Source organism: Carica papaya, chromosome 5, assembly GCF_054855325.1.
Source record: "Carica papaya isolate Zhongbai chromosome 5, ASM5485532v1, whole genome shotgun sequence".
Lineage (NCBI taxonomy): Eukaryota > Viridiplantae > Streptophyta > Magnoliopsida > Brassicales > Caricaceae > Carica > Carica papaya.
Genome location: NC_142313.1, coordinates 13,244,142 through 13,316,230, shown reverse-complemented (window position 1 = coordinate 13,316,230; position 72,089 = coordinate 13,244,142). Strand labels below are relative to the sequence as shown.

Genomic DNA, 72,089 nt, shown 5'->3' with positions numbered 1-72,089 from the left:
ATCAGGAAGACGTTGTTCCCGAGCCGTTCCGCAAGAAGACGGCGAAGGGGACGCCTAAAGACTTCATAGTTATATTTATAGTTCTTATTTCGAGTATCTCTTTTAGTTAGTTTGTTCTTTCATGTTTTGAGTACGTTTTGGTTATTGTATAAGGGATGTTAATCAAATTTTTATTACGCTTCCGCATTTGAGATTTTTAATACATACATTTCATTTAAATTTCCGGGGCCGTTACATATTCTCATTGCTAAATAGGTCTTAAACCCCTATTAGTGGGAGATATGTCACCACACACACAATAATCAATCATATGCAAAGTGGAATCCTAAGCTGCATATATTTTGGCATTTCCTTATATGGAGATTTTATAATTTTTGGTGAAAGGAAAGTGGAAACTTGGGACTTTTTGGCCAACTAATTTGGCTGGAAAAGAATCATATCCCTGCCTACCATTTTTCTTTTTCTTTTTTATTTTAGTTTTTTTTTTAATAATTCACAATTCTTACAGCTCTCATCTCTAGCAATAATTGCTTTGTATTGTCCTGCTTCTACATTGAGGATAGCCCCATTGCCATTATTCCTTGCAGAAAATGCAACCCCCACCTGACTTGTCCAGTCAAATTGGATGAACTGTACGTATATATGAGTATATGCACCAAACCCTCATTTTTTTTCAAAGAATCATTTCAAAATTCAAACTTCACATCCACCCTGGTTTTTTTACTTCTTCGCTTAATTAACCTATCTTTTCTTTTTAATGCTATATTTTTCTAATGAAACCCTAATGCTACACTTGACAGAAAGATTACTGGAAAAATATGTATAGAGGAAGAGAGTACAACAAGATTAATATAAGTTTCAAACACTGAGCCTTAAAATGGAGTCACTTAAAATCAAATAATAATCTTAAAGAGATAAAATTTTCTATGTATTCAATCAATTTCATTTGAAGAATAATGAGTTGACCAAACAAGAAACTGTAATGAAGGCATAACATCAAACTTTTGATCTGCAAAGTGAATAAGAGCTAACATATGTCCTCTAGGCAATAAAAGGATATCTTCATTTACTAGTCTATGATGAAATCCAAATATCACATATACCAATCATCAAGGAAGATATAAATCTTTCTTCAGTTCATTGATAAACGGAAAATCTTGAAGGGAAAGAAATGAAATATAAGATGCCATCAAACAAAAGCACATAGATAGAGCCAATTCGTCGATCAACAAAAAATCTTGAGGGGAAAAAAATGAAAAATAAACGTCTTCAAACAAAAGCACATGGATAGAGCGAGAGATAGTACCTTGTGGTGGAAGAAGAAATAAGATCTTTTTCCCTTTGAAGTTTGATAAAACTGCAACCAGCAAAAGAGCTCTGAAGCAGATCGCAGAGTTAAAAGAAAAAGAAAAAGAAAAATATGAAGAAAATGCTTTGAAGAAGAGAAAAGAAGATGATTTCAGATGGAGACAAGAAGAAGAGAAGCAGATCGCATGATGAAGGAAGCAGATCGAGAAGAAGAGAAACAGATTGAGAAGAAGAAAAGAAGAGAAACAGGTCAGGTTGCTGGTTAGAAAATGGAGTCTAAAATGAAGGTTTTTTCAAGGGTAAAATTGGAGTCTGAAATGAAGGTTTTTTCAAGGGTAAAATAGGAATTAATAAAATCATATGAGGGTATAATCGAAAAAAAATATAAGCCCGTCAAAAACTACCGAATCGGTGGTTTTAAAAATTCGTTCAAAATTTGTCTTTTGAATACCATGAAACATTGTAAAATAACCATATCATAAGAAAATAAACAAGATTTGGCCATCCTAACACCATACCCTACATTATATAACCACAAAAAACATCATCCAAACATATGGTAAGACTAGAAACATACACAACTGAATTTACATTTATATCAGGTAAAGACATAAATACCATGTTGGAGATAATCATTTACATATAAATCATCACCATGATAAATCGAGTGAATTCTATTATTCAAAATAATGCGAAAAAAATATTGGTGCAAAAAAGATATTAAAATTATATTCGAAACAAACATAGGAACATAATACCAATCCTCCAACAAAAATATTTTTTCTTAGACATCTTAAGAGAAATTAATCCTACAGTTAGGGCTGCAATTTTGTACTATTTCTAACTTGAAGATTAACTTCTCATTTCTTCAATCTTTTACTAATTAATAGTCATTGCAATATATTGCAAATGTTAAAATGACTACTAATATCTAATACTTATATATATGGATTAATAGAAGTTAAAGAAATCATGAAAATACTTTTTATTGAGATCTCACCTTATTTCTTATCTTTCAAATATGCAAGATACTCCTTGCAGTTTTTCCTATAATGCCCTTTATTCTTGTAGAATAAACATTCAGCATCAGATTGGTCAACTTTTTACTTACCTTTAGGTTTGTCACACCATTTTTAGGTGCAATGGACGTTTTCTTAAGTTTTTTCTTACCCTTACCATTCTTATTAGAAGAGTTGCTAACCAACATGATAGTTTCTTTCTTTTCCTCATATTCAATTTAGTTCTCATAATCAATCAACATATTATGCATCTCATAAAGATTACAGTCTATTTCATTCATGTTCAAATTAATAATGAATTGTAAAAAGGACTCAGGTAATGATTGTAAGATCAAATCTTGAGAAAGCTCTTTACCTAATATGCACCTTAATTTTTGAAGTTTTTTAATAAAATCAATCATGTTCAAAACATGGAGCCCAACTGGAGAGTTTACAGTCAACTTGGATCCAAACAAAGACTTAGGTAGCTGGTACCTAGCTATCTTGCTTTGTGCACCATACATGTTCTTAAGATATTCAATGATTGCATGGGGATCCATATCCTCATATTTTCTCTGAAGTTCAGAACTCATAAAAGTAAGAATGATATATTTGGCAGTAAGACAATCTGCCAAATATTTCTGAAAATCCTTGGTTGCATCAACATCATCCTTATGTGGGGTCTCTCTAGCAGGCTTATCAATCATATGAATAAGTTTTTCATGCATGAGAACAATTCTCAAGTTTCAGTACCAGTTATCAAAATTTGGTCCAACTAACTTATTGACATCAAGTATGTCACCTAAAAATATAATAGACATATCAAAAACTCTAAACTAAGAAAAAAAAAGCAAAAATATAAGAACACATTTACATATATCATTAAGAAATAGTGTAGCAGCCTCGAAAATTTAAAATAGAATTTATATTCAAAAATATCAAATGCGGAAGCGAGATCAAAATTTCAGTTAACATCCCTTACACGAAAACCAAAAACGTGCTCAAAATATAAAAGATTAAATTAACAAAAAAAAGAAACTCGAAAGTAAAGCTATGAGTATGACTATGGAGTCTCTAGGCATCCCCTTCGTCGTCCTCCTGCGGAACGGGCTCGGGAACCATGTCTTCCTGATCTGAAATGATTAAATAAGGAATGAGCTACACTAGCCCAGTAAGGACATCACGATATCTCGCCGTCACGGAGGTAAAGGTGGGTAGAAAACACAAAAGACCAATGGAGCATGATTTACGACAAATCCTTTTATTAATAATAAAACCTTTACCATCCACTTACCTCGGTGGAATTTATAAAATAATATACGAAAGCAATGACATTATCATAATCATGGAATCATATAAACTGTAAAACATAACACTTATCACGCCTTTTGTAATTCAATCATTATACAACATATCTTTTCCTTATTTATCAGCCTACTAGTATCCGTAGGGGTCCATAGGGGTCCCGCTACCCGTTAACCTTTAACATTCGTCATCAGATTCCAGGGCCGTCCCCATACCCCGTCCGGTATGGGCGCTAAAACCATAAACCTCAATACCCCGTCCGGTATGAGGGTGAAACGGGCCGTCCCCATACCCCGTCCGGTATGGGCGCCAAAACCATAAACCTCAATACCCCGTCCGGTATGAAGGTGAAACGGGCCGTCCCCATACCCCATCCGGTATGGGCGCCAAAACACATAAGATCTCCATACCCCGTCCGGTATGGGAGACCACAATCCCGGTAGGGTTCCCTACGGACCTGGTCCGTCCACCATCTCCCAGGATATCTAGTCAGGCTGAACACATTATACAATTTCCATTCACATAATCTTTCATTCTCTTTTTCCCTCAGTCAGCATTATCAATCACATACAAACAAGCAAAACGATAATTTATGCCAAACAGACAACATATAGCATCAATATCCCGGTCATTCAATCCATAATCAATAAAACAGTAAAATATGCACATGAAACTATAAAATGAAAACATCGAACCTCATGCTGTATTTAAAACTGTAAAACAGGCCAAATAACAGTTAACCGACAAACACACTAGACTCGGGCTCCATTAGCGACCTTAAGCAATTTCACACATTCGTTGATTCATGAAATACCGTTTTATCATTTATTGGACTTTAAAACCGTGATAGGAAATAGGGTGAGGGGTCTTTACACGTTTCGGGGTCCGAACATGGCTTCACAGTGCGCTTGCAGGCTGTCCCTAATTTTCCCTGAATTTTCCTCGGGGAACTGAAACGCACTACTGGTACCTGCACGTGTTCCAAAAAATCCCAAATTAGGCCCAGGGCCTCTTTCGGCCAAAATCGCAACTCTGGCACGGCGGCTCCGCCGTGCTCCGGCGACGGCGCCGCCGCTGGCGGCGGCGATTCGCCTTGGGTTGGCTGTTTTCGGCCGTTTTCGGCCACACTCGCATCGGTCCCTGCGAGAAAACAACCCTAGGGCCCTCGGGGGGCCAAAAAATCACGGAAAAATGGAGCTTACCGGCGGCGGCGGCTCTCCGGCGAGGTTCGTGTTTTGGTGATTCAGCTCCGGTCAACCTGTAGAGAAAAGAATGGTGATCACGGTGATATAAAAATTGCATCAAACGGAGGCCGGGAAGGACCTCATCGGAGGCAAAAACCGAGAAGGGGCGCGGCGGCGCCGCTGGGCTTCGGCCGTGTATTCTGGCCGTTTGGCCGGGATTTTGGCTCCGATTTGGCCACAGGAGGAATCAGCGTGGAAAAACGAGTCGGGGGTACGAAATTTACCTCGATCGGCGGTCGAAAATTCCTCCGGTGCGGCGGCGGGTGGCGGCGGCCGGCTTCAGGTTCGTCTTCTCTTGCGAGCGACAGGCGGCTAGGGTTTGTGGTCTGGTGTGGGGGTTCTATTTATAACCCTTTGCCTTTTGATCTCAGCCGTCCATTTTGTTTTAATCTGGGCCGTCCGATCACACGCTTGATCTGGGCCGTCCGATCGCGCCTACGCGGATCTCCAACGTGGCCCTTTTTGGAACGACGTGGTCTTGCCACGTGGCAGGTCCTGGTTGGCCGGGGCTGCTGACGTGGCTTTTTTTTTTTTTTTTTTTTCGACCCCTTTCCGGGCGCTACAAATAGACTTTTATCTAAATGATATTTCTACTAAATAAATCAAACAATTTTAAGAAATCTATATTTTCATTTAAATGAATAAAAGAATGCTCTAACAATATGAATGAACCCATTAGTAGTTAAGTCGATTCTTACACATATTTTAAAAGTATGTGCTTTTACCAATTGTATCCCTATATAACTTTCGTAAATTGCTCCATACCAAATAGTCCTCTAGTTGTCATGTCATTCCTATTGACATAGTTGAGTCTAACCATTATAATGACAAATAATTAATAAAATTTCATATTCCCTAAGTAGTTTAGACAATTAATATAAAATTAAAATCATTCTTTCTATATATACATCTTATACAACAAATAATTTTATTTTATTTTTGAACTACAAATCTTCTGATTGTTAGGTCATTCATTGTAAACAAAAAATAAATAAATTTATTTATTTTTTATTGCAAACTATATAATAAAATATTTTCATGAATTCAATTTTAAATGAAAACATATAATAATTAAAATAATTGTAAAAAAGATAATGATCTAATCACTATTAGAACATTAATTTTATTCAAATTATCTATAAGCAATTGGTCCTAATAAATTTACATCTCACGTAACAATTAATTCAAAATGACACAAAAAAACAAATATATATGTAACAATTAAATAAAATTAAATATGCCAATAATAGATATATTATATGAAAAAATATTCGAAAAACTGTTGTAAATCTGAACAGTGGGGCAATCCCACAAAATTGCCATAAAGTGGCGAATTTTGGATGTGAGACATTCCCACATAAAAAATTGGTCCTTGTCGTTAAAAAATGACAACACCCTTTTTGGTGATTATGGTCCAAAGTTCAGCAGCAACAAAATTTTCATAATTTAGTTTTTTTTTTTTATAAATTTATTCATCATATGAACATATAAAAAAATATTTCAAACAAAATAAAAATAATCAAATAACAATTCTCATATTTGAACTCTTTAAATATTTAAGATATAATATTAAAAAATTAAAATTTAATAATATAATTTAAACACAAAAGATCTAAAATTATAATACTATTAAAGGATTATAATGTATTTACAACATGTAACGAAATATATAAAATAATTTAATATGATTTATTTGTGCTTGAAAATTTATATTGCATGTTAAAGATTAAATGTAAAATATGACTGATTGTAGGTTCTCAAAATTCTTTAAAAATATAAAGATTCTATGCATATCTACGTCAAGATTGACTTTTGTTAATCAATTTTTTAATTAATAGAACACATGAAAAATTTGAATAATATTTATATTAAAATTTTCTCACAAAAATTTAACAAATTGAAAGAACAAAATTCTCTTAATTTTTTTCTTGTTTTTAGTGTGCAGCTACAATTTTTCAAAAAAAAAATGATATATATATATATATATATTGGTGGCACAATTAGGTTTTTTTAACCTAATTATTGAGTCCTTTGGACTTCTACCATCCACGTCTAAACTAATTTGGACTTTATCCCTTTTTTATTTTTTTAATAAAACATTTTATAAATCAATTCAATTCCAAATTGGATTTTATAATAACCTCTATTATTATAATTGATACATATTATATTATTACACTAATAATATAATAATAAAGAAATATAAATATTATTTTTTATTTTTAAAATAGAAAATTTCAATATATCTCTAATATTAATTATATCATTTGTGCTAGTAAAAAATATAATAATATTTTATTTAGATAAAAAAATTACTTATTTAACTAAATCAGATTCTCTAATTCAATTATTAAATAATTAAAATAATTAATCTATTTAATAAAAGTCAGAACACTCGTTAGTGTGTGACTACATTGGTTCAATATTAAATCATTAGCAAATTGGTCAAACTAATTTACTAATAAAGGTTGGTGTCAAGCAATACTATTTAACAACCCGATAACATGAAATGTACAATTACTTTTAAGAATCTGTTAAAGAATAATATAATATTTTTTTTCCATCATTATTGCTCCAAGTTAACTATAGAGTATAGTTTAACTGTCAAATCCTAATAGGTAGCCAATTATATTTCATGTCAATTATAACTGATCAATGAATGATATAAAAAACTCATTTATTCTTTCATTCAATTGCCTTGTCCAAAGTTTTAATGTATTTGTTATAATAAATAACAACATAGAGCTTAAATTTATTATCAAAGTTGACAGATTCTATCTTGATCAATCACTAATTTTACAAGTATTTAATCACACATAATATCCTTTCAACTATAGTTATATGATTATAGGTATCTAGAATCAAAGTATGATAAATGACTTGTTAATTATTATGATGATTTTAGGTTAAAAAAATTCTTATATCTCATCTTTTAAAAGAATATTCTATTGACAGTTTAAAATAATCTTAGCTATTAAGAATTCTCAATTGGATAGGTTCAATGATTATATCTCTATATGCATAATATATATATATATGATTTAGTTAATAAAATTAACTAACTTTTATCTTATAGAGACTATTACATATATATTGGTCTTACCAGATCATTAATATCATATTTTAATGATCCAATAACCAAGAACATTTTACATTAAATCACAAGATGTTTTACTCTCATTATCAAGATATCCGTCTTAATGTAAAGTCTCTAAATTTAATCAAGAACTTTATCATATAAATTAAACAACAAAATAATAAATATACATTAAAATAAATTTTCAAACAAAAATATATTTAATATATTGCGTGTATAATTGAATCTTATGCATAACAATTATATCTTTAACAGAATAAGAAAAAGGGTAAGAACCAAAGACATTAGGCACGAGAGAAGATGTGATTGAGAAGCAGAAAAAGGAAAAGTTTCACATGACGTAGCAGATGAAAAAGAGCTAAAAATGAAGGGAGCCTTTGCAACGATTAGAAAAAGCTAGAAACAGGAAGGAAGAGAGACTCGAGGCATATGAGAATAGAGTTGAAATGGTGAAAGAAGAAATGGATATCAAGCTCGAAGAGGATAGTGAAATGGAGATGAAAGCCGAAAGAAGAAAGAGCAAAGGGCGAAGCATGATGAGGGTTTATGTGCTTTGACAATGGGGCTTTGTTCGAGGGAGGCATAGACATTGAGGCCAATATAATTGGGATTGAGAATGACCAGACGTATGAAGAGCTTCGACTTCGCAAGTTCCCGCATATGTTTGAGGCCTCCTTCGGCCATGAGAAACACAAAACAAGAGAAGTCAAGGGAAGTTCTGGACAGAGGGCATTTGGGGAAAGAGGAAAGAGAAAGGAAGTAAAAAAGAGCAAAAGATAGACCGTTGGAACAAGAAAATCTGAATATTGTGAATAAACCCAAGAGAAAATTAGAAGCACTATTGAGAAATTCTGTAAGCTTGTGGTTGTTGTGTTTCTCATTCGATAAAGAAAGGAAGAGTTCCTACAAGGTAACATTCATTTTTGTTTACTTTTCTTGCTCTATACTGTATGGTTATTGGAATGAAATGAAAATCCTTCTTATTTCTGTAGCATAGTAAATATTATGAATGAAATATGAACTTTGTTTGTGTTTTTAGATGGGTGAAATTTGCATGTTATAAGGTATATATATATATATATATCATTTCTTGAATGCTCCTATTGAAAGCTTTATGGTTTTTGTCAATGCATTTTCTTCATTGTCAATATGATTCATGATTCATAAAATCTTTGAACTTTATTATGCATGTAATGTAGGATAGTTTACTGTTTTTTTTTTCTTATTTGATTGGTTTCAATAGTGTCTCTATGAGACTACAAGATTATTGTCTATTGAAATATTAACTTATTTTTTGTTTTAATAGTATTATCATTGTTATTATGCTTTGTTCTTCACTATTATCTATATAATAGATTTTAGAATCAATAAAATACATGTGTTTATGCTTATTTTTGAAGTTTTTAAATGTAATTCTCATGTTCTTGTGTCAACTACTATATGTGAATAGGAGCTTGGGGATGATTTTACATATTGTTATTTTTTTTTAACAAGTTTTCTTTACACTTTGGGAAGTATGATGAGGATGATTGTGTGGAATATGAGAAGGATGATGACATGATTCACTTGCTTGCAAGATTGACTAAAATGAAATAGTTCCAAAAACAATTAATAATAACGATAATAATTTTATTCAAAAATATTAAAAAAAAAAGAAAAAATTCATGGACCATAGAAGGAATGCCTTTCCGAACTTTGTAAAATCATCATTTCACAAGTTATGGTCAAGATCGTTGCAAGGAAGAAGTGTTAAAGGACAAAAAGATAATTTTTGGTAATTTATTTTCTTTTCTTTCTTCTTTTATACTTGGAACCTCCTTCCCTTCTTTTGGTTTGTAATGAAAAATGATGGATGGTAAAACCAATATTACACGTATGCATTATAGATAAGGGATTGATAAATATGCATATAAAACATATTAACTCGCTTAGTCTCTATCATAGGGTACATGTTTCATTTCTTTGAATCCTGTTTTGAATTTGTATATATGATTTTGACCAGTATCTGTTTAATATCTAATTTTGCTTCTAATAAAATTGATAACAACTCATATTTTTAAGTTTACTATTTTTTAGGAGGTTTGCACCACATTACTTTTATCATAATAGTTATAAATTTAAATAAACATTATTTTACAACGTACATCTAATAGTATTAAAATCATAATGGAATACTTATAAAAGTTATATAAATTAAAATATTATTAATTACAATAATTATCTTAGTAGTTTCTTAACACTTTATATTTTAAAATATGTTATGTGACTTAAATAGTTAATATATTCTTGTACTACTTTTTATTTTTCTACTTGAGCTCTTATAGTATTTTTGGGGTCCAAATATGTCTCTGATCTTTCAAAAAAATTTCCATTATCATCTTCAACATAATAGAAGTTAAGTCTTTGTTAAGTCAATGTGCGATTGCTGACATGGTGTGATGTGGTAGCAAAATCATACTTGGAAAAAAGTTTTTCAATGTAGAATCCAGGCGACTGCCAGGTCAAACACCTATAAATGTTCTCTATTTTTAGACTTGATCCCCTCAAACCGTAATGTATTTAAATAGTATATAAAAAAGTAAGAAAAATTATCGTACTTTGACACCAATATAGTCATAAAAAAAATTAGCATCGATAAGTTATTAGAAGTCTATATAAACTTTAAACAATATTTCTAAAATAAATATAATGAGTATTGATTTTTGCTTTCGATTCACATCATTATATCAATAAATATAAATTAAATAGAGTAGTTAATTATAAAAGAATTTAATAAAGTTGCAATCATACTTGGATTATGTAATGAACCAAAAATTAACCAAAGATGTTTTCCTTTTAATTTCCAATATTAACAAAAGAAAATCCAAGTGAAATTACAATTAGGAATGAAAGAACAAAAAACAGAAGATGACCCTCCCACTTTGTGTTTTTCTCATCAATGACCCATAAATCTTTCTACATTTAGCTCAAAACATATCAAGAAATAACTTCAAACTAGACACCCAAATTGACCCACTAAGATCTGTTTCTTTGCTTCTCTCTCTTTCTTTCTATTTTTACATGTCTTTCCTCATTTGCTTCTCTACTTTTTTTTTGCTTTTTTTTTCCTGCTTTGCTTCTCTTCCCTTGGCTCTCCACTTTCACTTATATGCTTCTCAAAGCATTATAAAGTCATTTACTTCCATTATTTGCTCTCGAAATGCTTTAGAGACAACTACTTCCATTTATCTACTCCTTGAAATGCTCTGAAGTCATTTGCTTTACTTTCTACTTTTATGTGAATTTTCACTTATCTATTTCTCAAAGCACTTCTCCATTTCTCTATTATATGTGATATCAAGAATTAGGATGTTATACGGTTTAGGAATTGGTCGAGCTTAAAGATAGGTTAGGAACTTTTACTCAGTGAGGAAGAACATTAAGTTAGGACTTCAAAATTTGAGGGTAGGTTTGAGAGTGCATCTACATGAACATAATTTTGTAATACCCGCACCCAAAAATTGTTATTTATAGATTTTATAATACTCAGTGAGGAAGATATATGATGAACCTAATTTGGAAATTTAAAAATAAATAAAAATATTATTTATAAATTAGTTTAATTTAATTTTGTTAAATTATTGAAAAGAAATAAGTTAAGGAAGTAATTGAAAATAATTTTGGAAAAAAAAAGGTAAAAATTTGAGTTCAGAGGGTTTTTTAAAATATAACTTAAAAACATGAGGTTGAAGTGCAAAAAAAGAAAATTCAGCCACGTATAACGACCAAGTCAGCAGTCTCGACGATTCAGAGCATGCTACATGACAAGACACGCTGATGTTGGTGCCACGCCACGCCCGTGGATGGCTTAAATTCATTCACTCCTTAGGCACGATCGGACGAATGAGATCAATCGCGATGAACGGTTCAGATTCTTTCCTCCTTAGGCGCGATTGGATAGACGAGATCGATCGCGATGAAAGATCCAGATCGACGCAGAATGGGTATAAATACTTCGCGTCGCATAGGAACTCAAACCCTAACGCCAGCCCCTGTTAGAGAAAAAGAACTAAACATCGAAGAAGGAGGCCGACTGTTGACCATCGGTGCACCGGAGCTACCGTCGGTAGCCAAAAAAGGTAAAAATTCTCCCTACCTGCTTGGAATTCGATTTCAAACATCTTTGTCGCCAAATCAGAGCAGGAGAGATGGTGGGTGAGCCAGAAACTGCAGGAAAAACCTAGCAGAGCCACCACAGCCAAAACCAAAAAATCCCTCCGATGAGCCCTTTCCCGCTTCCTGTTTCACGTAATTTTTCGATCATTGTATTCACTGTCCTTTTCTGTGCATGTTAGCAAAGAAAGAATCCCAGTTATGAAGGAGGACCGGCAGAGTCGCTGCACCTGAAGGTCCCCCTCGCTGGTAGGTTCGGTTTTTATGATTTTTCGGCCAACCGAGACCCATAACGTATTGTTTTGCAGGGATACGTACAAAACTGGCCAAAATCAGCCAGAACTGGTCAAAATCGGTTAGGCCAAGGCGAACTGCCATCGTGGGCGCCGAAGCACGACGGCAGTGCCATGCCGGAACCCCAAAATTGTCTGAAAAGATTTTTGGACACCAGTTTTGGATTTTGAGGGTATTTTTAGGTATGTGACTAGTCTTTTAGAATTTTACAGAAAAAATTCAAAAAATTCGGTACCTGTTGCAAGGCGTAGTAGACAGCGTGATGTTTCAAAATACTGATTCGGATAAGGATCCCTCACCCTATTCTCCGTTACGGTAAATTGAGGCTCAACAATATATAATTTTGTATTTTTATGAAAAATTAGAGAACCCTAAAAATAAGTACATGTCACTAGTGGAGCCGAAACTGGTTAGTTCATGATTGTTCTGATTTCCTATTTATTTTTCTGTACTACCTTATTTGCTTGTTATTATATGATGTATGTTCTTAAATTATCAATTTATCTACTTTATTCGGTTATATACCGTCAATATGAATATAGTTTAATTAATCTGTAAATGTAATATGAGATACTAGTATGCGTGGTTGGTTATTTTGTTAATAAAAATCTTTATGTAAAAGACTTACTAGGTATCCAAGGAAAGAGCAGACGGGTCCGGTACATAGGGAACCTTACCGTGAACGTTACCCTACTTAAAGGAGCTAGGAAGTCCCTTACCGAAAATGTTTGGGAGATATGGTTCACATTCATACCAGATGGGGTATCGAGGCGATTGAATGTTTGGTGCCCATTACCGAATGGGGTATGAAGACGACCGATTAATTGTTTAAATTAGATATTAGGTTCATGAGTAGGGAGACATCTCTATGTACCCCCATGGGTATCAGTAATCAGATAAGAAATGAAAGTTATCGTCTCTTGTTCTCTTATGCATAAAAATAAAAAGTGGTATGAATATGAGTCTTCATAGGTTGTTTTTGAAAAACTCGTTACGGTAAGTATGAAATAAACAATTTTTTTTTGTATTGAATAAATTTACTCAAATTAAGGACTCCATTAGTTATTTTATAATTTTTACTAATCTTCAGTTTTTCGTATATGTGATTAGTGTGATATTCTTACTAGGTTAGTGTAGCCCACCATTTCATTAATCATTTCAGATCAAGAAGTCCAAGATCTAGATCACGATCAGTAAGAGGGTTGTGAGTAGTTCACCACCCATACTCCCTTAAGTGCAAGTGAAAGTTGTCATAGGAGGCTTATTTATTTGCTCTTCTTTTTATTTTCTTAATCACCGTTTGTCTTTTAATAGAGATATTCTCGTAGTCCTATTGGACATTATAAATTATTGTGTAAGGAATGTAAACCCTATCTTTATTAATCGCTTACACATTTAAATTATAAATTTATTTCCTTTAAGATTTCGGGTCTTTACAAATATTGTTTTGTCATTCATGGTATGTTAATAACCACATGACACTAATTTAACAGGGACTTAAGTTCTATTATGATGAGGGATTATTTGAGAAACTTTTAAAACTACTAGAACCAGTTTAGACCAAAAAATGTTATAAAGATCTAAATAAAAAAAAGAATAATATAAGAGTTTATTATGTATTTAAGCATATAATATATGTATAGTATCTATTAATGATCATATGTTTGGATGCACAAACATTAAATAAATTTAAGAATAAATTAAATACATGATTTCTAATATAAATAGTAATAGTAATGCAAACTAAAAGATCATTAGTTATAATAATTTATTTCATATACGTCTCTTCATATGAATAAATTAAAATAGTAAATAATTTTAAAAAAAATTAAAATATAAGTAAAAATACATAAATTAAAGTACTATTAATTAAAATTAATTGAGAACATGTTATTCCATATAAATAAATGATAATATTAAATAAACTACGAATATTAATAAAATATATTGATATGACTCAATATGGTAAAAACAAAACATTCAACTTTATATGTATACATATATATATATATTAATATGTAATTTTTAGAAATAAGGTGAGTGTATGTTTTAGTATGTTTACCATAAATCTTGGAAAATAAAGTATTTGGAAGTCTAGAGTTCCTCATCAAGTGGTGAGGGTTTCTCATATTAAAAACTATAGCACACTTCCATTCTCCCTAAGGTAAAGCACTTGAAAAGCACATTCTAATTCTCCCAAAGGATAAGCACTTGAAAAATTGACCAAGATATATTGCCATTACAGAAACTCATTGCTCAAAAGGATTGCCTCTTGACAATATATACCATATATTAAGAAAGTAATGAGTCTGTAGATAATTTATTTAAAGACTACAAATATACATCTATATTTGAAAGATTATTCTTTTAATAAGACGCCTTAGTCGCAAGACATGATTTTCTTTCTAGTTGAAGATAACTTGTTTGAGGCCCAAAAAAAGAAAAAAAAAACATTGTCCATATTAATCTTATGGGACGTACAGTGGAATGAAACTAATAAATATATTAAAATTGAGTGAGCCCTATCTCTTTGGTCCAAAAATTTAGTGATGGTTTTATGAAATAGAGTCAAACTTAAAAAAAGAACCATCCACTACTTATTACTATATATTGGAGGTGATCAAGTAATCTGATATGGATCCATTCCAGAAAGTACATTCAAAAATTAATTTTAATGTCTTAATTAGAAAATATAAATGATCTAGATTACGAGTAAATATAGAAACCTGATAAAAGTTATTATTTTTAGGGGGGATGAGAAAGATAAAATCACTCCTCAATTAGAATAACAAAGCTTCAAGTGCTATTGATGTAGACATGGGTTCAAAAAGCATTAGTAGATCACATAAAGAGAAGTATGAAGAAGAGATTGCAATAGCTGCTGGTCCAATCACAAGATTTCAAGTCAAGAAACTAAAACATACATTTCAAGACTTTATACAAAGATGGTTATAGTAAGAACTTAACACATGTGAATTGTTTGAAGAATCAAAAGAGCCAAAGAAAATCATTAATTTCGTCTAAATGTGTGGGCATAATTTAGAACGAATGTCTAGGATCATTTTGGTCATTTCTTAGATAATTAAATTTTGTTCATGTTTTCCTAAGTCACTTAATATAATAATTTCTTAAGCCATTTAATATCATGTTTTCCTAGATTATTTCCTAGATAATTTAATTTTATTCATGTTTTCTTAGGTCATCTAATTATGAACATTTGCCAGAATCTAGGTGATTTAGGCTATAAATATATTTTAATGTAATATAAGATACGTTGATTATTGAATGAATCTCTTTAACTTTGGTAAAACTTTGATAAGTAAGAGTTCTTATTCTTCTTATTGCATCAAGAATTGAATTAACTTATCAAGTTATCTTGTGGCATTTATTCATTCTTTCTTCTTTCATCTCAATCACCCAAGTTCTTAATTATAGGTTAATTGTGGCTTTGGTATGAGGATTTATTTAGGGTTCTGAGTTATCTATGCTAAATGTATATGTGGGGTTCTGAATGTAATATTTGATCTTCGAGTTCTTCATCAGTTTGGTATTATAACTTAGGCCTTGGATAAATCTCAAGGTATCCTTTATGTTTAATTTATCTAAGTTTATCTTCATGTTCTTGTTTGTTTAGACTATTTAACTTCTATTCTTGTTATTTTTTAATTCTGATTGCACCTTACTTTTATTCTTTAATTTAGTGTTCTTTATCTTTTTATATTATGTTCTTGTTACCTGAATTTAAAAAAAAGTAAAAAGAAAAGTTTTTTTTTAAAAAAAAAGAGGAAATGAGAAAAGAAATATTAGAATTGACTTTTATTGTGAATTCAAGCTTATTGATTTCTTTAAGCATCAAGTGTATTGGTTGAACTTTAAATTCTATCTTAGTTAAATTGCATCCACTTCACATATATTGTCTCACAATAGCATAACTTTTATTGTCTAGAGCATAGCTTACATTGGAAATAAACTATGGGTTTGCATATTCAGATTTTTCATTGGGAATGATATGAATTCTATTATCATTAGTTCAAAATTATTTTCTTGTATTCTTAGTTCCGTTTCTTCATATACCTCATATTTTCATTACACTAAAAGTAGTTAATTACATCCTAGTTATTTTAATTAATTTATAGAAACACACCCACTTTAATCTGTGTGTTTATATCCTATTTTTGTTTATCTAATTTACATCTAGTATTAATTATTCACCTTTTCATTTGTTAGGATTCCTTGAAGTGTCACATAAATAGTTGTTTGTTTGTCTCGATTGAATTATTTTTTATTTTGAAATATAACTTAAAAAGAGAATAAAATGATGAAAGACTTGAGAGTGTGAGCTTAAAAGAGGATAAAATCCAAAATCCTGAGTGAAAACACGAGAGATATTCAAGAGTAAAACACGTAAGGGAATGTTGCCAGGAATTTTCTTTACTAACATTTATTTTGTAGGTTTTACATCATGTTAAATTCTGGAAGTGAGAAGCATGAGATAACCATGAATGACATAGCCTTTATATTAGAAGCAAACAAAGGCAGTTTGAAAAACATAATAGGGAATTTGTGTAGTGAGAGAAACAAAAGCAATGAGGGAAAAGAGACTGAAAAAAAAGTAAAAAAAAAGTAACAACCCATTAGTGAGTGATTAAATTAGTGAGAAAATGAAAAAGGGAAGTGCAAGAGAGAAAAGTATAATGAGAAAAGAAAATAGCGAAAACAAATTGAGCTTGTATTCAAAGGAGATGGAATTAATGAGTGCTTATAGGAGTAAGAGAGCTATAATAGTGCTTAGGTTTAGAGATGTTTATTTCTCTAAAACTAACTTTAATCCAAATATGCTTAGTATGTTTGTTTCTTTATTGCAGGAGTTTGAAAATGTATTTCCTGATGAAATACCAAATAGATTACAACCTCTAAAGGAGTATTGAGCATCAAATTGATTTCATTTCTGTTTCTATAATTCCTAATAGGCCAACATATAAGAGTAATCTAGATGAAATAAAAGAACTCCAAAGGCATGTGGCTGAACTCTTAGCAAAAGGGTATGTAAGAGAAAACATGAGTCCATGTGCATTTTCTATATTGCTAGTTCGTAAGAAAGATGGATCATGAAATATGTGTGTTGACTATCGTGGAGTTAATAAAATCACTGTAAAGTATCATCATCTTATTCCTAAATTAGATGACATCTTAAATGAATCTCATGGTTCATGCATTTTTTATTAAAATTGATCTAAAAGTGGATATCACCAAATTCGCATGAAACCAGATGATGAATGGAAGATTGCATTTAAAACTAAATATGGTTTGTATAAGTGGATGGTTATGCTATTTGGTTTAACTAATGCACCTAGTACATTCATGAGGTTAATGAATCATGTCTTGCATGAATTTCTTAGAAATTTTGTTATGGTTTATTTTGGTGATATTATGATTTATACAAGTCTTTGGATGATTATCTCGTGTATGTTAAGACTGTTCTAGAAGGTTTGAAAAAGGAATAATTATTTGCTAACTTACAAAAGTGTATTTTTTGCATTGATCAAGTTCTATTTTTAGGGTTTGTTGTTAGTGCAAAGGGAATTGAGGTTGATAGTAACAAAGTGAAAGCTATACAAGAATGGTCAACACCTAGGAATATGTTAAATATGAAGAGTTTTCATACGTTGGCTAGTTTTTACAAGAGATTTGTAAATGATTTCTCAACTACATTTAAAATTGAATGTGATGCTTATAGAGTAAATATTGGAGCTGTTTTGATGCAGGATAAACATCAAATTACATACTTCAATGAAAAGTTAAATGGAGCACTATTGAACTATTCTACTTATAACAAAGAGTTATATGCTTTAGTTCTTGGATTGCAAGTGCGACAACATTACCTACTTCCAAAGGAATTTGTGGTTCATATTGATCATGACTCCTTCAAGCACTTAAAGGGACAAGAGAAGCTGAAGAAAAGGCATGCAAAGTGGATAGAGTTCAATGAGACTTTTTTTTATGTGATTTGATACAAGCATGATAAAGACAATGTGGTGGCATATGCATTATCTACAATGTATGCTTTAATTTCTACACTCAGTTCTAAGTGGTTAGAATTAGAGCAACTTAAAGATATGTATGCTACTAATTTTGATTTTTGAAATGTTTACATTGCTTATGAACATGTTATATCTGATAAGTTTTATAGACATGATGATTTTTTATTTTGTGAAAAACAATTATGTGTGCCTACATATTCATTGCGCGAATTGCTTATTCGTGAGTTTCATAGTGGGGGATTAATGGGTCATTTTGGTGTGCATAAAACTTTGAACATTTTGACTAAACATTTTTATTGGCCAAACATGTGTAGGGATGTTGAGAAACTTTGTTCATCTTGTATTATATGTAGATATGCTAAGTCTAAATCCAAACACCATTATAAGTTCCTACTTAACCTTAGACTGATATTTATATGAATTTTGTGTTAGGTTTGTGTAAAACTAGAAGATGTAAAGATAACATATTTGTTGTAATTGACAAATTTAGTAAAATGACACATTTCATTGCATGTCATAAAATCGACGATGCAACAAACATTATTGATTTACTCTTTAAATAAGTAGTACGGTTACATGGTGTACCTAAGACTATTGTTTCTGATTGTGATATTAAGTTCCTGAGTCATTTTTAGAAAAATTTGTAGAGTAAGTTAGGAACTAAACTTTTATATTCTACTACTTATCATCCACAAACTGATAGTCAAACTAAAGTTGTCAATGGAACGTTAAGAACTTTGTTGCATATTGTTATTGGTAAGAATTTGAAAACTTGAGAAAATTGTTTGTTATTCATTAAGTTTGCATATAATTGTACTATTCATTCTTTTACAGGTTTTTCACCTTTTGAAATTGTGTATAGTTTTAATCCATTAACTATTTTGGATTTAATGTCATTACCTTTAAGTGAAATTTCTAATTTAGATGGTAAGAAGAAGTTTGAAATGGTTAAAGCTATCTATGAGAAGACATGTGAGCAGATTAAAAAGAAGAACCAAGTTTATGCTTAAAAAGCTAATAAAGGGCGAAAATAAGTTATACTTGAACTTGGAGATTGGGTTTGGGTATATATGCACAATGAAATATTTCCAAAACAAAGGAAGTCAAAACTGGATCCGGGAGGCGATGAACTATTTCAAGTGTTTGAGAAAATCAATGATAATATTTATTGGCTTGATCTCCCTAATGAGTATTCTGAGTCCACTATTTCTAACGTTTATGATCTTTCTCATTTTGATATAGTTGCATATTCGAGAACGAATCCTTTTGAAGAATGAGAGAATGATACGGACATACACTCAAGAGGCATTATTAGATCACATAAAGAGAAATATGAAGAAGAGATTACAATGCCAACTAGTCCAACCATAGGATTTTAAGCCAAGAAACTAAAACATATATTTTAAGACTTTGTACAAAGATGGATACAACAAGAACTTAGCATATGTGGACGATTCAAAGAATCATAGAAGCCCAAAAAAATATTAATTTTGTCCAAGTATGTGGGCAGAATTTAGAATGAATGTCTTAGATCATTTTGGTCATTTTTTAGATAATTAAATTCTATTCATGTTTTTCTATATCACTTAATACTATGTTTTCCTAGGTTATTTAATATCATGTTTCATTTGATTATTTCCTAGGCCATTTGGTAGACAATTAAATTTTATTCATGTTTTTTTAGGTTATCTAATTATGAAATTGACAGAATCTAGATGTTTTAGCCTATAAATATCTCATTTTCAAGATAATATGACAGATTTTGATTATTGAATAAATTTCATTACCTTTGGTAGAACTTTGACAAGTGAGCATTCTTATTCTTCTTATTGTATTAAGAATTGAATTAACTTATTAAATTATCTTATGACATTTATTCATTCTTGCTTCTTTCATTTTAATAACCCAAATTCTCAATTACTAGTTAATTGCAGGTTTGGTAGCGATGATTTATTTAGGGTTATGAGTTATTTATGCTAAATGTATATGTGGGGGGTCTGGGTGTAATCTTTGATCCTCATATTTCGCTCCAGCTATTGTCATGATTTGACCTAGCTTCATCAAAGGTTTGTAAGAAATCATAGTTGAGGGGAATTCTTGCTTAGTTTCTCAACCACTTTGTCCTTATATGCCTATAATTGTGGAATTAGCTTGTTAAAGGAAGATGTTCTTTATTATAGATAATAATTTATATTTTTTTAATTCTATTTAAATCTCTAGATTACATAACTAAATAATCCAAGTTTTGAGTAAAGAATCCTAAAATCTTAACTGATTGGGCATAGGATATTATAACCTTGTGAGTCTTTTGATAGTGTAGAAAATAATGCAATTTTTACTAATATAATTATTTTTCTTAAAACACATTTAAAACGAACATTTTGTTAGAGAATGTCAATAAGGCTAGTTTGATGGAGAATACCGTTATTAGCATAGTATTGTTTCATGGAATTATAAGTAACTCCAACCGGTTGTCATTGCAAATGATTTTTACTTTTTGTTAAACTGGATGTGAATCATTATGCAAAAGTTACATAATAAATGGCTAACTTCACTTTTATCATGCATCAAATATACCCACACAACACGACTGTAGTCATCAACAATGGTTAGAAAATACCGAGCACTAGATAAAGTAGAACTACGGTATAGACCCCAAATATCACAATAAATCAATTCAAATATGTCTGTAGCACAACTAGTACTAAGAGGAAAGCTGTTTCAAGTTTTTTTTTGCTTGGCAAAAAATATCACAAAGTTTATTGGGTGCATGCAAACTTAATTCAGAACAAAAAAATAGTCAACATAGATAATGATTTAAGAGAGAGATGTCCCATCCGACGATGCCACAGTTTGTAGGAATTTTTTTACTACATGTGCTACCACGTTGAAGACATGCTTGTAGATGTAGACTCCATTCCGCAACTCAACAAATCCAATCGGGTTCCTTGTGATGCAGTCCTATAAGACATAGAAACAATGAGTAAAGTCAGCAAACAGTCTGAATCATAAATTAATTTCCCGACATAAGCAAGATTCACAATCAAGTTAGGAACATAGAGAACATATTGTAAAATAAATTCAGGTTATAAAATAACTGAGCCCTCTTTAATTGCGAAGTTTGTTCCCCGTCGGGCAACCTAACCAAGGATGGAGATATATCATGAACATTATGTAACAAAGAGAGAGTATTCGTCATATGATGAGAAGCCCCACTGTCAATTATCCATTGCTCATATGTGCATGTTTACTAGAGAGAAGGGTGGATGCAGGTGAAGGTTGAATTAAAGTAAGCAGTCGGTGGATTTGTTTGCTGGTGAGACTGAGGATGGACGGAGCAGACTGGGCAGGATGCACAACATTTGCTGCTACTAGAGGGGCATGCTTAGATGGAGTAACCTAGACTGCAGCAGCAGACAAACCAGGTGGCTTGATAGGGCAAGATGTTCCACACCCAAAACCATAGCCTCTTCCCTTATTCTGTGAAGGAAAAATACCAAGTCTTGTCTGGCATCGATCATAGGTGTGTCCCTGACGCTGGCAGTAAGTGTTAAAAGGTTTGCCGAAGAGTGCTGGTGATGATGAAGAAGATTGGGCCTTAACTGGGTGTAAGGTGCGTGACTGTACGATAAACCCGAGTGCAGCAGAATTTTCATGGATCTCATAACAGACCTGTGGCTTTCTTCCTGAGTTATGATGGCATATACTCTATCTAGACTAGGTAGAGGCTCCATGTTTATAATCTGAGTGCGAATGGTATCATAGGATTCATCTAACCCCATTAAAAACTTATAGATTTTGAGTTTATTGAACCAAATGACAACCTTTAGATCTCTATCACAGTTGCATGACTCTAAAGAGAGATATTTAAAAGATCCTTCTACATACCCAGGAATTTTGTATAATAAGACATGACTTACATACCTACTTGTTTGGTAACAGGGAGATCATACCACAATTTGTAGATTTTGGGTCCGTTTTTAGTATAGTAACGAGTTTCAAGGCAGTCCCACGTTATCTTAACATTGGTGAGACGGGATACAGTAGTATGAATAGGATCGTCAAGAGAATTCACTAACCAAGAACATAGCATAAAATTGACAACGTCCAAAGCAACGTCAGTTATTGAGGGGTTGGATATAGTTCTATCGATGAAGCCAACTTTATTTTGAGATTTCATAGCCAAAAGGACAACCTAATCCCAAGAAGAATAGTTTTCACCTTTTAATTTTATTGAGTTAAAATAGTACCTGGGTTAGTTGATGGATGCCGGTAGTACAGTGAGATGGGATCGGTGTTGCACTGCATGGACATGGTGTGGTGATGCAGATGGTAAACGTGAGAGAGATGTGATGGAAGAATGGCAGCAGCTCCAGCAGCAAGAATGACAGTAACTCAAGCAGCTTCAGGCTATGCGTCTGACGATCCTGGAGAAGACGTTGCACAATGAACACTTGAATAATTGACAATCTAATGCATAATACTAGGGGACATTTTATGTTATATATAATAAAAACCAATCATCATGTTCAAATGGCCACCACTGACAATCTAATGCTGTCCACAGAGAGCAAATCTTCATTGCCCCATTAATCCTCGTGCATGCCTACACTTGAATAATTGATTATTATATATATATATATATATATATATATATTTATATAACACATTTGAAGAGATCGATCAGCAACTATATTTTTTATGTATTTTTCTTCAATTAAAATTTGCTTTTTGAAATAAATATATGGTAATTAACGTTAAATCTAAGCTAAGCATTAATTATTTTGTTTACATGATGAGCAAACCTATAAAATACATATGTAAATATACATTCCATTCTGTTATCAAAGAACTCACAAGCGTTTAAATAAATAGAGAAAGAAATCAATAATCACTACAATAAATCAACTGTTTTTATTGAATAATAGAAAGTTAGATTATGAACTATTTGTAACATATTTGTATTTCAAAACCACTTCATCTTCAATTCTAAAATGCTCAAATTTTGTTAAGTCCACAGATAAGAACATAGAAAAAGTCCATATAATATAGTATAATTTATTTTAGAAATTTTTATTTTTACAGTCACTGAATTATAATATTATCATTATAAAAAAAAAAAATCAGTTCAAGTAATCACTAAGTTATAGTCAGTTACAATTAGAATCATTATTGTAACTAACCAATTGAATTTCATGGATTCAACTGTTAACAAATGGATACATGGAAGGAGTATATTGTCCATGTAATTTTTAGAATTTAGATCATTGTACTACTTTCATGGAGTCACAAAATTTCTAGGCTTTTTTTACTTTTCTATTCTTATCTACATGTTTCATTTATTATATAACACTAACATGAATCCATATCAAAGAAATTGCGATGCGTTTATTAGAAATTTTAAGATAAATTATTAAATTAGTTTAATATTTATTATTCATAATAAAAAAATTTTGTTATAATTTGATTATTAATATTTTCTATTTTTTCTAAATGATTAGTTTTTTTAAAAAAAAAATTTGTAATGAAAAAATTAAAAAGAATGTTTGTTAAATATTTCATTGATTTAAAATTTTCTTTTTTAGTGAAAGACAAATATTGGTCGGGGACCATGCAATATACAACCCTCCAAGTAAATTGTTTTATAATTGACATATATATATATATATATATTTGAATATACGTATAGAATTATAATTTGTAAGTCTATATTACTTAAAATGATGAACACAAAGTGACTAGTAAAGGGGATTCAGGTGGCACTTTTAGGCACATGGGATAATTAATGCTATTGGTGTATTATTGCTATATTTGATAATTATTAATTGATGTGGTAAAGACAAAATTAGAAGGCACTGTTCTTGTCGTTTTATTTCTCTTTTGATTCCCTATTGGACAATAGAAATAAATATGTTCATACATAAATATAAATATATATATATATATGATATCTCTGTTTGATTTCCTTTCCTTTTTTTGTTCTTCAAAAAATCATTTTTGTCTTTTTATATGGATTATCTGGGTTAGGATCTATGGAATACTTGGTTCTTAAGGCTTGTTTCCTTGAATTGAGAAAGCTTATTTTTGAAAAGGTGTATTTTTAAATTTTTGGTAGTGTTAATATTTGGTAAATTATCTTCGTAATTATTACTAAGAACACCGTGTATTATAATTTTTTTAAAAAGCAAACATGGTTAGGGATTAATTCAATCGATCATATGTTATATTTGCATTTCATAACATTGAATTTAAGTATAGATATTATAAGAATGTCAAGAGTATTTAGCTGGGTGTGTTTATGTAGCGATTCGAAATTTGAAAGGAAATAAATTATAAATTAAATGCGGAAGTAAAATAATAGTGTTAAACTTTATATTTCTTACATAATAATTCAGAATATTCAATAGGAGTACGTGAGTGATCATTCTAAAAAAATAAATAAAAAATCAAAGAAATAAATAAAAAGTAAACAACTGGGCAACCCTCTTGTAGATCGGGATCTGGATCTTACTCCTTTTAATCTGAAATGGTTAATAAAAGAGTGAGTTATATTAGCATAGTAAGAATGTCATACTACTCACCTATACAGAAATCAAAGTTGGTAAAAATCATGAAAACAACTAATAGAGTTCTTAATTTAAGTAAATTTATTTATCATAAATAAAATCATTTATTATACACTTACCGTAGCGAAATTTTCAAAAACTGACCTATAAAGTCAATAACACAAATAATATTATAATCTCATATTTAATTAATCAGAATAAAAACTTTCACTTTTTATCTGCCTACTAGTATCCATGAGGATCCATAGGGATGTCCTTACTACGTGTGAACCCTTATTTAACATTATCAACTAACCGGTCGTCTCCATACCCCATCCGGTATGAGTGCCAAAAATATCATCCTTCAATATCCCATCCGGTATTAGGATGAAATGGGTCATCTCCATATCCCGTCCGGTATGAATGTCAAAATATCAATCATCGATACTTTGTCCAATATGAGGCAACGTTCACGGTAGGGTTCCCTATGTACCCAGTCTGTTCATCATCTCCTAGGATATCTAGTAAGACTACCATTCATTCATTCACTTAATCAGACAATTTTTCGTTTACATTTAATTTCTAGTTTCACAATTTAACTGTAAATCACACAAAACAAGCAATACATGCGTTAAAAAAACACAACTGAATCATCTTACCCACTCCAGTGTATTATTATGTATTTAAAACTATAAAATCAATCAATCAGTTAAAACAAAACAAATAGTAATAAATAACCGGTTCCGCCTCCATTAGTAACATGTAATTAATTATCAAAGTTTTCAAAATTAAGCAAAATACCGTATTATTTATAATTAGACTTCAATTCTATAACAGGGAATAAGATGAGAGATTCTTACCCGAATCGGTGTCCAAAACGCTAAATTTTTAGCTGCGCCTATTGGCGGTCCCTAGGTTTCTTGAATTTTTCTTCGGAGATTAAAACACGTTTCAAGTACATAAAAATATCCTAAAAAATCTAAAATTGGTGTTAAAACCCTTTTCTGCCTCAGATTGGCCGTTTTCGGCCAGTTTTGACCGATTTCGGTTGATTTTTTACTAATTCATGCGAGAAAATACATTAAGAGGCCTCGGTTGGTCGAAAAAAGTCGAAAAACATAAACTTACCGATGGCAGAGTTTTCTGGTGCAATGGCTCTGCCGACTCACCTTTAGGGTTGGGCATTTTTCTTCAGTAAACCTGTGGGAAACAGAGTGATGAGTATAATGGTGAAAAAATCGCACGAAATGGGACGGGAAGGGCCTCATCAGAGGCAGTTTTTAGTTTTTCTTGCAAGCGCCATCGGGCTTTACCCGCGATTTTCAGCTCATCCACTGGTCTTTTTGCTCTAATTTGATCATGGGGTGTTCAAAATCAAATTTCGAGCGAATGAAATTTTTTTTGCCTTTTTTGGCGATCGAAGGTGGCTCTGGCACGGCAACGGGCGGCGACCTTCTTCAATAACTAGTTTTTTTTTTCCAACGGGGGGCTGGCGGCTAGGGTTAGGGTTTGGTGTGAAATGATATATTTATACCCATCTCTCTTTAATCTGAATTTTCCATCGCGTTTGATCTCGACCGTCTGATTGCATATAAAGATAAAATGAATCTGAACTGTTCATCGCGATTTGATCTGGACCGTACGATCGCATTTAAAGAGAGAACGGATCCGGATTGTCTACACGCGCGGGAACAAATTAGGACTGTCTAATTGTGGGCTCGTGGATTTTCAGCATGGCCTCCTGCGTGGCACCGAGTCAACATGTCTTACCACGTGGTGCACTTCAGTTTGTCGGGGCTGCTGACTGGGTAGTCCTACGTAGCATATTTTTCTTAAATTATATTTTGACCCTCAGTTGTTAATTTTTCTTTCAAAAATACCCCTCAAATACAAATTTTCACCCTTTTTTTCTCAAAATTATTTTCAATTTCATCTTCTACCTATTTTTTTTCCTAATTTTTACATTAAATAAAAATTCATAAATTTAAAAATTATATTTTATGCATTAATTTTAAATTTTTAAAATTAATTCCGGGTACTACAACTCTCTCCATCTTAAAAAAAATTTGGTCCCTCAAATTTATCTCTCTCAATTAAATAGTTGGGGATTCTGGGCTTTGAAGCTTGATTCTAGCTCCTATGTGGCTTCTCTTTGTGTGTGATTCTTTCATAGGACCTTAATGAAGAGAATTTTCCGGTTGTGAAATACTCTGCTCTTTCAATCCACAATACTGACTGGTACCTCCTCGTAGGACAGATCCTCTTAAAGTGAAAGGGGCTCATGGACCAACACGTGAGAATGGTCCGGGTTGTACTTGCGTAACATGGACACATGAAACACGTTATGGACTATAGATAGTTCTGGAGGTAGCACCAGTCTGTAGGCGGCGGTACCAATTCTGTCTAAGATTTCAAATGGACCAATAAACAGGGGAATTAGTTTCCCCCTCTTGCTAAACCTGTTAATTTCTTTGAAAGTAATGATCTTAAAGAACACCCGATCACCTTTCTCAAATTCCAAATCCCTCCTCCGGGTATCTATGTAACTCTTCTATCTACTCTGAGTCATCTGAATGTTCTTTCTGATCTTAACTATTTTGGTTGTAGTCTCATTTGCAAGATCTGGACTGAATAATTTTTTATCACTCACTTCTTCCTAACAAATTGACGATCTGTATGGGTAGCCATATAACGCATCGTACGGAGTCATGCCGATACTTGCTTGGTCACTTTTGTTGTAGGCGAACTCTATTAGTGGTAAATGATCATCTTAATGGCCCCCGAAGTCAAAAACAGAAGCTCGAAGCATATCTTTTAATGTGCAGATTGTCTTTTCTTACTGTCTCTCGGTCTGAGGGTGAAATGTGATACTAAGGGACAATTTTGTTTCCATGACTTTCCGAAAACTATACCAGAACCGATAAGTGAACCTGGGGTCCTTGTCGGATACTACTATCACTGGCACTCCATGTAACCTAACTATCTCACAGATATACATTCTTGCTACCTTGTCCAATGGGTCGTTCATCTTGATGGCCAAGAAGTGGGAAGACTTGGTGAGCCGGTCAATAATTACCCAAATAGTATCATGTCTTGAGTGTGCCCTGAGCAATCCTGTCACGAAATCCATTGTGATGTGTTCCCACTTCCATTCCAAAATTGGTAACGGTTGAAGTAACTCGTATGAGCGTTGATGCTCTATCTTGACATTGCTAACATACCAAACACTTAAAAATAAAGTCGGCCACATCCCTTTCATCTCGTTCCATCAAAATCGAGGTCGTATACTTTGATACATCTTAGTGCTTTCGAGATGCATGCCAAATTTTGAGCTATGGGTCTCAATCATGATGTCCATTTTTAGCTCACTATCGTATGGAATACACACTCTGTCCTGAAATCTAAGGAACCAATCGGTAGAGACTCGAAATTCTGAATTAACTCCCTGTTCTGCATCTTTTTTGAGGGCTGCTAGGGTGGAATCGGTGGATTAATCTTCCTTTATTCTCTGGATCAACTCAGGTTGAACAGTCAGGTGGGCCAAACATGTGACTCTCTTCAGATCCTGAAGTCATACCTGTTGTGCGGCCCCTATTGCCCTACATTCGGAAATTATTAGGTGAGCTAATATACCTGCAATTTTTCTGCTGAGTGCGTCAGCTACCACATTGCCCTTGCCCGAGTGATACAAGATGTTGTAATCGTAGTTCTTGAGGAGTTCTATCCATCTTCTCTGACGTATGTTGAGATCCTTTTGAATGAATATATATTTCAACCTTTTATGGTCGGTATAGATTTGAAAGGTCTCCCCATACAAGTAATGGCGCCAAGTCTTCAAAGTGTGGATAATCGCGACAAGTTCTAAGTCATGGGTGGGCTAGTTTTTCTCATGAATCTTCAACTACCTGCAACCATAGGCTATGACCTTCCCATACTGCATCAGAACACAACCCAACCTCAGGTAGTGACATCACTATAAATTGTATATCCACCTGTCCCGTTCGGCAAGACCAATACAAGTGCAGTAGTCAACCGCTTCTTTAGTTCTAAAAAACCCATTTCACAGTCCCCATTCCACTCAAACTTGATGTTCTTCTTTGTGAGTCGAGTCAAAGGAGTAGTTAAACTAAAAAATCCTTTCATAAACCTGCAGTAATAACCTGTCATCCCTAGAAAGCTACGAATCTCCTTGACAAAGGTTAATTTTTTCCAGTCGAGCACTGCTTCAATTTTTTCGGGATTCACTGATAATTCATCCCTTGATATGATGTGCATAAGGAATGTAGTTTACTCGAGTCAAAACCCACACTTACTCAACTTTGCATACAACTTCTTTTTTCTGAGAACCTGCAAAACCTAAATTAGATAGTGAGAATGTTCCTCTTTGCTTTTTGAATATACCAACATATCATTGATGAATATAATGATGAATTGATCTAGGCATTGTTTGAAAACCCTGTTCATCAAATCTATGAAAATGGCTGGTGCATTGGTTAGTCCAAATGGCATGACCAGCAACTCATAGTGTCCGTACCGGGTTCGAAAGGCTGTCTTATGATGTTTTCTGCCTTGATCTTTACCTGATGGTAACCTGAACGCAAGACTATTTTGGAGAAAACCTGGGCACCCTACAACTGATCAAAAAGATCATCGATCCTGGGGAGGGGGTACTTGTTCTTGATCGTGACCCTATTCAATCATCTGTAGTCAATACATAACCTTAACATCTCATCTTTCTTCCTTACAAATGTAACTCCGGCACCCCAAAAGGACACACTATGTCAGATGAATCCATTATCCTGCAATTCATTGATCTGTTTCCTCAACTCCTCCATCTCAACACGGTTCATGCAGTAAGGGGCAACTGAAATAGGCTGGGTGCCTAGCTGGAGATCTATGATGAATTCAACTTATTTGTCCACTGATAGTCTGGGTAGTTCACCTAGAACATATCTGGGAAGTCTCGGACTATCAGAATCTCTTGAATATAAATTTTTTTCTTAGGTTTACCTAATTAGAGAAAATAGTCGAGTTAAAGCACTTGATAATAGGAAAAACTGTCATGAGGGAATAATATTTAAATAATTTTATTAATTTATAAATGACTCTTTATTAGGATGGTTGAATACAAGTTTCTTATGAAAACAATCTATAGTGGCGCGATACGCCACTAACTAGTTCATTCACAGGATTACATCAAAGTCCCCCGTGTCAATCTCTATTAGGTCCATATTCAGTTTCGTATCTACTATATTTATGATATAGATTCTGTATATGACCTTTCTCAATAGTGTCCTACTCCCAAGAGTAGACACAAACAACACATATTTAAATCTTTCAGGTAATACATCCAAGTTTGGTGTAAAAGCATATGAAACAAATGAATGTGATGCACCGGTATCAATTAAAACATGTGCAAGATGATTACAGATAATGTACATACCATGTATCATGTTTGGGTTGACTTCTGCATCCTGCTGAGTAAGGTTGTAAGCCCTATCCTAGATAGGAGGTCTGACCTTATTCTGATTTCTCAGGCACTCTCTCGTGTAATGCTGGGCACTCCTACATATACGGTAAGTATTGTTGAGCTAATAGCAGGGTCGGTCCCCATGATCCTTACCACAGTATTGGCAAGTCCTACTGCATCTTGTCGTTGGAATCTGAGGAGCCTAAGTCATTGGCCTAGGTCTCTTGTTCTACTGAATAGGTGCAGTAGGTGCTGGTTTGCAGTGTGAAACCAAGGGCATGAGTTTCCCTACTGCTGGAAGAAAAATGCGAAGGTTTCTCTCCACTAGTTATGCTTTGGCCATAACAACCGAGTAAGTACTGAGCTCAAACACATACAGTTGTTATCTAATCTCAGGACAAATGCCCCAGTCGAACTTTCTTGCCTTTCTTCCTTCATCCATCATGCTCTCAGGGAAATATCGGCACAACTCTAGGAACTTTCGAATATATTCTGATACAGTCATGTCACTTTGGACTAGGTATGCAAACTCCATTTTCTTCAGATGTCGGAGATGCTCTGGGAGGTACTCTGCATTGAAAGCCATCAAGAATTATTCCCAAATTATTAGAACGGGCATGGTGACCTCTGCCGACTCAACTTCGCAGTTGGACTTTTTCTTCGGTCAATCTGTGAAAAACAGAGTGCTGAATACAATGGTAGAAAAATTGCACAAAACGAGAATCAGAAAGAGCCTCATCGGAGGTATTTTTGATTTTTCTCATGACGGTACCGCCAGACATTGTCGCAGTTTTCGGCTCATCTGCTGGTCATTTTGTTCCGATTTGGCCATAGGGGTGTTCAAAATTAAATTTCGAGCGAATGAATTTTTTTTTACCTTTTTTGGCAATCGGAGGTGGCTCCAGCGCAGCGGCGGGCGGCGGTTGGCGGTTGGCTCCCTTCTCCGGCGACTAATTCTTCTTCTCCAGCGTGGGGCTGGCGGCTAGGGTTAAGGTTCGATGTGAAGTGATATATTTATACTTGTCTTCCTTTAATTTGGGTTGTCTATCGTGTTCGATTTTGACCGTCCGATCGCGTTTAAAGAGAAACTAAATCTGAACCGTTTATCGCGAATTGATCTTGACCATACGATCGCGTTTAAAGAGAAAATGGATCCAGACCGTCCACGCGCGTGAGAACAAATTCGGACCGTCCACGCTCGTGGGAATAAATCTGGACCGTCCGATCGCGAACACGAGGATTGCCAGCATGACGTCCCACATGGCACCGAGTCAGTGTTTCTTACCACGCGGCGCACTCCGGTTCGTCGAGGCTGCTAACTGGGCGGTCTTACGTTGTATATTTTTCTTAAATTACGTTTTTACCTTTAGTTTTCGATTTTTCTTTCAAAAATACCTCACGAATCCAAATTTTCAACTCTTTTTTCCAAAATTATTTTTAATTTCATTATCCACCTAATTTTTTCTAATTTTTACATTAAATAAAAATTCATAAATTTAAAAATTATATTTTATATATTAATTTTAAAATTTTAAAGTTAATTACGAGTATTACAGTTTATATATATTCATCTAGAGTTTTTTATGCTTGAAAAATAATAATGAAGATATTGATATCAGGAAAAAAAAAATACTTTAAAATCCATACCATAAACCAAAAGAAATGCAAACCACCCACAAATTGAAAAAGATGGAATTGATTTTAGTTTGTTTACATAACTTGTAACACGATGATAATTGAACCTAAAAGTAAGGTACACCAAATTAAGAATTTGGTTGTAGGCACATGGCTAGAAGAGAAATTTTAAATCCTAACTTTTTATCACTATTGATTTTCGAGATATGTATAATTAAAATATCCTTAATCTATATATTAAGTTGTATGTATAATGGAATATCTATATATATACCCACATACATATATGTTGTTGTATTTTTTTTTTTCTCTTACACATGGAATTTAGAGAAAAGAGATAATTAGCCAAGATATAAAATGCAAACGATGCGAATAAAATACTTTTTCCATTAACCTGTTTTAGATCCAAGGTGAATTCAAGTTTTTGTTATTTGTAACTAGGTTGCATCTTGGTTTTGTGAGATCTGTCCCAAACCTAACCATTTGTCATTCCTAATTTTTAGGGTAATCTTGAGTTCTACTAAAGCATTAGATAGATTTTACTTTATGTGCTTAAGTTTTTTTTTTTTTTCTTTTTCCAAAGAAAAATTAAGGTAAATTAACATGAGAGCAAGGAAGGTTTCATCCAAAGCAAGGAGAAAATAAAGAGAGGAAATTCTCCGAACCCTAACCCTAATCAACATTTCAAGGTAGAGGAAGAAAATTCTCCAACACTTCATTTTCTCTCCTCCCTATATCTTTTTTTAAAAAAATTTTTTAAAGCTCTTCATTGACAAGCTAGGTATTACTCCTAATTTTGTGGAACCTTTGAGTAATGCAAGCATGATTTTATAGATGTATGATCATTATAGTAAAAGATATGCCAATATATGCTTTTAAAAAAAAAAACTAAAAGTTAAGTTAGGTTTAATGTGATCAAGTTTAAATGAAAAATAAAAAAACAAAATTTGAATTTCAATGTTTACATGTATGACATTAGTTGAATATTGATTTTCTTTTTTAATCTATAAGTCAGACATGCGTCCTAAAATTCTGATTTAGTTTTTTAAAAGTTGAATTTATTTTGATCATATAATTAACAATCTCTATGAAATATCTTTTAAAATTTTTGTGAACTCTCTAATAGAGTTACTAAATGTTTCTATTCATTTTTGCTGGCAAAACTTTGATGTTTTTATTTCTTTTAACAATCTTCTTCTTGTAATAGAGACAAAAAATTATAATACGGTCGCTTAATTGACTATTCTTACCATTTGAACCTTCATTTATCTTTGTTATGTTCTTTATCTTTGCCATGATATCTACCTTTAGCAACTCATTTTGTCCCTCATTTTAATATCTTTGGTTTGAGTGTTATAAATTGCTTTACCTTTAGGTTAATTCATTGACTTAGTATGTCATAAGCATACGAAGAGCCCGGTTACTTCATTTATGAATATGCTGCCAAATATCTTGATTCTTCCATAACTATTATTACGGGATCAAATCTCGGAGTTGAAGTTTTTAAAATTTTCGTAACCATTTTTTTTGTCACCCATGTTCTATTTATACAATTTTTTACGGTCACAATTTCATTAGTTTTTTACTGGAAAAAAAAGTTGCCACTATTTTTAGAATTTGAAAGAATATTATTTTAAAATCTTTAAGAGGAATTTTGGAAAAAAAAAAAAAAAAAAAAAACTCATCTAATAGGGATGGTGACTCAGGGAACATAAAAAGTTGATTATTTAGAATTTGCTTACACTTACTTCTATGGATACGATTGCCATTGCAGTTAAAAGGAAAGATGGTTTTAGTTTAAAATCTTTCTGTTTTTCGTGGGTTATTACTAATTATGATTAGAATCTCTATTCTTCATCAAGTATTAGAGATGTTGGGATGTAAATATGTACGTACGATAATCTGCAAGCACTTTGACTTCGATCTTCGATTTAGAATCGTTCTTTCAAAATATAGAGGACGCCCACTAAGGACTTTTTTGGTTGATATATGGGTTTTCCAAGATTTTTGTGGGTTCTGACTGCATGATGATTTTGACGTACACACATATATATGTTTTGAGCTATGCGTATGTTGTGTTTTTTTTATAGTCATTTGCGTGCATTCTGCTTCACATACACATTTTCTGTACATATATATATATATATAATTTATGGCATTTGGATATGTTGATGGAAGCTTGTTTATCAAAGTTGTTGATTTCCTGACCATCTTGATTGTTGGTTGTGTTGCTTTGGATCTGGTTTTTGTGCTGCTTAACTAATTATTAATTTCAACTTATAAACATTAATTTTCTGCTTATATTTGTGATTAATTGTTTTTAATTCTGTTAATTAATTTACTTTTCTTTTCTTTTTTTCTTTTTTTTTTTTTTCAAGATACTCATACAGATTAATCAAATGGTTGGTATTTGTAGGTGTCATATAACTAACAATTTCATTAACAAAATATGCTCCAGTTAATTAATTTATTGGTTGCTCATTTTTTTGTAGTAATTAATCGTAAATCATTCCAAAGCCTTGATCTTATTTCCCCTTGTGAAAATTGTGTGTTTTAAATATATTTATATATATATATTGAAAAGTGAGTTAATACCCAAAAAAAAAAAAAAAAGGGATGATTAGGCGTGTATAAATAACATGATAAAACTACATAATTAACCTTAATTACCAAGGAATTTAAGTCATAAAAAGAAACGAAAAACTGTAATTACAAACTTAAACATTCATTGCTCAACATAAAAGCTTCAGCTTTTTTTATTTGGTTTTCGTGGGTAATTAAAAAGTTAAGCACACGTAATTAATTCAAATTTATTACATTTATTTTTCTCATTAAATTATTTAATTAATAAGTAAAAGGAATTGTGTAAAATAGATACAATCAAAAGTAGAAAGTTAATAATTATAAGTAAAATTAGAATTAAAAAAGAAGACAAAACACAATTATGCAAATCTAAGAAAGATTTTGGTAAATAAATTAAAAAAAATATATACATATATATATATATATGTATATATAGGTCAGGTAATTAAGATTTTCCTTATCAATGTCTCTTAGATTTTGTCCCCTTCTTTCTAGGCTTTATTTAGTTTCTCTAATTAAGTGGGTAAAATGATATGTTTTGTTATTTAGAGGGTTGGGTATTATGGTAAGTTCATTAAAACAATAAATTTAGTTGGACAATGAAATTTACATTTATTTTTCTTTTAGTTCCCTTACTAATAATTATTAGGTATATCCAATATTTTATTGTTGGTGCTGTAGGATTTTGCCCATCAAAACCTCCTAGCTACTCTATACATACATAAAAATATAAATATGTATTAGTAGTGATTGCCAAGTTGTCATTACCTGAACAAATGACTTTCTGATTTCATACTATCTAATATCAACTATTTGTATTATTTCTAATTTATACATACAGGCAAAGTCTAATCCAAAATCTTCTTTCAAAAAGTGAAAATCCAAAACAAAATCATTAAACCCATCTGAAAACCAACAAATTTGAACTACCATTTCACTATACAAAGGGTTTCAACTCAAAATTAACCCATTTGATTTTATTATTAATTGTTTCAAAAAAAATTGTAGATTGAAGCTGAGCTTTCCATATCAAAGAAATGGGTATGATATAAATGTTATGTAAATGATGAGTTAGTTTGAAGGGGGGCATATATTGTTGCAAGGGTTTCCTCTTTTGAGGTCAAAATGACCCAGAGAGGGGGAGGTGATCCCAATTTAAGTGGTAATAATAAAGGCAGGGAGTGAAGTGAAAATATGAGTTTCACAGTGAAGAGGCAACGGGTCAAGTCTCTTTAGCAAAAAGCCAGGGGCTACAGTGAAAATATCAAATAGTTGTTTTTTAAGTTGAAAAAAAAGGGAAGATTGACCGTTTTTAAAGGGAATTAGTGAAATGAGGGCACTTGTCAGTTGAAAGGCATGAAAATGGTGAACAGTTCTTGTGGTCTGGAAATGGACAAAACGGAGCCGTTTTGCATTGTGAGTTGTAATTTTTTTTTTTCTTTTTTAAATTGAATTTTTTTAACTGCCAGGAAAAGAACCAATTAGTTTTTTGGGTTTTGTTTTCTATTGATTCCACCCTCAACCTATCCCCCTTCCTATGCAAACCAATTATAATTTTTTTTTTTAGAAAAAAAGAAAAAAAGGAACTATTTTTGAGTCAAATTCCATGTTTTTTTTTTTTTATAAAAAAAATGATTTTATCAGTCTGTTTTTTAGTTTTATTTTTGAGGTAGAGGAACTGAAATTGGTGTAGATTAAAGATGGTGAATTTGTGCTGAGTTGAGATGAGAAAGTTAGAGGCCATGCAAAACCAAGTTTCTAAATACATCAATACATACACATTCTCTCTCTTTCTACACAGGAAAAAGCCACTCTGTCACTGCTCTCCAAACACAAACAAAACGAGAACCCAAACGCAACCCACGCTGCTCTGCTACACACCATATGCCACGCCTTCTTCTTCTTCTTCGATTTCATCGAATTTTTCCTGCGTAACCTTTTCTGGGTATCCTCCATTGGATCATTTCTCATTACTAATGTGTAGCAGATAGCAAGCAGCAGAGACAGGGAGAGAGAAAGAGAGGTGGGTAATGGAGCACAGGTGAAAGCAGAAGAGGGACCTACTGCTTCATTTTTGGCGGGCAGCAACAGTCACTTTCAATGATTTGCTTTGGGTGCTGCCGGTGCTTCTCTCAAATCACCTATCTAATCACTCCTCCATATTGCTAAGAGAAAGAGAGAGAGAAAAGAGAAACAGAGATCTTTCATCACAAAAACCAACCCGTCTTCTTCAAGCTTTCCTTTCTTTTCTCTTTCATCAAGGGAGGAAGAGGAAAGGAATTAGTTGGTGGGCTGTGGTCTTCGTTGCCGAAGCTAGGTTATTTTTAAAAGGCATTCTTGTTTTAGCTCCTTGGGCTGGAAGGGGAATCCGCAGATCTCATTCATATGAGGAGATCTTTATCTGTGAGTTTATTTCTGTCATTTCTTTCTCTCTCCCCCCTTTTCCTGCTTCATTCTGTTTTAATTTCATGTTTTTTTTTCTATATTATTCACTTGCTTTTACTGTAGTTGCTGCTCTTCCTTCTGTACGACTGGGAGTTTTCAATAAGATCTGAACACAATGTTCAAAATGCATCCAGATGTAAGAGTATAAATCATCAAAAATTTCCTCAAGATTACACTATTAATTACTCATAAAAAAGAACAAAAATGATTCCAGGATCTGGGTGTTACTATATGTATGTTTTTTCATTCTTCCTTCCCCTCCCCACCTCCCTCTGCCCAAGTGGTAGCTGCAGTCTTAGTTATTATTGCTTATTTTTGTTGAGTGCCTATTTGTCTGCCTCATTCTTGAACCATTAACTTAAGGCGGAATGTGGCTTCTCTAACCAGCTGTTCTCTGGATTAGCCACTTGTAATGGCATGAGCTCTGTGAGCATCACCGAAGTCCATGACCTAGCTAATAAAGCCTCGCAGTTATCTTTTGCATGTTCTTAGTGAGCCTTTAACTCGTTCTTTTGATTTCACATTCTTGTTTCTCTTGCTTGCCTTTCTCTAATTTCTGCTTTTGTTCTGTATTCATGCTTGTAAAGGGGTAATACTAGCCAAAAGAAAATTCTAATTTGGATGAATTATGAATCAATTATCTTTGTGCTCAACATGGAATTTAATAACGATAGCTGCTTAAACTCGAACCTAATCATAATTTTGCACATTTAAGGATTTTCAAATGTTTATTTTCAGCTGGTAGATGTGCTTCTGGTTATTGCATTCCTTAGTAATGCTCCATGGGCTGTCAATGGCGGCTCAAATTGCAAGTACACCAGCTCAGGTGACATTAGGCCTCATAGTGTTACTATTACAGAATTTGGGGCAGTTGGAGATGGAGTCACTCTCAACACCAAAGCTTTTCAGAATGCCATCTTCTATCTCAATTCATTTGCTGACAAGGGTGGGGCCAAGCTTTTTGTGCCAGCTGGACGGTGGTTGACAGGAAGCTTTGATCTCATCAGTCATTTAACTTTGTGGTTAGATAAGGATGCAGTAATTCTTGGATCATTAGTAAGCTCTCACTTACTTTCTCTCCTTGTGCTTTGTGGTTTTACTCTGTTGATAGAACTGTGGCTAGAGATAGCACATGAGAGCTGTTATTAACAGAGTTATATTTGGTTGAGGATGCTGACAGTAAAGGAATCAATTTAGAAATTAAAGAATATGCATTTAGTAGATTTGTCAGCAAATCAATTTTCTCTGGGTCGAATTGATCTAAACATGCAAGATTTACCACTTATCTGTAATCTCTGGTAATCCGTTGTTAGTTCATCTTGGAACTTAACTAAAATCCTGAAATGAGTTGAGCCTTCCACAGGGACACTGCAATTGTATCTTAGCACATAATACTAACTTGTTTGTCCTGTATTGTCCAGAATTCGGATGATTGGCCAGTTGTTGATCCTCTACCATCATATGGTCGAGGTAGAGAGCTACCTGGTGGTAGGCATCGGAGCCTTATATTTGGACACAATTTGACAGATGTCATTATAACAGGTTTTTCATATTGATAAGGAATTGTATTTGATTTGCATTTTATTTGCCTTCCTGATGCCACCATTGCCGCCCTGCAGGTGATAATGGTACAATCGACGGCCAAGGCAGCATCTGGTGGGACTGGTTCAGAAATGGAACACTGGACTACACTCGACCTCATCTGGTTGAGTTGATGAACTCAACTGGGGTTGTCATTTCAAATCTGACTTTCTTGAATTCACCATTTTGGACCATCCACCCAGTATATTGCAGGTTAGTCCTCTCCAAATGAATCCTCTTCATTTTTTGTTGGACTTCAGGCGTTTAGCAGTTTTTATGAATTGGGGGAGAGTTGAGACTGTTTTTCTGGATGAACAGCCATGTAATTGTCCAGAATGTTACAATCCTTGCTCCTCTTGATTCACCAAATACAGATGGCATCGATCCAGGTGAGCTTTTTTAGACAGCTTCGAATTCTCAGTCTTCTGGATAGATAACTATTAGTATTTAAGTTATACTACTAGTATTTAATTTGAGTTATAAATACCAATTTAAGTTATACTAGCCAAATAAATAAAGTATTTTAGTCACAGCGATTTAAATGTCTAAAAAGTGCCAAGAAATTTTCATAACATCCTTCAATAATGAAAGAACACATACTTGATAATGAAAACGGATTCTTAAAATTTAAGATTGGAATTATGTTGATGCACAAGATTTGACAACTCTTTTTTAATTAACTTTTGCCTGATAAAGGTTTTTACTTGTTCTTATGGGACCTCATCAAATTTAAAGTTGTATAGAAGATTAGTCTCCTTGCTTTTATTGGGTGGACTCTTTTACTTGTAGTTAAACATCCAAGGATGAAATCTGAATCTTAAATTAATTTTTTCAGTTTAGTCATTCTTAAGGTCTGTTATTTTCCAACTTTCAAAAGGCATAACAGATAGTTGTTGCCTTCTTCAACTTCCTTATCCTTCCCTTTTCACTTTTCTTAGTCTTTCAGATTTGTCATTCATTAGGTTCTTATTACATATATCTAAATGAATCCAGATTCTTCCACTGATGTTTGCATTGAAGATTGTTACATTCGTACTGGAGATGATCTGATTTCGATAAAAAGTGGGTGGGATGAGTACGGCATTTCGTATGGTCGTCCCAGTACGAACATTATCATCCGCAGGCTCACCGGACAAACTCAATCAAGCTCTGGGATTGCCATCGGAAGTGAGATGTCTGGAGGTGTGTCAGAAGTTTATGCAAAAGACCTACATTTTTTTGATTCAAAAACAGGTATAAGAATAAAGACAGCTCCAGGAAGAGGCGGTTATGTCAAAAATATCTTCGTATCAAATGTGACCATGGATAATGTAAAAATAGCTATAAGGTTCACCAGTAACTATAATGAGCATCCAGACAAGTCATTTGACCCAAATGCTCTTCCAATAATACAAGCAGTTACTATTGAGGATATCAAAGGGGATAATATAGGAGTAGCAGGCCTCCTGGAAGGTATAGAAGGGGACAAATTTCTGGATATCTGCTTATTGAACATTACCATGAACGTGACCTCAAAACTTCCATGGAACTGCTCTAATATTCAAGGATATTCTGACTGGGTTATACCAGAACCTTGTGGACCTGTGAACGAAAATATCTTTCCAGAGCATCGTTCGGATTGTTTCCATTTGTCAAATTACTTGCGGAGCTCAGCTAATAGAAATAGAGGTTCTTGGTTGCTATCTTGGTAAATAAGGAAAAAAGTATACTGTTTGCTTGGCAGAAAACCTTCTTCCATACAGTCAATTAAAGAGGGTAGTTCGATTCTTGCGATTTCCTTACGCAACTGTCCAAGGACATGATTGCCTGACGAAGAAACTGAGTGAGTTGCTGATATGTGGTTGTTGATCTGTGAGGTGGTATTGAGAGGATTGTTTCTTGTAACTTTGTGTGCAGTAACAAATAATTGAGTGATTTGTAGATGAGCTTTATATTTCAATTCATCGTTTGTAGCTCTCTTTTTGTCTTATACAATGGTATTTGGAAAGATTCAAATTTTGGAGGAAATAGATTTTGAGGTTGTTTGGGTGAGAGAAAGAGCTTGTATTGTTGTCGTGATTTTGGCCATTACTTATATCTCAAGGAACATGAAAAGAAAGAGCTTGCAGAACTCAGTGTTTGCTGATAATATTCAACTGCTATGTATTCTCACAAATATAAGAATCAGTGAAGTTGATTTTAATTTCACAAGTGATGTAAGGAAGAAATAATAAGCTCATACACAACTAGCCAACAAATATTTTCTCAAAGGCTGAGAATCCAAAAATTCAATCAAATGATCTATCTTGGAGACGCCTCACTTCCATCCTGTTTTATGACAGAATACAAAACCTGCCTTGAAATGTAGGTTTCAAGTTCTTTGGAGACCTCTGTTAGTTTCAGGTCGAAATTGCTTCTGTACTTCTGCTTTGGCGATGGCACAACACCAGAGCCCGAAAATCGCCTTCTTGGACTTGAAAATCTTCCTGGTGACCCTGAAAGCCAGCCTTTTGGAAGCAGAGGTGTTGAACCTGATCCTGAGCTTCCTCCCAAACTTTTATCTGAATTCACAGAAGGTCCACATTTTGTCTCTAATGGTAGTGGCTTTAATGGATCATGTTCAACTGGCTTTGGTTTCATGAACCTTTCTCTGGCTTTCTCGGCTGCTAGTAGAGCTTTCTCTCTGCTCAGGTTTAACAACTTCCATGGGTCAATGCTCACATGGAAGCGTTGTTTTTGATTTAAGGTGGAAGATTCAGGATCTCGATCAATTTTTATGGACAGCTTTTGTTGATTCTGAAATACATAGGAACTGTAGAGTAAGGTGGGGATGGTTCAAATGCCTCCCAAAATGGAGTACAAAAACATTGAGTGTCCAATTACCTGATTTACTCTAAGTCCTCGGCACATAAATCGGGACACAAATGTTGACCTTTCAGGTGAATCAAAATCGCTGCTTTCATCTGAAGAAGAATCTGAATCATCAAAAGGATCTAGTTCCTTAAACTGATTTTCCTCTCTCATTGCCATTATGTAGTCATATGTTCTCATCCCCTGCAACAACACCCAGGAAACCAATTGCCACAGAAAGGAACAACAAAGATTCATATAACGGCAAATGCAAACAGTCTGACTGAAAAGATTGTTCTAGGGAAGAAAAAGAAAAACCATTTGGCAGGTATACAACTGAGAAGAGTAGAAGATCACTCAGTGAAAAGGAAAAAAAAAAAAAAAAAGGAAAAGAATGCTTAATGATGGTTGAATATCTCCTAGCAGGTGGTTGAATTTAATTACAACAACAATTATTTTCACAAGGATCTAATAAATATAGTTCACAGGCAGACAAAATTACAAAAAAAAAAAAAAAAAAAACCAAAAATTATGGGTCCATTTGGGAGGGAGAGGAGTGAGAAATAAGGATCATTTGATTATTCCATTAAAAAAACAGTTTGGGTAAACTATATTAAATAAAAATTACTCAACGATTAATTTGTTCCCTCTTCTCTTTCCCTTCCCAACCAGATTCAAGGTACTTCTCAGCAAAATTTAGCATATGTAACACAATAAAATCTTTGATTTCCCATGCAAGAGCAAGGCAGTCAATTTATTTATTTATTTTTGATAAAATCAGTAACATTGACCAGGAAGGATAATGATTAGTACCGAGAAAAAGAAGTATTATTGCAAGACATTTTAAGTCTTAGGATAATGATTATTATGTCTACTGTCTACCATTTTCCAGTAATTAGTAAAGATATAGTGGAGTTTGTTTTGGGACGAGGATTAATGTGCAATCATACGAAGTGTTGAAGGGAGCAGGTGATTTGGAAGACATGGGTTCCACATTTCTATCTCTTGTGAACCTACGTCAAAGTTCTGGATGATTTTTGACTAAATGATGGTATTCGAGGCATAAAAATTATAGTTTAAAAATAGTTTAACAAAAACTTTATGAAATTTCGTGCCTCAAACACCATCACTGCTATTAAAGCTCATTTCTTTAGGAGCAAGCACCCAAAAGAGGAAAAGTTTTATATATATATATATATATACTTTTATTTTTGTGAAATCTAAAAATTTACGTACATAGAAATTAAGTAGAAGCCACTCCGTTGGAGAAAATGATTACATTAAAACGCACCTAAAGGTAGTTTGAAACGTATTGAGAGGTGGAGTCTGATTAGTCGTCATAATATAGAGATGCAGTTAATGTTAAGTGGTTTGCTCAGTGGTTGGTATTGAGAGGTGGAGTCGCTGGAAAAAAAATCAGACATGGGAGGAAAGGGAAAAGGTGACATTGTCCAAAGATAACAAAACTGTTGAATGCAAATGGATATTCAAGAAAGGAAAAAAAATCTTACGATTAGAATCAGCAGAATTCAAAGCAAGGCTGGTGGCTCTCTCACTTCTATAAGGTATATTCTCCAGTAGTGAAGCATGCATCATTCTGGTTTTACTAGTCATGGTGTGTGCTTTAACTTGGAAGTTGACCAGCTAGTTTTAAATCGACATTTCTGCATAGTGAGTTAAAAAATGAGATGTATATGAGGTAACCTGAGGAGGTTTAAAGTTCTAACTTGGAAGTAGTGAAGCATATTCTCCAGTAGTGAAGCATGAATCATTCTGGTTTTACTAGTCATGGTATGTGCTTTAACTTGGAAGTTGAGCAGCTAGTTCTAAATCGACATTTCTACATAGTGAGTTAAAAGACGAGATGTATATGAGGTAGCCTGAGGGGGTTTAAAGTTGATATTAAAGAAAAACTGTGTATTTCTTGAAAAAACCTATAATGGCTAAGGCCTAAATGCCATTGACCTAATCCTAGAATTTTTAGTTATATATATACAAGTCTAGAAGTTACATATTTTTCCAATATGAAATGTTTCACAATCTCTATAACACAAATATTAAACCCTTATGTCATAATCACAAATTATAATTCAAAAATTCATAATGTCTAAAGATTGTACGAGTTTAGAGTCATAAAGTTGGTATTTATTTTAATACCATTTATAATATTCTGAGCCCTAACAACGCCAGCCAACATCTTTTTTGTTTCAAACCATCAATCTTCAAAAAACTAAATCAAGTTATTAATAATTTATAGTTTAAACCTTTAATAGAGTTCAACAATCACATACTTTTTCAACGTGAAATTAAATTATCACAAAATCATAATAGTTTGAAACAAACACTCAGACAATAGTAAAAAAAAATTTGATTGTTATATCATTGGTAATGGATTTTTTAGAAATCCATATGACAAGTTAGTATTTTTATGAAGGTGAAAAATGTGGCTTTCATTTACTTGCTGTTGTATGTTGAGGACATTAGTTGCAGCAAAAAATGTGACATAGATAAACGTATTAAAGGAGCATTTAAAAATTGAGTTTCAAATGAAAGATCTTGGTAGAGTGAAGAAAATTTTGGGGATAGAGATCGAGAGAGACAAAGAAACAAGAAAGATTGCTGGTCCAAAGATAATCATTGATCCAAGGTGGTGTAACTTAGTAAAGGAAGTAGGAAGGCAATTTCTATTCACATGGCATGCTGCAACTAAGTTAAAGGAACTACAGACACTTTTTTTCTTGATAATAAATGAATAGGAAAAAAAAGTGTGTTTCCTAATATTGACATATCTTACCAGAAAGAAGGTCAAAATGAAAAATAGAATTCTTGCAGATGTCATAACCTATTAAAAATGGTTTAATGTGTATTCTATTCAATATTACAGTATTATATGTATAAGTTTTCTAGGATAGAAAATAAAATAAACAATTATACAAAGGAACCCTAATATCCTTCAACGTAATTTACTCTCTCTTTAACACTCCTCCTCAAGTTGGGAATGAATGTCGTCCATCCTAAACTTGCCAATAAGAGTTTGGAATTTTCACTTGTTTAGAGATTTAATTAATACATCTATTAGTAGAAAATTGATGGACATGTATTGGGTATTAGGTCATTATCAAGTTTTTTTTTGATAAAATGTTTGTCAAGCTCGATGTGTTATGGTCCGTTGATATTTTATTAGATTGTCAGTAATGCTTATGAGATACTTGTCATAGTATAGACACATAGAATTTCTCCACTTGATTCCAAGATTTTTCAAAATTCTTTTTATTTATAATACTTTACATACCTCTTATGCCATTGTTTAAAAATCTGATTCTGTACTTGATCTCGCAACTACATTTTATTTCTTATTTCTTCAGACAACTAGATAACTAAGTCGACCCCAAAAAAGATACAGTAACTTGTGGTGCATCTACTTTTTACTACTAATCTTGTATAATTGGCATCAATACAGTATTGTACGAGTAATAAATTATTCTTCTTGAATAAAATTCATTTCGTTTGTGACTCTTTCAAGTATTATAGTATTGTGTAACATGCTAGCAAGTGCACTTCATTTAAATTGTGCATGAATTAGCTTATAACACTTAATGCATAGGTGTCTAGTCTCTTGTGGGTTAGGTAGATAAATCTCTCAACTATTCTCTTATACATTTCTTTATTTACTAGTGTATCTTGTCTGCTATTTCTAATTTATGATTAAAATCAAATAAAGTGCTACCTAGTTTGTATACTAGCTTGTTAGTATCTTTTAATAAGTCATGCATGTATTTTTATTGATAAAAAAAGTCCCTTGTTTAGAATGAGTAACTTCATAAAATACTCAGAGAATGAGCAACTTCAATTCTCATAAAATACTTTAACTTGCCTAGTTTTTTAATTTTATTCTTTTTGTCATGCATTGTTTTAGTCGTTGTTCCTTCTCATAATTTTTTGTTACGATAATATCATTAATGTATACTAAGAGAGTTGTAACTTTTCCTATCCTACGTATTTGATGAATACAGTGTGGTTTTCTTGAGTATGCTTAGATTCAAGATCTATCATCACTATTGCAAACTTACTAAATCTTGGCGATTGCTTGAGTTTACACAGAGCCTTTCTTAGTTTACGTACTTTATTAGTCCTATTTCTCTGTCAAAGTTTGGTAGAATGTTCATGTAGATTTTTTCTTCTAAACCTCTATATAGGTACTTTTTACATCAAATTATTATAATTTTAAGTCAAAGTGAGTAGATAATGATAAAAAGATTCACAGTACTTATTTTGACTACTGGTGCAAATGTCTCCTAATAATCTATTTCATATATTTATGTGTAATCTTTTTGCATACAGTCTCTCTTTATATCTCTTGATTGTCCCATTTTCTTTATATTTTATACGAAAAACGCATTTGCATCCTACAAGTTTCTTGCTTTTGGGTAAATCCATTATTTCTCAGGTCTGATTCTTTTCAACTGTATGCATTTCCATACTCATAGTAGTTTTTCATTTTCCAGAGGATAATATCTCAAATATTGTGTTAAAGTTAGACACCTTAATTAAACTTGTCATAAAATTTTTTTGATAAGCATTTATCAAATGGTATAAAATTGGGAGATAAGATACAGAGGGTATTGAGTGCATTCTCTTGTACTTTTATAAAGTACAATATGTGTTTCATTATCAAATGATTTTATAAGTTTTGTAGAACTTACCTCAGTTCCAGGATCAAGGTTGGATTCTGATTGAGAAAATCTATTTACATCCCACTGGTTTCTTCCATTTGAGTAGATTCACCATTTCCCAAAAGTAGATCCACCATTTCCCAAAGTCAAATTCTTTTTCAAGTGTCTGTATTTGTACACTCATAATATTTTTTATTTTCCGCAGGATAATGCCTCAGATACAGTGTGAGAGATATTATCATTATTTAAATTTATGAAGAAGTTTATTTATATTGATAAACATTTATCAAATGACACAAATTGTGAGATAGGGTGCAGATGATGTTTATTGCATTCTCTTGTACCTTTACGAAATGCAATTGGTATACCATTATTAGAGGACTATATAAGTTTTCCAAAACTTACCTCAATTCTAAGATTAAGATCAGATTTTTGGAGCAGTTTTGATTGGCATCTTTTCTCTTATATACACTTAATAAAATCTAGGGTTTGGTATGATATTTTTAAGATGATAGATTTTGAATATTCTCTTATAGTGGTGAGCTCTATACGTTTTCTTGTCGTGATGGTCTTAAGGTGTATGCCAAAAGTGGTAAATTAAAATCTATTAAGAATTTTGTATCTTTATCTTCTAATATAGGCTCTTCTTGAAAACAAGATTGGGTGAAGTAGGATTTTTGTGTAGATACTAGAAGATTGACCATTAGATATTGTGTTTTTCTTGGTATAGATTTGGTTTCTTAGAGTGCAAGACACACACTAGGGTCTAGATCACAATTTCTAGATATAGTTTAGGAAGATAAAAAAAGCCACTAGATATTGTGTTTTCCTTGATATAGATTTGGTTTCTTAGAGTGCAAGACACATACTAGGGTCTAGATCACAATTTCTATATATAGTGAAGACAAGATTGGGTGAAGTAGGATTTTTGTGTAGATACTAGAAGATTGACCACTAGATATTGTGTTTTCCTTGGTATAGATTTGGATTCTTAGAGTGCAAGACACACACTAGGGTCTAGATCACAATTTCTAGATATAGTTTAGGAAGTTAAAGAAGCCATTAGATATTGTGTTTTCCTTGGTATAGATTTGGTTTCTTAGGGTGCAAGACACACACTAGGGTCTAGATGACAATTTCTAGATGTAGTTTAGGAAGTTAAAGAAGCCACTTTAATCTAACACTAAATGACCATTGCATTATTCCTTCCCAAAATCTTTGAATTTCTACTGCTAGGTGTTAATTTTATTGAATGTCTAATATCGACAGATATCTCAACAGCACTGGAAATGAAGTTTTCACAAGAAAGAAGATTCACGTGCCAGAGTTACCTTTCTTATGAGAACTACATGGAAAAAGAAAAGCTGTCCCATTGCAGCTGAACCGTAGGCTGTCAATAAAACCAGCAAAACCTGCAGAAAAATTTTTGTGAAACCTGTGAACAAAAGAATCTGCATTTGGAAAAACCTTGAGAAAGTCTAGGAACATAACCACGTCTTACTGATATTGTAGCTAGAGCCCCTCTTGGAAACTCCACAAAGAGCCTTCTCTGCAGCTCCTGTTCAATTCCTTTCTTGTCTGTAAAACACCTGATGAATATGGCGATGGCAGTTCCTCCTTCTATGGTTAACTGTACCAGTGACAAATGCCAGAGAGTACATAAACTAAATGGCTGGAGTTATAGCAATGTGTGACATTCAATTTGGAGATACAAAGCTACTGACCATTAACAGAACAAAAACCATCAGAAGAAAGAATGTTGTGTAATTCCTTTTCCCCACACAATTGTTTAACCACTGGAACAGAAGACAGCCAGGTATAAGTTTGCTTCTCAAAATGTTCCAATAGAGACAACAAAGTTAGATCTTTTCTGGATCCCTAAAATAAAAAAAAACTCACAGTTCTTACCCTGCAATGGTGATCAAACCCTTCAACACAGCGGTTGCAGGAGCGGCAATGCTTGCTGTGCTTTTTCACCTACATGGTTGATAGAGAATTTTTACACTTTCTAGTTTCAACAGTGATGAAAATTTATTTCATTTTTATCTACATCTTTGGTTAGCAAATTTCCCTCTTCTAGACAAGATCATTCCCTCTGAAAAGATTACTGCAAAAACAGTACATAATGACAAACCTCAAAATCGCACAAAGAGCAAAAGGAGATGTCTTCTTCTTTGGTTTCTGGTGAAACTGCATCATCCTTCATGACTAGGGGAAATGGAAGCAATGGCTCCAGTTGCATACTTGTCTTCCATGGATCCAAGTACTTCCTTCTTATAAATGTCCTGAGAATCTTCCTCTCAAGCCTCCTAAAAAACCTCACAACCAGCTGAGTCAGTATGAACCCATAATTGAACTCCAAGACCGCTTTTGATTTCACCCGTTTCTTCTTCCTGCTGCTGGTCTTGTCTGTGGGATCAATTGATGTGCACCTAATAAATAAGAACATGACTGAAAGCGCCTGAAAATATGACAGAGAAGCATTTGATGAAGTTTGTACAGGTTTTTCTCAATAAATTGACTCAACTAGGGGAACCAGAATTTGGATTGCTAAGAAAATTACCACAAAGGAGAAGGTTGAAGTAACTGTTATTTCAGCTGTTCTGTTCCCGAGAAAAAGGCCTAAGAAAGTATAGAAGGCCACAACCAGAAAACTGTACACTGCCATTCCAACAATCTGCAATCCAATACGAGTTACAGCTTGATCAGAAAACCATGAGACAAAATTGAATGTATGATGGGTTGGGTATTTATAATTTAGAAGTTTACAGCTGTAGAAGAACAAAATTTCAAGACGATTAATCAGCCAAAGCAAACACATACAGCTCCTGATGAGCGTCAAGCAAAAAAAAGGTAATTTGTTATTATAATTTTCTGGAAACTAAAAACAAAAAGAGCAACTAAGAAGTAAGTTGGGGATCTTGCTGCAGAATTGATGATTAAACTAAAACGAAGAAGTTTTCTGTTCAAAGCAAAATTTATCGGTGAGCGAAATTTAACAATTGCTACCACAATTAAAACACTCAGCTTTGAAATCAAGCTAAAAAAGAAGAACGAGGAGTATAAGAGGAGATAAAATATAAAGAAAAAGAAACGATTAAGCGAAGAGTAAATAATTACCTGTAGAGGATGGAGAGGTCGTTGCCAGCCATGGCGTCTCATGGTTAACTCAATAAGCAGGCTTTTCAAAATCCAAACAAAGGTAGCAACCTTCTTTTGCTTTAGAACTCCATAGAGACTCAGCTTCCAGACCAGAGCCAACTGCAAGTTTTTGTCGTTTAAGTTAAAAACTCCATCAAATCGTTTTTGTTTACGCTTTTGTCTCGCATTTCGATGCTCCGATTTCTTTTTGTTTTTTTGAAGAGGAAAAATTAAAAACAAAATAAAATAAAAAAAGGCAACGGTCGAGTTTTGGGAAGTTTTGAAATTTAAACGGCGCTTAGATCTGGTGATATCGCACGGATAATTTTGTTTACTTTGGCGGTTTCAGATTAGACAAAATACTATGGGGCCCAGGGGATGATTACTTTCACGGTGATCCTTTGAGGGTGATGTATATATAATGTGGTGTACAGTGATTAGGGATCTGGGCCGTTCATTATTTGGACTCATTTAGATTTTGAAATTAGGCCCAGAATGGGTAAACTTGGAGCGACCCCGTGTTATTCAATCATTTATTTAAATGTAAAATTGGTTTTCATATTATTAAATTATAATTAATAAACTTGTTTAGAACAAATAATTGATAAAGTTCTTAATATCATCACTAATAAATTTAACAAAATGAGATTATAATTTATGAAAAATTTCTAAATAAAGCTACAATGCATTTAATAAAAATTAACTTTTATCATTTGCCTTTAGGAAAGAAATTATGATATTTAAAATCATTTTGTAATAAGTGCTTAGAGATGATTGATTAGGGCTAAAGTTGCCATTAGCATTGGTTGAGTGTAACTAGTTCTTCTCCAGTCGGCTTTTATCACATTCCCTAATTATTGTGTAAGTATTTACGTTTTTCAGGTTTCTGTTAGAAACTCCCTTGCTTGCATGCATACATACAATATATTGTTTTCAAATTTTCTGTAAAAGAAACACCTCCAGCTTGACTTCTTTCATGCTGAAGAACCAGGTGCAAAGACTTTATTTATGTGTAGTAATGGTTCTAATAGCATGATCTGTGATTTAACTACTAAGAATGATTCATTTAATTTTTTTTCAAAAATCTAATGACTCTGTCTTTCTTCTAATATTTATGTGATACATTAACCACATCGCATGTCCATTCATAATTATATACAGGTACGAGGACGTAGATACCATATTAGAAATAAGTGTAATTAATAAGGGATGCAAGTAAAATGGATTAGTAAGGGTTTTTTTGTTTTGTTTTTTTCAATACAAATAAATGAATAATTTGGTAAAATGTTGAAAAACATACCGATTATGACTTTTTAGAATTTTTTTTTTTTTTTTCGTGTTTAGCTTCAATGAAGAGATTTATCATTGAATGATCAAGAAATTAGCGCTTAGATACCATATTAGAAAAATGAGTTCGATTCAATCATGAATTGATTGAAGTTCTGAAATCCAACAACTCAAGCCAATTGGAAGAGAATAAGAGAGGAAAACAAGGGAGACGATCAGTTTTGATTTAAGGAAAAATTAAAGTGCCTATTGTTCATTAATTACTGCTAACCATTAATTGATTGTAACTAATCCTAGGATTATGATTGATTACAACTAATTACACTAACCTCTAATAATATTTACTAGAGAAGTCTTAGATAAATGAAAATGAAAGAAATATATTTATTTAAGACACCAACTTGAGTATATTTAATTAAAGAATTGACTATAGATGCAGTGGGTGTTAGAGTATAATTATTCTAGTAATATAGTCAAGGGAGTGTTGTATGTTAATGCAAAATTCATGTTTATTTATATACTTTGTTATGTGAATCAATGCTTTATAGAATAATTTCAGTACTTCCATATGACATTTGTATAAGTTATCTTTATTATTAAAGTTTATCCCATTTTACACACACACACAAAAAAAAAAAGAATATTTAGGTCAATCATGTTTAAAAATATATATGTTCTCTTATAACCATAACCATGAATTTTTTAAATAAATAAGAGGAGAAAAAAAATATGAAATTAAAAATGAATATTCACTACAAAAAAGTGAGTAACGGCAGCGGAAACTCAGACTGACCTGTAACTTCTATTTCCTGAATCCACGACTTTTACGGAAAGAAAGAGACATTTTCATCTCCCAAGAAAAAGAAACTTGAGGTACACTAAACAATATAATACCCTACACAATCTTCATTTTCATCTCTGCCGTCAAAAATTTAGCTTCCTTTCTTCTTTCTGATGCAAACTGTGTTTTATGTATTTTTTTTTTCAGTCGGAAAGAGACAAAAAGATTCAATCTCAAAATGAAGTAGGTTGAAGGAAAGGAGATCAGTATCAGTGAGAGAAGGCGAGCTAAATAATGAAAAAAAATAAAGAAATCATTTACAATTACGCTATTTTTGATGACCTTGTCTTGCGATTCTCCCATTGTAGCTTCGTCAAGCATCTCAATGATCTAGGTCTATCTCTTCTACTCTGTTCTTTCCTTTTTACATTTTTGTTGCTTTTGATTTTTAAAAAGAAAAAAGAAATATTATGTTTTTATTTGATCTTTTTATAATTTTATGATCATTGTATTTATTTAAATTTTTTATCATTTAATGAGACGGTGGTTATTAGTGGTGAATTAAATGATAATTTTATTTTATTTTTTTATTTTTAAATATAATATTTAAAATTACGTAAATTACGTATACTGTTCAAAAATTACGGGGATAAAATTCTTTGACCGAATATAATTAATTACTAGATTGATTATAATAAAATATTAGATTTAGTATTTGAAATTTTCATTTAAGTATTTAAAAAAGGAATGATTTAAAAAAATAAATAATAATTACTAGTACTAATTAAGATAATAAATCAATAATTTTTAAAAAAAAAACACACCGTTTAGGAAAAAAATAAAAGGAAAGAGGAATCAGTTTCCTGGCAAATCAATGAATGAGTTAGATTAGGAATGTGGATCCTTTTGTACGTATAGAAAAGGAAATCGGTGTTATATTTAGACTGCACTCAAATCAATTTCATCTTTGCTGTTTAAGTTTGATGGAGGAAGCTATGTCTGCAACTGATTCAGCAAGGAAGATGATAGATGATGCGGAAGAGAAATTTAGAAACAATGACATTAGAGGAGCCGCACGCTTAGCATTCAATGCCAAAAAACTAGATTCAACTTTCGCTTCTTATCACACTGCTTACTTGATTCACCTGGCTGCAAAGAGAACATTGAACAATGGCGAGGTAGATCATTATGCGATTTTAGGGGTGGAGAACCTCTTGTCGGCCGACAAACAAACGATTAAGAACCAGTACAAGAAGATAGCTCTGAGTGTTCATCCGGATAAGAATAAGTCGGTTGCGGCCAATGGTGCTTTCAATATAATTAGTGCAGCCATGGAGGTGCTTTCAGATTGTTCGAAGAGGAAGGCCTTTGATAGTCGCCGTGCGGCCTGTCTGCAACGAGGAGGATCGATAAGTGTGGAGAAATCAGCGGCGCCGGTGAAAGAGGATAGAGCAAGTGCTTTGAGGAATGCTAGTTTTCCGGTTAAATGTTGTCGGTGTGATGATGAAGGAGCTTGTCTTTCTTATCGGAATGAGAGGTGGGTAACGTCCTGCAAAAAATGTGGCCATTCCGAATAATACATACCTCGAATTTTCTTGTTCGTAAAAAAATTAGATGATATATTTAATCAAGTTACCTCTAGAACCCTAAAATTGAATCTAGATCCAAACACTCATACATTGCTGATGGCAACAGAATTTGCAATTTAGTTTTATTATATTCTCATTCTAAGTAAATTTATTTATGTTATTTTTTTAAAAAAAATGTAATGAAATAATTTTTAGAAAAATATTCTTTTATTATATGGATTGATTGATTGATTAGATTTGCCAATCCCGCATTGAGTCAAAGCAAATTAGTTATGAACTAATTATGTATAGATGTAACTACAGTTAAGGTAGTGATGAAATAATAATAAATTAGAGGAAGTTTAGAAAAACTAACCTTAATTTAACCCAAATTTCCAACAAATACACATGACATGTATATTTTCTCTCCCAAACTATATTTTATACTCTGCAATCATATTAACCATAGTTACACTCCAGGTCTCTAGGCTTCCTCAGTGCAACATATCCCCATGTATATATGTATTTCTAATAAGATCAATACACATATAATAATTTCAGTGTTAAGCATATATTGCTTATTAACTGAATTTGCAAAAGCCTTTTGCAACATAGGCACGTATATACACATATGCCAAAATTTTGATCCACAAGCGCCCAAGTAGTCGCCAGCCATATCAAGAACAGTGTCGTAACTGATCCTCTATAAGTTCATAACGCTGTTCAAATCTCAGAAAACCTTTAAAACCCCAAAGCTGAAAGCATGCCAATAATGGTTTAATCACCACTTAGCTTACAAAATCTCAACAACCTGATTGTTCTTGACAAGCAGTAGCCCACCTACCAGCTTATCACGTCACCATCAAGTATTGTGGATTCCTTCTCTTAGGAGTCAATCTAGCTTAAGGAAACAGGTATGTAAAACGACATATGATGTTTCAGAGGCGATATATATATATATATATGTACGTATCCACATATAATAATTAAACGTATCCACATATAATAATTAAAGGTACTACTGATGGATCACCCACACCTCAATTGGTGGAGAAAGTGGTGCAGGATTGTTGGAGCTGTGGAGAACCCGGCAATCCAGGTACCCCATTAGGTGTAACATTGATGTTCTCATCAGTGACGTTGTTACTACCATTGTTGGCATCATTGCTACGTGGATTGCTCCCTATAATGGATGAAATGGCAGCCGCCAAGGCCGCCGTGAAGTTGGGATCAGAAGCAATGGCAGCAGTCACAGTCTCCACCATTGAAGGTGGGCGTTGGGCTAACTGCAACGGTGGCATAGCTGGGAATTTATGGGGGGCGACAAACATAGGGTGACCTAAAAGTTGTGGAGAGCCATGAAGTGGGAGAGGAAAAGATGTTTGGGAACGGAGGAGGTGCATAGGGTTAGGGGTTTGGGTAAGGTCGAGGGTGATGGTGGGAAATGGTGCGGAGGCTGATAAGGTGGCCATGGTTGAGGCGTAGGGTACAGAAGATAAGAAGGCAGAAGTGGGTAGAGATTCTTTGGTGGAGGTGGAACCTGAGAGGAGCATTGCTGCAGCGGCCGATGTGGTGCTGGCCATGGCCGTCGCTGCTGGAGGTAGAGGATGATTGTGGTTGCCTTCATATGTTGTTATTAGAATACTCTTGTCATCTGCACATCTTTGTACCTATTTCCCACAATACACAAATATGTTATTACAAACGAAAAGAATTTTTATGTTTTGATAAAATTCATTTAAAATAAAAATATTTTTAATTAGAAATTATTTAATTTTATTTATTATTGTCATTTTAAAAATAAAAACTAGATGTCTAATAAAATTATAATTTTTATTAAAAATTAACATTATTTTACAAAAGCTGTAAATTATAATTTTTCTATTTAAATTTTATAAAAATAAATTTTGATTTTAAATTTTATCAAAAATATTTTTTGTTTTGAAAAAAACTCATAAAAAATGGTGCTGGGCATAACATAGTCTGAGTTCTACCAATATTATATATATGTGTGTGCGCGCGCGTTTGGAAGAGAAAGAATCTGAATTAAAATTTAACCTGCTTGCGGACCGGACACCCAACAGCCATAGTACAACGATAGTAGGCGCGTGGACAAGGGTTACCCTTCGCCATCTTCTGACCATATTTCCTCCATTGACATCCATCACTGATCTGCACCAAAGGATTTTCTGATATTAAGTAAAAGAGAAATTCTTGTACTGGATGCAAGTAATTTAAGTTTACCATGGGAGCTTCTGATCTTGCTCTTACTGAGACCCTTGCTTTCCTAAAGGGTGCCTCTGGAATTTGATCTTCGTTTTTGTTTTGATCTGATTTTGGACTTTTAGGGGACCCCCAACTCTGGGATGTCTGATCACCTCCATCTTGCTTCCCACTTACTACATTCATTTCACGTTCCTTTGACACCACTTCCATGGTATTCGACAAATCTTGAGTCTTGTCATCCGAGACTGATGCTTCATTTACATCTAATGGCCGTGGCTCCGTCAACTCTTGGCCTGGCTTTATGGGACTTGACACCCCTTTCTGCACCAACACCTTTTTCAATATTTGACCAACGTGAATCAAATCAAAATGAGAATTTAATATACATATGTGTGTGTGTGTGTATAAATACGAACTACTTCAGCTGCCAAATTCCTGTAACTCGTAATATATGACGACAAATTGGGCAGTTTTAAGAAACGCAGGATCCTTTGTAGAAAAAGTTGGTCAATAAGTCAACTGCCGACTTAGTTAATTACACTTCTCATGAGGTAGCCAAAGGAACGATGGAGATTGCTCATGAAGCTAACTCAGGAATTATTCGTGACAAACCTCTCCAGGCGTGTCCAGCACGCAGCAGTCAATCAAGCCCATACCTCCTCCATTCATTTACATATATAGACCACACATATAAAAGATCTTTACTTGCATATATATGACGACTACTACATATATGTTTTCTTGGTTTGGGATTGAAGTCATTAATGGAACATGTTTGAGAAGTTTAAAGATGAAACTTTTCAATCTTCTTGGTAGTCTCCTAAATAAAAAAGTACTTAGAACTGAACTGGGCAAACTATACCAAAAATATAAATTATATTGCATATATAATATAATGGAAAAAATGACTCCGCGTCGTGGAAGCTCGCTTTCCAATTCAAGTTTTGCACGTTAACCAATTAATTGTATAATTCTTTTTTTTTTTTTTTTCAAATATGTCGTCATGGTTATCTCAATATTCAACAATTGTTGCCTATGCTAAGTAGAAGACAAAAGTAAAATCTCATACGGGTAATTATCGAGAGAGCCAAAGCTGGTAACTTAAAGCAGCCACATGTTTTACCTGTTCTCGCCGACCCCCTTGTCCCTGTGTTTGAATCGTCATGACTAACTGATTCTGCAGTTCACTGTATTTCTTGGTTATCTGATCTAACGTACTCCTCAGTTTCCGATTCTCTTCGTGTAGCCTCTCTAACTCCTTTTGAAGAGAACTCAACTGAGAAACACAATTATTTAAAACAAACCCTTTCATCTAAATTGGGAATATATAATTATTATTAGAAGAATATTTACTTACTTCTGAATTGGGTCTGTCATCATTTTCTATTCTTGAAATCCTACAACCTGAAGTGAGCAGATTCAATCCAATCTGTTGCAGCAGTTAAATATACATACAAGTCAATATTAATTCCCAGTACAAAAGGTCTTACATATACATAGAAAGAGAGAGAGAGAGAGAGAGAGAGAGAGAGAGAGAGAAAGAGAGAGAGAGAGAGAGAGAGAGAGAGAGAGAGAAAGAGAGAGAGAGAGAGAGAGAGAGGAAACGTCTAACGGAGATATATATGTGTGTATATATATATATGAAATCTGAAAGTGAATTAATTACATACGTTTACACCGGAAGAGGATGATCCAATATTTGTGTGCTGATCAGGTGGCTGATTACTGGTGGAGAAGAAATCCATTTCTTTGACAGGAGGCCTTTTATGGTCATCGGGTACACCGGAAATCTGCCCTAGAAAGTCGCCGGAGGAGTGCAGAAAGGTGAATTCGCGTCTTTCTAATTGATTATTATCCATAACTAGCTATAGAGAAATTAAGTAGAGAGAAAAAAGAGTTTTCTTAAGCTAAAATAGAAAGGAAGTTCGCTTGAGGGGGCCGGGAAAGTAATAAAAAAGAGCAATGGGAGGAGAGAGTAAGCGAAGACCAGCCGTTTTCTTCGCGAGGGGATATGACGTCAACCCGAACCATGAAGAGACACGTGTCGTGATCTGGAAGGGAGAATGGGGGAGTAAGGCGTGGGACCCATAATGACGGGGGAGAGAGGGATGGGTGTTTTGAGTTCCGTTAAGAGTGTGGACGGAAGGATGCCGGAGTGAGGCGGTCCACGTGGGGGCGTCTTCTGCGGGTCAACGAGGTTGACGGCACGGCTCTATCTGACGGTGGGTAAGATGAAGGATGTGGGACCCATTTGGGAGGATACCTAATCCCACTGACCTTTGAAGCCAAATCCCACAGATCAGTTTATTGGGATGTGTCAACGTCATCGTCAACGAACCTCACGGAAGAGAAGACCGTCGAGGGAGCATTCGGCTCGGCTTCTTTCGGCTTTCGGCTTAACCTAATTAATTTTTCTGTTGTTTTAAACTTATTAATCATGGCCTTTATGATTCGCGTGCTCATAACTTTTTCATATAGTGACATTTCTATTCCTTTACTTGTTTCCCGTGTTCACATATTCAAACAATTTTTTTTTTTTAATGTAAATTCTCGAATTATTATAATTAATACGTAATAATTAACCTTATGCTACGTAGAAAAAACTAATTAATGATCATAATGAATATTTTGTGATATTAATAATATTTTTTTATGGAAATTTTCTTCAGTTATAGTTTTTTAAATAATTAATGTGTTGAAAAGACTAAATAAATAAATATATATATAATTTATATTGAGAATACATCACTGTGTAGGTTTCCCCGGGTAATCAATATTTACTTATATTAAAAAAAATATATATATATATAAGGACGTTGAAAGGCAGATTAGAATTTTTCATTCAAATTCATTATATATTTGAGTGGAGCAGTCAGCTATTTTATAACGGGATGGATAATCAATTTCATTTTGCGGGTTTTACCTACTACTAATTATGAAATTCAACAACAAAGGTCTCTTAATCAATTAAGCAAATTCTGAGAACAAATTATACACATGTACGTGTGTGAGAATCATGATTTAAATAGCTATAGACTGACTAGTAGTAATTTGTGCAAACAGTAAAAAAATATATTTAACATATTTTTTTATATCCAAATTATTAATATGCACTGTTTGTGTTTTAATTATACATGTAGAATGTTAATACGGTAGTTTAGTCCTTAATATTTTTATATTTTATTTGAATGTTATGAATTCAAATATCATTAAAAACGTACATTTTATTATTTTATGAGTGCGTTATAACTAAATGTACACAATTTATAATACTTGATCTAATAAGATTAAAAATTTAATTTAATATTGTTATAATATATTGATAGATCATGATGACTAAATTGGACGTAATCTTAACACGACATGACGTATTTAAACGAAAAAATTATTTTATGATAGTTAAATTCTTTTAATTAGAATAGTTAAAACAAAATAAAAATTATATTTAAATTTTTTTTTATCATTAAAGAAAAATATATATGACAGTTGCACTAATAATCTGATATGAGAGAGAATCGTATACAACAATTATTTTAAATAAATATATATATATGATAGTTAGTAACAATTTCATATAACATGCATACATATATATATATATATGTATATGTAATGAAAATGCAACTTATAAGATTTATAAAAACTTCTGTAAATTGTATAGTCATGTATGGTGATTATAACACGGCTGAAAATTTTGACCGTCAACCAAAACCATTATTCATTTGCATGATTTGCACGTAGTAGTAATCCTCTAAAGCATGCTACTTTTTCTTTTAATTCATAATGGAATATAATGCATGTAGTTTCACTTCTTTCAATTAATTGTTATCTATATATCTTTTTTGTTTCTTTAATTTTCTTTCCTCATAATATATGGTTGTAACTCCATTTTTAATTACTGTTGACATCTAAGATTATTGTTTTTTTTTTTCTCATTATTATAAGTATATACTTCAATTTTACAATTCACTTTTCTTTTTTTAATACATTATAATATATCACAATTTGTTTAGGTGGTCAAATATAATTTTGAAACCATACATTTATCAATATTGCAGCTGCAATTACAATATACTAGTTTTTAAGTTAATTCAGAAACTGCAATTATAGGCACATTAATTAGTTTTCAAATAATTATGAGTTTTTATTTTTTAAAACTTATGTTATTAAACGAATGTGGGTGATTTAACATATTTGGATTTACATTTTTTTTGTTTAAAAATGTAATACTCGAGTCTGGAATTCGGTCCGAGATTAATTTTAGCGTTAAAAAATGTATAAAAATCTATTTTTTGAAATTAATAAATTTTAATTTAATGTAAAATTATGGAAAAAAACAATTGATGATTAAATTGAAAGTAATTTTAGAAAAAATTAGTAAAAATTTGGGTTCGAATTGTGTTTTTATAGGAAAAATTTAAAACTGGGGGGTTAGAACGTAATTAAAAAAAATTACACTACATATGACCGTCCAATCAGTAGTCTCGACGAATCGGAGCGCGTTGTATGGCAAGATACACTGATTCGGTACCACGCGGGAGGCCACGTTGACAATCTACGTGCCCCGCAATCGGACGGCCCGAAAGCGTTCCCATGTGTGTGGACGGTCCGAATCTGTTCCCTCCTTAGGCGCGATCGGATAGTTACGATTAAATGCGATAAACGGTATAAATTCGTTCCCTCTTTCAACGCGATCAGATGGTCGAGATCAAATCGCGATGAACGATATAGATTCATTTCATCTTTAAATGCGATCGGACGATCGAGATCAAACGCGATGAATGGTCCAGATTAATGCGATACGGGTATAAATATTTCGCATCACACCGAACCCAAAATCTAGCCGCTAGCCTCCCGTCTAAGAAGAAGAACCAGTCACCAAAGAAGAGAGCCGACCGCCGCTCGTCCACCAAGCCGGAGCCACCTCTGACTGCCAAAAAAGGTAAAAATTCTCCTCTCCGCTCGAAATTTGATTCTGAGCACCCTCATGGTCAAATCAGAGCAAAAGAAATGGCGAATAAGTCAAAAACTGGGGATCAAATCTGGCGGTGCCGCCACAAGCAAAATCTACAATTGCATCCGATGAGCCCCTTTCCGTTTTTCATTTCCCGTTTTGTGCTATTTTTCTATCATTGTGTTCACCGTTCTATTTTTTACAAGTTGATCGAAGAAAAACATCCAGCCGCGAATGTGAGCTGGTCGCATTGGAAAATTCCACCGCAGGTAGATTTCTATTTTTTTATTTTTTTCGGCCAATCAAGACTCTTTAATGTGTTTTCTCACATAAATAAGTATAAAACCAGCCAAAACCGGCAAAAATTGGCCAAAAATAGCTAGGCCGAAGCAAACTACCGCCGTCGTTGCCGGAGCACAGTGGTGCCGCCGTGCTGGAATTTTAAAATTGGCCGGAAAAGATTTTTAACACCGATTTTGAATTTTTTAGGATATTTTTAAGTACGTGAAGTGTGTTTTAATCTCCGTAGAAAAATTCAGAAAACCAGGAGACCGGCAGTAGGCGCAGTAGAAAGTTTGGTATTTCGGACACCGATTTGGGTAAATATGTTTCACCTTATTCTCTGTTATAGAATTGAAGCTCAATAATTTAAAAAATTTTGAGAATAATTACAAGTTACTAATGGAGGTAGAAATCGGTTAGTCATTTATTTGTTATCTTATTTAACTGATTGTTGAATTTATAGTTTTAAATACATGATGATATACTGCAATGGTTAAATTATTCAATTGTGTTTACTTGATATATATATATATATATATATATTGATTGTCTTGCATGATTTATGGTTAATTGTGAAATTGAAAATTAATATGCAAACAGAAAATTGTTTAGTCATATAAATTAATGAATGGTAGCCTTATTAGATATCATGTGAGATGGTGGACGGATTGGGTACATAGGGAACCCTACTGTGAATGTTGCCTCATATCGAACGAGATATCGAAGAATGATATTTTTAGCGCTCATACCAGACGGAGTATGATGATGACCCGATTCACCTTCATACCAGATGGAATATTGAAGGATGATATTTTTAGTGCTCATACCGGACGGGTATGAGGGTGGCTGGTTAGTTAACAATGTTGAATATTGGTTCACGCGTAGTGGGATATCCTTATGGGTCTCTAGAGATACTAGTAGGTAAATAAAAAAGAAAAATAGTTGTTATTGTTCACTTAAATATGATATTGAAATGTTATTTAAGTTATTGTCTCTATAAGTTGATTTTAAAAATCTCGCAACGTTAAATATATGTAATAAATAGTTTTCTTTATGATAAATGAATTTATTTAAATTAATAGCTCTATTGGTTGTTTTTATGATTTTTACCAATCTTCAATTTCAGTATCGGTGAGTAGTGTGATATTTTTACTGGGTTAGTATAGTTCACCATTTCATTAACTATTTCAGATCAAGAGGACTAAAATTCAAATCCCAATCAACAAGAGAGTTGTGAATAATTCACCACCCGGACTCCCTTCAAAAGCTAGTGAATGTTGTACTAGAATGCTCAGTATATTATCTTTTATTTATTTATTTGATTTTCGTTTGTTATTTTAGAATGGATATTCTCGTAATCCTATTAGGTATTTTAAATTATTGTGTAAGAAATATAAACCCTAAACTCTATTATTTCGCTTCCGCACTTAATTTATGATTTTTTTTCTTTTTAAGTTTCGAACCTTTATAAAAAAATACATGATATATTTTATTAATTAAGTGAATATATATATATATAATAATTATAATATAACCTACTAGCGAGGACACAAGAGAGTATATGAACTTATTTGAATCCATAATCCAAGAGGAGAGAGAAACCATAATCAAGTACTTGTTGATTATGTGAATTTTTACATCAAATTCATTCACAGCTCATGTTTTTTCTTTTTATTATCAATGAATAGATCTCTTTATTTGTATAATTTAAATGTCTCAGTATTATAATCATCACCATTAAAAATTCAAATATCATTAGTACTACAAAATTAATTAAATTTTTTTATTTTTATTATACAATTAATTTTTTTAGTTAGCTTTTTTAGTTCCTATTATATACACTTAGTATATATACTATTATACACAAAGATATTGATATATACATTATATACTATTATACATAATATTATGTGTATATGTATTAGTTTTATTGTATAATAATTATGTAAATTGAAATTGATTTTTCATATTTATATATATTGTTACTTCAATATCTAAAATTGTTTTATCAGATAATAAATTTTTTATCTTAGGTTATTCTTTTCTTATACTTTTTTGCTAATTTCAGTATTAATAACTATTTTAATTAAACACTCAATTTCTACTTTTTAAGATGACAAGATTTTCTACAATTATTTTTGTTAAAAACACCTAATAGCTTCTGATAAAAGTATTTTTACTCAACAGTTGTTCTAACAGCACATTTAAACTTATAATAAATATTACAGCCACTGCCAAATATCCCCCTAATTATCTCTTAACACAATTTGTTTAAGCACCAACTATTTATTTTACTTATCTTAATATATGTATACTATTTTTTAGGAGTAAAAGATGTTTTATTAGATCAAAACAACAATTATAAAACTAGTATCACAAATATGAAAAGATAGAATCATAATTTCATTACATCCATATATGAAAATAAAACTAAGAAGCCCTTACATAGGGTCAATCATATGATTAAGAGTTTTCCCTCATTTGGGCTTAAGTTAAATCATAGCGGACTTATATGTAAGCATATAATAGCTTAGTTTGAATATCAAACAATCATATGTCATTACCCCTCCTCCATTCAACATAATCAACTAAACACCCTAAAAAAATAAAGTTTTTGATAGTGTGGCTTAACAAAAGACAATAAGCATATATATGTAAAATAAGTAATTATTAAAATGAAACGAGAAATACTCAATTTAGTCTATAACTTTAATCGATGTTGCAATTTAGTCCTAAAAGTAATTCTAAAGAACTAATTTCTCTATTGTTTTTATTATGTTAAAGTCATACCTTTCTCAACAAGTTTTGTCAATCAATTCTTCTATTGCTTTCACCTCAAAATCTCAACATTAGAAAAGAAATAAAGAAAAGATAAAAAAATCTAATAAATTCTCCCAAAAGACTAGCAATATCATAGTACCCAATGATAATTTAAGCTATCTCCTTCCTACTTTTAAATTAATAAAACTATGTACACAAAATTCAACTTATTTTTTTCTGTCTTTTTGTTCAAACCAAAATCATGGCCTTTCATGCATCTTTTCCTTTGTGTGGTTTTTATAATCTCATTTTTCTTACTTAGTTGCTTTAATTTCTATTACTATCGACTCAACCATCAATTTGAAGTACTTGCAATGGGGTATTTTTATCATACATCTATTCCCGATTCCCTTCCCCCCTAGCTTACTCTTATTTCAATCGTCCTTCAATTTAGAAAAATTAAAAGAAAATGAACTAGAAAGAAAAACCTAATATCTTTTAAACTCATCTTCTTTTTATGCATTTCTCTTTAGCTCAAGCTTATAGAAGAAAGAGCTAAAAGCTGTCACCTTCTCCAATTCAACCTTCTAGAAAACCCATTTTCCCCTTAATTTTTCTCTTTCACCTCTCTTTAAAACCCTTCTTAAAGTCCTAATCCTTAAATTAAGTTCCCTAAAATCAACAACTTCTCTACTATTTAGACTTTCTTATAAGTATTTAGATCCTTAAATGAAGTTGAATGCTTTAATCTCCCAAGTGGTGCTCTTTTTTCCTAAAATCTTACATGTTTTAATCACTCAATTATTACATAAAAGCTCTGCCAATCAACATAGCTAAAACTGACACCATTGGAGAAATGCATCTGATCAAATATATATACAGTGGAGAAGGTTGGGTTAAGTGAAGTAGTTGGCAGTTATAGGTTCTTACTAGAGAATTCGTGTCTATATGAAATTGAGTGGAAGTAAAGGAAGAACATGAAAAGATACGGGAAGAGAACTAAGAATAACATGAATAGCCATAAAATTTTTTCACTTTTGAGATTTATTTATTTGGTTTTTCTCCCAAACTAGACATATTTTTTTAAATTTAAAATTAATGATGTAACTCCCCAAATTTGAGACCTAACCATTTAATGGATAAAAAACACTTTGATTTGTTTAATTTCAGAAATTTTACTCATTTATCTCCTTTTGATTTCTATTTTATTACGAAATGAGTGAATAAAAATTAATTTATTGCCAAATGATAAAGAAATAATTAAAGGGTTAATTTTGGACCTTTCTTAAAATGAATTCAGAAGCATGAGCACAATTATAAGTAAGAGGGGGACCTATCTAAAAAGAAATTCAGAAAACATGGGTCAATTCACGAAAAGAGAAGAAACGGATCACGTGGATGCTTAGTCAGTAGCACAACGAATCACCGCACACTGCGTGGCAGCCACGCCAACACGGGCTCCATGCGGGAAGCCCACGTTGGTAATCCGCATGCTAGGCCAATCGAATGGCTCAGGGCCACTCTCGTGCGCGTGAACGGTCCAGATCGACTTCTTAAATAGGCTCGATTGGACGGCCCACGTGCTTCTAAGTCTCTCAAATCGAACAGCCCGAATAAATTTTTCAAATAGGTGCGATCAAACAGTGCACGTGCCTCCACGCCTCTCATAATAGACCGCCCAGATGGTCAAAGAGAGGTATTTAAACCTCTCTTCAGTTGGCCCCCAAAACCCTAGCCGACGCAAGTGACCAAAGAAGAAGAAAAAGGATAGTTGGAGGAGAGCTCAGCTCTCGGAGAGACGCCGATGCCACCATGCTGGAATCTGAAAATGTGCCAATAAGCCTAAAATTTCTTCCCGTTCTTTATATTTCTCCATCTTTAGCTATCTGAACCGTTCTCGATGCAGGATAATCAAGAGAAGCCACAAACTGCGAGAGAGGGATAGCAAAGCTTAGCTAAGCCGCCGCACCAAAGAGCAAAAATCGCCAGTAAGGCTAAATGTTTCCCCTCCCTTCTCCGCAAAACACCTCCTTTTCACGATTTAAACTAATTTCCACCAGGAATTGGCCAAAAATGGTTTGGTCGAGAGGGAGAAATGCTGAAGAAGGAGAACCAGGCGGTGGAACTCGATGATGACGCCGCACCAGAACCCAACCTGACCCCTGGTGAGTTTTTTTGTCTTTTCACTATGCTCTACGTATTTTCACGCTGTTTTGATGGGCATTTTTAAATTTTACCAAGAAACCCAAGAAATTCAAGAACTGAGGACTGTCACAAACCGTAGTGAAAAATGTGGTGTTCTGGACTCCGACCAAAGTAAGAATCTTTCAACATTTTCCCTGTTATAGTAAATTAAAGTTAAATCGATAACAAACGGTAGTAATAAATGGTCTTATGATCCCTTGATGATTAAATATAGGTTGTCAATAGAGTTGGTAACCAAATTTGTTTATGTTTGTCACTAATTTAATTGTGTTATCTGTTTGCTATTCTATTATCATTTTATTCTATCTATTTATTTTTATATCATTCTACTTTATTTGCTTGATCTTATTTTACTCTAATCTATGTCCTCTTAGTCAACCTAATATGTTTTTTTATTCTTTAGTTATATATATCTAGAATCAATATACTAATTATGCATTTTTGGATTGTTGTGTTTTATTTCACTATGTTTTATTATCACGTTCTACGATACTTAATTTTTCCTTGATTTATTCATTTTATTTATTATTTATCGTATTGTGACGTTTGAAGTTCTAATTCTACTACTCTATTTTATCATGCTTCTATTTACGAGGTTATTCTCTTATATATTTCAAAATCTGAATTTTGTACTCTGGTGTTGTTTGGGATACGGGCATAGGTGTCATTGGTTGCTAAGTAATAACTAAAAAAAATATGCATAAATTAATGTTATTGAATGAAAGGACCTACTAGGTATTATGAGAAAAAGTGTACAAACTTGGTACATAAGGTGAACCCTGCCGTAGATGTTATCCTTAGTCGTACGGGGTTGAAAAATCCCATACCATATGGGATTGAGAGTAAATTGATTTTGTTCATACCAGATAGGGTATTGAGACGGTCTTTAGTATGTAGTACCCATTACTAGACGGAGTATGAGGACAACCGATCATTTATAAGGAAATGTTATATACCCACGCATAGCGGGGATCCCTGTGTGCCCCCAGTGATATCAGTAGAAAAAGATAAATATGGTAAGATAAGAACGAATATGATATGAATACCCGATTTTGAGCAAAACAGTAAAGAATTCAATGTTGTATGTTTATTAAAATGTATACTTATTATGATTAAATCATCATTTTGACTTTATTTAGTGTTTTATGTTTGATAGACTATTAGTTAGGAAATGGAATATTAACATTTTCAGTAAATCGGACAAGAAATGCACTAGTATTTAAATTTAATTAAAATTATGCTCCATCAGTCGTTTTATATTTTTCTACAGTCCTTTGATTTTTTGTGTCAGTGGTAATATATTAATATTCTTATTAAGATAGTGTAGCTCATCCTCTTCTTATTAACAATTTCATATCATGACGACTAAAATGCAGATCCTGAACAACAAAAGACTAGTTATACAACTACCTCTTTCCGCTCCGTAAATTTTAAATAGATGTTAATTATATTTATTTGTTAGTAGTTTTCTCGTTTTAAGTTCTAAAATATTCTCATAGCCCATATTCGAGTAATTTAAGTAAACGTGCAAGGAATATAATTTTTTAACCTTTAATTCTTTTGTTAAATAAAAATTTCAGTATTATTATATAATACCAAGCTGGGCACCAGCTGGGTACAAAAGAAAAGAAAAAAAAGATATAGAGACCAGGAGAAAATCCAAGCGACAAATATATATATATGTATATGTATATATATAATTAAATAACAAAAAAAAGATAAAAAAAGATGAGAGATCGAGAAGAGAGAGATGTGACTGTGAGAGGAGAGAGAGTCGAGCAACGTTGACGACTGAGAGAGAAGGGTCTCACCACGTTGTGCGATGTCGCAGTCGAGAGAGAAAGAAAGAGGAGGAGGGTTGCGCAGGTTGTGCGATGCGGTGGCACGTGATCGAAAAAAAAGAGAAGAAGAGAGAGAAGAGTCATGTTTAGGTAGAGAGAGAAGGAGAAGAAAAAGAAGAAGAAGAAGAAAAGAAAAAAAAAGAAGAGAAAAGAGAAGAGAAGCTACGTGAAAGGAGGAAGAAGAATAAAAAAAAAAGAAGAGAAAGAAAAAAAAAAGAAGAAGAAAAAAAGAAGCTGCGAGAAAGGAGGAATAAGAAGGAAAAAAAAGAAAAAAAAAGATAAGAAAGAAAATAAAATAAAAAATAAAAAAATTAAGGAAGAAAAAAGAAAGAGTGGCAACCAAATTATGATGTTGGTTCGCTGCATGTGATAACGCGTGCTGATTCAATCATCAGCGCCTGACATTTTCGGTGACATTTGTGTGATGGCGCGTGGTGACATTGGCGACTAGGACCACGTGTCCCAAGGTAAAATTCGTTCCTCATTTTGTGTAATATAGGTTCTAAAATTATTCATAATTTAATATATGTATTTTCTATTATAAATTAAGAAAATTATCCAAACGGTATTCGAATTTTCGAGAGTACCGTAAACCAAGGTAGAAAGGATTCCCAAATCTTTTTCGATCACACCATAGGTAAGAATTATTTGTATTACGTACAGAGACATAAATTATATATTTATGTAAACGTATATATAAATAATAAAATATGTGTAAATATTTAAATGTATGTGTAATGTAATATAAATATAATTAGTATGTCTAATTTATATTTGTATGTGTTTGTATAGTGTATCTATGTCTACGTTGTTACGCATGTGTGTGTATATATAAAAATATACGATGAATGTGATATGAATTGATAAGAGCAAATACGTGAATAAATATGTATATGGTATGTTGTGTATGATTGTGTGTACGTATTTAAGTATGAATGTGTATATGTATCAATAGAGATTGTGTGTGTAAATATAAATATATATTCTGTGTAAGACATGTAGTGAGAGTACATATTTGTATTATAATATATATGTGTATTAATATGTGTGTACATATATTATGCATGTGAAATGTATAACCAGTGTGTGTATATGTGAAATTTAGGTACACTACACTTATTGTGTGATCTGGTGTAGATGTACGATGCACTGTACTTACTGCGTGATCTGGTACAGTTGCATAAGAAATCTGAGTATCCTGTGTTTGTTGTGTGATCTGGTAATGATGATTCAAAAAATGGGTTGAAATGTATGGCTCTAATGTGGATGATGATATCGCATATTTTTTGTGTGGATGTGTATGTGTATTTAATTATGCATAGAATTGATATCTTAGGTACAGAATAAGTAAACTAGAAACGAGAGAGAGTTGAAAAAAGTATGGAGTGTAAGGATCCTGAATACCTACTCGTTTAGTATAAATCGAGGAGAGGAGGGTGCGTGTGTGGCTGAAGTTCAGCAAATATGATAAACCTGCACATAAATAGTATTTGAAACCTAATCTAAATGTGGATATGTATTTGTGAGCGAGTCACCTAGCAAAAATAACTGTTGTGACCAATGTGAGATTGTGTGTCCTATACATGCGATGGGGAGGATTATTTTCGCCTCTCCTCTATGAAGATATAAACGGCATCGCGCGATGAAATCTTAGATGTGATATTCCGAGTGTATTGTAATACCTGAGTGGATGTGTGATATTCGAATAAAGAAATATTATGAAGAAAGAATGTTAATTTTTTTTTTAAATTAGAGTTGAGTGATATGTGTGCCTGAGTAAATCCATTTTGATCAGAGAACACTGTGAGGATTATAATATGTTTCGTATGATGATTTGTTTTATTATATATTTTGATTGGAATGTTTTGTTTGACATTTTCTTGATTATAAATATTATTATATTTTATATATTGCGTGAATGTATGTACGTAAGTTTCTGTTATATAATTTTTTTTTTACTGAGCTTGTGAAGCTCACCCCAATTCACCCTCCATACAGGTCAGAGGAAGTCCAAGATCAATAGAAGATGAGGAAGAAAACTTTATTAGTTTTTATTTTAATATTATAAATTAATTTAAATACTTCAATTATTTATAAACAAATAATTATCCAGTCACAAGGGATGTGTATTAAAGTGTAGTTTCGCTGCATATTTAATATTTATTTGTTCCGTTAGTTGAAAATGTTGTGATATCGTCCGTACCCATCGATATTGAGGTTTAGGTTGTTACATATTATTAGAATTATTAGATTAAAATGTTTGAAATCCCTAATAGGGGATTTGGGCTTTGACGGATGATGTCAGTGTTTTTGAATAAGATTAAAAGTTCAGGAACTTAATTTGTAATGAAAAATATTTTTAGAAGTAAATTATAGTGTTTGCCAAAGTTTAGGAATTAAATTACCAAAATGAAACTTAAAGCTTGAAGAAACAATGGGAAAAATAGGCTGTAAGTTTGACAAATTCATGACATTTTTTAAAATATTACTTTTGTTTTCAATGACTACGTACACTTTATGATGAAGATAAATACTAAAAAAGCTTTTATATAATTTATAATGTTCAGATTTACTCTCGTAGAAATTTTGTGTTAAGATAGAAGACGTACTTCCAAAATTTTTGTAGATAAATTCGTACAAATAACAACTTTTGTTTATCAAACCAAAAGTATAAATAGTCGTATAGATATAGAAAACGATCGTATTAATAGTCACGTGTGCATAATTTCATTAGGTTATAAAAATTTATTGATTAATAAACATACTACACCCATTGTAATATAATTTTTAAATAATACAACTGCATAATTTTTTATTAAAAATAAATAAATGGTTAAAAGTTATTGATAAAAAACAAAATACAATTATATTTTAATAGAAAAATATTAAATTTGATTATTAATTTTTGTAAATAATCTCTAATAATAAAAGAAATAACTTTTATAATCGTCAATCAATGCATACTCATGATCATAATTTTTTTTTTTTTTTTTTTCTTCTCCCAAATTAAGTGTATATATAAGTAACTCGTAAATCATTGTAATCAATTAATTACTTTGCCACCTACTAATATTTTCAATATATACCAATCATGATATATATATATATATATATGTATTTTTTTCTTTCGAGAAATAGTTTCATCGTAGCTTGTTAGGCACCTTAAGGAATTCTCAGTCATCGTGAGTCTCACTCTTCATATCATATGATTATTATAATTTACGTAGCTAACTGTTAATATTGATAAAAAGTTTTTAAGTGTACATTATTTTACCGCACTTAATAAGTCGCTTTATGCTAATAAATTTTAAATTAATATGTATTGTATTGCATCACGTTATTTGTTCGACAATCAATTTTCTTGGTCCCCCCTCTTTGAAATTTTATGCAGCTGAGTTGTCTGATATAAATTAATATACAATCTTATTTGACCTCTCTAAAACTAAAAGTATTTAAAGAAGCACGAAGTCGATTTAATATATATATATATCTATTTGTTATATATGGTGCAGACTGGAATTATAATATATATGTTCATTAAATAATTAAAACTTTCACAAACTATTATTATTATTATTATTTTTTAAATTTTAAAATTTAAAATTTTAAGGAGATTCAAGCTTGACGAGCTCAAAGTCGTTCGTAAAGAGAACATATTGAAATTAAATGGCAAACTGTGCTTTCTCTTTTATTTTCCTTTAATTTTCTATGCCAATTGAAGAATATCAGTTGAATAATAAAGTTTTAAAGATAATTCATTTAAATTTTACGTAAAATTACTGCATACACAAAATTTATACGAATATATCTATAAATCATGAATACAAATAAAATGTAAATCAATTCTAAAAAATATAAAATTCAAATTTAAATCATAAATAGATAGCTTCGCTAATTCTTGAAAACACAAAATCAAATGGGTTGATATATTGGAGTGACATTAAAAATCCAAAGTGTCCCAACCAAGAAACAAATTATTATTTCCAACAATGGGGTAATAAATGCAAGAAAATTGAATTTTATTGTATTGAAAAAGTTATTTTCAAGATCAGATTGGATGATGATTTTTTAGGTAGGAAATATGTAGTTTATATTATGTAAAATTTTTCAATTTTGTTATACATTAATATAAATGCTGTATGATATTTAATCAATTAATAAAATTTTAATTATTAGCTACCTGTGAAATTATACTTCCCCAAAAATAAAAAAATATCATTATTCATATATAATATATATATAGTAACAGTCATAAAGGAAAAAGAACTCATGGTGTGCCCACCTACGCAAGTATACAATCAATACTATATATATTAATCATAAAAATCTCAGTTTAATTGGTCAAGATGTGGAAAAAGTTTGCTCAATTTGATAGAATATACATATATATATATATATATATATATTCTCCAATATAATTTGAAGAGTAGATCCCACAGCTGGAAGGTCACTCTCCGCGGTTTACAGAAAAATAAAAGAAAATATTTGATAGGAAACTTGGTTTAAATCTCCATGTGAAGGATATCTGCAGGTCAATCATAGAATTAAATACCTTTAATATTAATCAACTCTTCTTTCTTTGTCTATAAACTTGAAAAAGAGCAAACCCTCTTCATACACACATACATACAGGGATTATATAATTTCAAAGGAGTTTCATCAGTTGGAAAACAACGTTTTGTTGTTTATAAGCAGATCTAATCTCGATTGGTCAAGGTGCTTATCTTTTTAATTGCTACCAAAAAAAATACAAATGATTTTTCGCACATAATAATTTATTATATTAAAATAATATATATATATATATATATAAATATAATTTGCTTTAATTTATTTGTTTCATA

General features: G+C 32.5%; 4 protein-coding genes across 8 annotated transcripts; 2 read left to right on the top strand and 2 right to left on the bottom strand.

Moving 5' to 3' along the window:
- Positions 1-36,379: 36,379 nt before the first annotated feature.
- Positions 36,380-40,808, top strand: LOC110814146 (Pectin lyase-like superfamily protein). Of its 3 annotated transcripts, none has more exons than XM_022041512.2 (6): positions 36,380-37,075; positions 37,856-38,173; positions 38,539-38,659; positions 38,737-38,911; positions 39,017-39,087; positions 39,692-40,808. In XM_022041512.2, the coding sequence occupies exons 1-6, from the start codon at positions 37,058-37,060 to the stop codon at positions 40,387-40,389; spliced, it is 1,401 nt and encodes a 466-aa protein (XP_021897204.2). In that variant the 5' UTR covers positions 36,380-37,057; the 3' UTR covers positions 40,390-40,808. The 3 variants fall into 3 exon arrangements, with proteins under 3 accessions (XP_021897204.2, XP_088075617.1, XP_088075616.1); XM_088219491.1 differs by lacking the exon at positions 36,380-37,075 and adding an exon at positions 37,120-37,253 and having other exon boundaries at positions 38,539-38,605; XM_088219490.1 differs by lacking the exon at positions 36,380-37,075 and adding an exon at positions 37,123-37,253.
- Positions 40,809-40,815: 7 nt separating this feature from the next.
- LOC110814147 (DHHC-type zinc finger family protein) lies at positions 40,816-49,564 on the bottom strand. The gene is made up of 9 exons (XM_022041513.2): positions 49,321-49,564; positions 48,764-48,877; positions 48,335-48,661; positions 48,109-48,177; positions 47,925-47,996; positions 47,702-47,830; positions 47,532-47,612; positions 41,561-41,731; positions 40,816-41,473 (listed from the first exon to the last, which is right to left on the bottom strand). The coding sequence occupies exons 1-9, from the start codon at positions 49,360-49,362 to the stop codon at positions 40,979-40,981; spliced, it is 1,500 nt and encodes a 499-aa protein (XP_021897205.1). The 5' UTR covers positions 49,363-49,564; the 3' UTR covers positions 40,816-40,978.
- A 2,828-nt stretch (positions 49,565-52,392) lies between these two features.
- On the top strand, positions 52,393-52,986 carry LOC110814151 (uncharacterized). The gene has a single exon (XM_022041518.1). It carries the CDS (start codon positions 52,393-52,395, stop codon positions 52,984-52,986), a length of 594 nt encoding a protein of 197 aa, XP_021897210.1.
- A 481-nt stretch (positions 52,987-53,467) lies between these two features.
- On the bottom strand, positions 53,468-57,172 carry WRKY47 (WRKY family transcription factor). Of its 3 annotated transcripts, none has more exons than XM_022041585.2 (6): positions 56,874-57,172; positions 56,561-56,632; positions 56,327-56,461; positions 55,222-55,536; positions 55,036-55,149; positions 53,468-54,647 (listed from the first exon to the last, which is right to left on the bottom strand). In XM_022041585.2, exons 1-6 carry the CDS (start codon positions 57,060-57,062, stop codon positions 54,018-54,020), a joined length of 1,455 nt encoding a protein of 484 aa, XP_021897277.1. In that variant the 5' UTR covers positions 57,063-57,172; the 3' UTR covers positions 53,468-54,017. The 3 variants fall into 3 exon arrangements, with proteins under 3 accessions (XP_021897277.1, XP_021897275.1, XP_021897276.1); XM_022041583.2 differs by having other exon boundaries at positions 56,327-56,479; positions 56,874-57,170; XM_022041584.2 differs by having other exon boundaries at positions 55,222-55,524; positions 56,327-56,479; positions 56,874-57,170.
- Positions 57,173-72,089: the final 14,917 nt, after the last annotated feature.

Excerpts from the sequence above, each read along its gene's own strand:
- LOC110814151 (XM_022041518.1), top strand. The coding sequence starts at position 52,393 with ATGGAGGAAGCTATGTCTGCAACTGATTCAGCAAGGAAGATGATAGAT.
- WRKY47 (XM_022041583.2), bottom strand. The coding sequence starts at position 57,062 with ATGGATAATAATCAATTAGAAAGACGCGAATTCACCTTTCTGCACTCC. Across the intron at positions 55,537-56,326 it reads AAGGGGGTCGGCGAGAACAG|GTGTTGGTGCAGAAAGGGGT; the intron begins GTAAAACATGTG and ends ATATTGAAAAAG. Across the intron at positions 54,648-55,035 it reads GGTGTCCGGTCCGCAAGCAG|GTACAAAGATGTGCAGATGA; the intron begins GTTAAATTTTAA and ends TGTGGGAAATAG.
- LOC110814147 (XM_022041513.2), bottom strand. The coding sequence starts at position 49,362 with ATGAGACGCCATGGCTGGCAACGACCTCTCCATCCTCTACAG. Across the intron at positions 47,997-48,108 it reads GGTTTGATCACCATTGCAGG|TGGTTAAACAATTGTGTGGG; the intron begins GTAAGAACTGTG and ends CTTCTGTTCCAG. Across the intron at positions 41,732-47,531 it reads ATGTAGTTCTCATAAGAAAG|GGGATGAGAACATATGACTA; the intron begins GTAACTCTGGCA and ends GTGTTGTTGCAG.
- LOC110814146 (XM_088219490.1), top strand. The coding sequence starts at position 37,233 with ATGTTCAAAATGCATCCAGAT. Across the intron at positions 37,254-37,855 it reads TGTTCAAAATGCATCCAGAT|CTGGTAGATGTGCTTCTGGT; the intron begins GTAAGAGTATAA and ends GTTTATTTTCAG. Across the intron at positions 38,174-38,538 it reads CAGTAATTCTTGGATCATTA|AATTCGGATGATTGGCCAGT; the intron begins GTAAGCTCTCAC and ends TGTATTGTCCAG.